Source organism: Hetaerina americana, unplaced genomic scaffold (assembly GCF_022747635.1).
Source record: "Hetaerina americana unplaced genomic scaffold, ioHetAmer1.1.p SCAF_1, whole genome shotgun sequence".
NCBI classification, from domain to species: domain Eukaryota; kingdom Metazoa; phylum Arthropoda; class Insecta; order Odonata; family Calopterygidae; genus Hetaerina; species Hetaerina americana.
The window spans coordinates 64639450-64694299 of record NW_027286069.1 but is presented as its reverse complement, the minus strand read 5'-3'; the positions used below and the strand labels follow the sequence as shown (position 1 = coordinate 64694299).

The 54850-nt window shown below is 36.5% G+C and overlaps 2 protein-coding genes across 4 annotated transcripts; one reads left to right on the top strand and one right to left on the bottom strand.

Moving 5' to 3' along the window:
* The first annotated feature begins 12196 nt into the window (after positions 1-12196).
* LOC139692561 (beta-hexosaminidase subunit alpha-like) lies at positions 12197-38472 on the top strand. Its single transcript, XM_071590805.1, has 8 exons — positions 12197-12438; positions 26146-26350; positions 27171-27286; positions 28734-28939; positions 33448-33563; positions 35016-35235; positions 36896-37118; positions 37862-38472. Exons 1-8 carry the CDS (start codon positions 12229-12231, stop codon positions 38282-38284), a joined length of 1719 nt encoding a protein of 572 aa, XP_071446906.1. The 5' UTR covers positions 12197-12228; the 3' UTR covers positions 38285-38472.
* Positions 38473-38581: 109 nt separating this feature from the next.
* Positions 38582-54136, bottom strand: Pal1 (Peptidyl-alpha-hydroxyglycine-alpha-amidating lyase 1). 3 transcript variants are annotated; one of them, XM_071590784.1, is made up of 10 exons: positions 54067-54136; positions 53467-53598; positions 52982-53276; positions 52627-52867; positions 48413-48708; positions 47932-48129; positions 45372-45584; positions 45156-45272; positions 44531-44677; positions 38582-41365 (listed from the first exon to the last, which is right to left on the bottom strand). In XM_071590784.1, exons 2-10 carry the CDS (start codon positions 53536-53538, stop codon positions 41133-41135), a joined length of 1812 nt encoding a protein of 603 aa, XP_071446885.1. In that variant the 5' UTR covers positions 53539-53598; positions 54067-54136; the 3' UTR covers positions 38582-41132. The 3 variants fall into 3 exon arrangements, with proteins under 3 accessions (XP_071446885.1, XP_071446879.1, XP_071446894.1); XM_071590778.1 differs by having other exon boundaries at positions 53909-54092; XM_071590793.1 differs by lacking the exon at positions 54067-54136 and adding an exon at positions 53693-53821.
* Positions 54137-54850: the final 714 nt, after the last annotated feature.

Below are 54850 nucleotides of genomic sequence, written 5' to 3'. Positions count from 1 at the left end.
ATGCGTAATGTTTTCGCGGCTGTTCAAAGTTATTATGAATAAGTGCTTGAGCGATGGATTCGCGGAAGAAAATGGTGTAGGTTTGGAAATGTAAATGTTTCCTTTCTTCCGTCGGCATGCCCATGATGCACTGTCGGCGGGTATGAACCCGCGAGATTTAGAGGTCCACTGGATAACATCTGTGAGACATGAGTGAAAATTAAATTGAGGGCGCATGCATTGACATCTGTCCAAAATGAAACGAGTCAGGATTGATGAGGAGAATAATTGTGGGCTTAGTGAGTGTGATTGGTAAAATAATCGGTCAAGTGGATGTTTTTCTATATCTCGCCAGAATGCCTGCGAAAGATGGCTGCAGAGATATACACATGAAAAGGTGTGCGAATTGCGAATGCCGGGTGGTGAATGTTACTAGTATCTAAGTCGAGTGCATCAGAAATTGAATGCGGGGCTAAAGCAATCAAAATTATTATTAATCGTATTTAACCGTTCCAGTTAGGTTTTGGATGGGCACACAAAGTGACCACCGTTACATTTCTATACCTCGCTTGAGAGATCCGGCACGCTATACTACAATGAAACTTTCTTCAATGGATTGATGGATTGACTTCTCCTGCTCCATTTCAATATTTACAGTCTTATGAATTCATAATATCAGTTGTATGAAGTGTGAGCCTTACAAAATTACATATTTACGGTTCCTGTTCTTTTATTGAGGTGTAAGTAGTGCATCAGGTTGTATCACAATCCATCATTTTTTCCGGACCTTTTTCATCATGCCTTTTTTTACTATACGCTAATATAATTCCCCTTCCAGCATAAACAACTCTTTTCAAAGGAGTGAAATCCTCACGCACTTGGGCTTCCTTATGTTGGATTCTTATTTTTTTATTTATTATTAGGTAATCTACCGGTTAAGTTAGGTTTTCAATGGACACAACTACCAATATATATTTTGTTACTCCTAACAAACACAACTCAACATCCTACTCTCCAAAAAGCCCCCCTTTATCTCTGTTTACTTCCTTCCTCCCTTCTTCCCGTCCAACATCACTATCCTATTCCTTCCCTTTCCTCCTTTGCCTAACATTCTCCCCTCTAATACAGTCTTCAACATCCCACTGCCGATCAATACGCCCATCATCCATCTTCTCTGCCTCCTTAGGACTTATCCCAACAAACCCCTTTCCTCGCCCACCATATCTATAACTTCCTCATTTGTTTTCCTTTCGGTCAATTTCACCTTCTCCATTCTTCTCCACACCCACATTTCAAAAGCCTCAATTCTACGTCTATCCTCTTGCTTCAGTGACCACGTTTCCGTGCCGTACATAGCTACGCTCCATATCAAAGTTTTTACGTGTCTTTTCTTAATATCCTTACTCAATGTTCCTCTCATCAACTCCCTCCTCCTTGTGAAAGCCTCTTTGCCTAGCGCAATTCTTCTCCTTACGTCCCTACTACTTTGACAATGTGAGTCCAAAACACTTCCGAGTTGCATTAACTGCTCTACCAGCCCTATGTTTTGCCCTCCTATTTTAATGTTAACCTTAGCCTTTTTCCATCTGGAAAATCGCATTACTTTGTTTTATTAATATTGTTTCTCATCCCATATCTATCGCACTGGATTTCCAATTCACTCAGCAATGCTCGCAACCCCTTGGCTGACTGACAAACTAAACCTTGGTCGTCAGCAAACTTAACTGATTTTACGAATTACCCTCCGACTTTCATACCTATCTCCAGTTCTTCCCATTCCTCATTAATCATTTCCTCCTCATGTACATTGAACCGCACCCGTGATAATGGGCAACCCTACCTTACACCTCTTCCTCGCACTGCCCTTCCGGACTCTCCGTTCCCCACTCGTACCTGAGCAGTCTGAGACATGTACATGTTGCGGATTAGCCTCCTGTCCTACTTTCTGTAATATGCTCATTAGTTTTCCCAATTCACTCTATCAAACGCCTTTTCGAAATCTACCAAACAGGCAAATACCATATTGAATGATTGTATTCCATATTCCTCTAAATTAGTGATCTCATTTTTGCAATGGCATCGCGCATGCCTCTTAACTTTCTAAATCCAAACTGATCGTCCTGCAAATAATCATTTGCCTTGCTCTTTCTCCATGCGCTAATCATCACAGCCGCCCTCGTCTCCGCCTCCGGTCAATCCCCGACGCCGCCCCTCTCGAGAGACCTTCGCCGGCCGACCGCTTCCGTTACGGGTGACGAGGACCTTGCCGTAGCCGAAGTACCGCGACCAAGGGCCCAAGAAAATTCAGATCTCCCGAATCCTGGACGAAAGGAACAGACAGGTGAGTCCAGGGCCCCCGATTCGACTGCCCGTAGAGAGAGGGGGGTTGGAGGGTTCCTCCTCCTCTCCCCACTACCTCTTCGCGTGGTCGTATCGCTTACAGGCTTGCCCGGTTCCTGTCCTAGAGTCCTCAGTGATGATCTGCACCTAGTATTGTAGGACTTTTACGAACTAGATGATGGAGGCACTCCATTAGGCGGAGTTTACTGATACTAGACTTCGAAACTCCACCTGTTTGGATTATGAGTGTGAGGGCCGGAGTCTCACTGCCGATCAGCGTGTTTACTTTAGAAATCGGATTTCATTGGTAACCGAAAGCTTCGAATGCATGAAAATTATCGCCTCCATGCGATGCAAAAATTATATTAACCAATGGCCATTAGCAGTTCAATTAGCACGCGAAATATGTGTAAAGAAGAGATATAAATACGGGCACTTTTAAAGAAATAGATAAATACATATTTCCCTCCCTGGACTACGACATTGACGTGGTGGAAGGGCTTGTGCGTTCCGATGACCCCTAGAGCTGTGCAGGCGGGAGTAATAATAATTGATCCTGGTAGGGTCACCCATGCCAGATAAGTCGAAGGTTAGGAGCCAGACGAAAGGTAGTCCACGCAGCGTCTGTTCCTCAGTGAGGCGGCTGCAATGGCGTCTGACCCCAGTGGGGCGGCCGGTAAGTGATGGTGTCGCGTTAAAAACACTATTGAGGAAGGCAACGGGAAACCGCCTCAATTATCATTCCCAAGATAAAAAATGATAAACAAAATAGAGATTTTGAGTCCTGGCAACTACGGGGCTCGGCCCAATCGGTCGTGTGTCGTGCCCGGCAGCGGGGGAGGCAAGGCTTCCGCGGTCGTCATCCCACGAAACCCTTGCAAGGGAAAACCGGCAGCAGCAGGACAGAAGACGCAAGAGAAGAAGACCACATTAGTTATAATAGGAACATGGAACGTTAGGACAATGATGAGGAAAGGGAAACTGGAGAATATTAAGCGAGAGATGGAAAAGGGAAAAATAAATATTTTACGTCTATGCGAGGTGAGATGGAAGGATAGCGGGGATTATTGGAGTGATAATTATAGAATAATATACAGCGGCGGGGACGAGAGCCAACAAGGGGTTGCCATAGTATTAAATGAAGTGGTAGGAAGAATCGTAGTCAACATAGAGCAGGTAACGAATAGAATACTAGTAGTAGAGATAATAGCAGAACCGACAAACTTGGTAATTATTCAGGTATACATGCCACCGAGCAACCATAAGGAAGAAGAGGTCGATAGGATATACGATCAGTTAGAGGACATAATCGCGCGTGTTCCTGCAGGGAAACATTTGATAGTGATGGTGGATTGGAATGCAACGGTAGGCAAAGGAGGAGATGGTGATGGTCTTGGACTACGGTTTAGGCACGAGGAATGACCGCGGGGAGAAAGCAGTTGAGTTCTGCAGGAGACAGGGGTTAGTCATTACCAACACTTGGTTTGGACACCACAAAACACGCAGGTATACATGGAAAATGCCAGGTGACTCAGAAAGGTATCAGCTAGATTATATTCTGGTTAGACACAGGTTTAGGAACAGTGTGATAAATTCCCACAGCTTCCCGGGAGCGGATGCGGACTCGGACCACAATTTAGTTGTTATGATATGTAGCGTCCGTTTCAAAAAGATAAGGCAGGGGCGGCGGGTTAGAAAATGGAATGTAGAAGCATTCAATGGTTTGAAAAGGAAGGAGTACCAACAGGCAGTAGAGGAAATCATGGAGGATGGTAAAGTGCCGAGTACTATCGAAGAAAAATGGGAAAGTATCAAGAAAGGGTTGTCGAAAGCCGCAAAAGACAATATTGGAACCGTTGACGCTAAAAGGGCTAGGAAACCTTGGATCACGGATGAGATGATTACAAAGATGGATGAGTGGAGAAAATGGAAGAATGTAAATACAGAGTTAGGCAAAATGAAGTACAAAGAATCAAACAATAAATTGAGGCGGGCAACAAATAAAGCAAAAGAAGCCTGGTGGAAGACGCAGTGCGAGGATATGGAAAGTCTGCAGAGGAAGGGTGCAATTGGTGCACTGGTTAGCAAAGTTAAATCCTTATCGGGAAGTAAGAAAGAGAGATCTATAATAACAGTTAGAGATAAGGCGGGTAAGTTAATAGTTGACACAGGAAAAATCCAAGAGAGATGGAAGGAGTATATAGAAGAACTGTATAGTAAAGAACTTAGGCCAACAAAGTTAAATATAGAAAAGGAACATGACGTAGAAGAAGATAGCTTAGGTCCAGGCATACTCAACCATGAGATAGAAAGGGCATTAAGGGAGATGAAACTAAATAAGGCCGTGGGGGCGGGTAACATTCCTGCGGAACTATTGACATGTTTAGGAAAATGTGGGAGGAAGAGGCTATATGGGCTCATTTGTAGTATTTATGAGGAAGGAATCTGGCCAGAAGACTTTGTGAGATCAGTTTTAGTTCCTATTCCGAAAAAGGTAAAGGCTATATCATGTGAGGACTACAGTACAATAAGTTTGATATCCCACACAGCTAAAGTCTTCCTCAGGATGATAAACAAAAGGATTGAGAGTAGGGCAAATGATTACTTAGGGGATGATCAGTTTGTGTTCAGGAGGGGGAGAGGTACACCTGATGCCATTGCAGTAATGAGATTATTAATCGAGAGGAATATAGAACACAACCAGGAGGTATTTGCCTGTTTCGTAGATTTCGAAAAAGTATTTGATTGAGTGAATTGGGAAAAACTAATGAGCATATTGCAGAAAATAGGAATAGATTGGAGGGAATGGAGGCTTATCCGCAACCTTTACATGTCTCAGACTGCTCAGGTGCGAGTGGGGAACGGGGAGTCTGGATGGGCAGTGTTAGGAAGAGGCAGGGTTGCCCATTATCACCCTTGCTGTTCAACCTGTATGTAGAGGAAATGATTAAAGAGGCATGGGAAGGACTGGAGGTAGGAATGAAAGTGGGCGGGGAATTCATAAAATCAGTTAGGTTTGCTGATGACCAAGCTTTAGTTTGTCAGTCAGCCAAGGGGTTGCAGGCATAGCTGAGCGAATTGGAAATTCAGTGCGACAGGTATGGGATGAGAATCAATATTAATTAAACAAAGGTTATGCGATTTTCTAGAAAGAAAAAGGCTAAGTGGAACATTAAAATAAGAGGGCAAAACCCAGAGCAGGTAGAACAGTTAACGTATCTCAGAAGCGTTTTGTACCAACACGTACAAAGTAGTAGGAACGTAACAAGAAGAATTGCACTAGGTATAGAGGCTTTCACAAGGAGGAGGGAATTGATGACACGGATGTGGAGTAAGGATGTTAAAAAAAGAATTGTCAAAACTTTGATATGGAGGGTAGTTATGTACGGCGCGGAAACGTGGTCACTGAAGCAGGAAGATAGCAGTAGATTGGAGGCTTTTGAAATGTGGGTGTGGAGAGGAATGGAGGTGAAATGGACAGAGAAGAAAACAAATGAGGAAGTACTTGGTATGGTGGGTGAAGAGAGGGGTTTGTTGGGAGAAATCCTGTGGAGGCAGGAAAAGTGGATGAAGGCAGTATTGACAAGCAGTGGGATGTTGAAGACTGTAATTGAGGGGAGAATGTTAGGCAAACGAGGAAAGGGAAGGAACAGGATAGGGATGTTGGACGAGATGAAGGGAGGAAGAAAATACTCAGAGATGAAGAGGGGTCTGATGTAGAGTAGGATACTGGATTTTGTATTTTGTTAGGAATCACAAAATATTTATTTATTAGCTGCGTCCATCCAAAAACCTACCTTAACTGGTAGATTACCTAATAATAATAAATATATATATATATTAGGTAAAAATGATTGACGTGACAACGAATACCGAATTAGAATGTGTAAATTGTTGATTAATGGACGCGGTGGAGAAGAGAGTAAAATGCGATAACTTCTTTAATAAGAAAATTTCATGATGAGGATAAAAAAAGAAACTTTGAACTTCCAAATAAAGATTTCATATATCACACGACCATGTTTTCAATGCTGTGCATCATCATCAAATGACAAACATAAAAAATTTTCCAACTTATATAGCCTTACTCCAAGAGGGGAGGAAGGTAGTGGGAGTAAGGGAGAGGGGGTAAGTTGAGTACTGGTGCAGAAACCTATTGGGAGGGGGAGGGTATGTATTAGATAGTTTCTGGCACAAATTTGTGGAAGTTTATGCTCATTAAATGAAGAACACAATGTATCCCTCCACCTCCTTAGAAAGAAAAGCAGAAAAAACACACTGTTCTTCATTTTATTAGGGGGGTGTTTGTCTGCAATGGTTTGACCTTCATTGGGTGGGGACCGTCAATGGTCATCACTGCTTTGGTACGGATGGAGTTGGTGCGGAAAGATATAGGAGTCCTTTGATGATGATTCACAGCATCGAAACTATGGTCGTGTGAAGTATTAAATCTTTTTATGGAAGTGCAAAGTTTCTTTTTTTACCCTCATCATGAAGGAATTCCATAAAGTTAAGCCTGAAACTGTAATGCTTGAGAAAATTTTATTTTCATTTTAGATGAACATTCATCTCCAGATGAAAAAACCAAATAAGGTAAAGTGAACTATGATCCTGCAGCATGAATTGTCACTTATATGGTTAATCATATGAATTTCACCCGAAGGAAATTCTCTGGAGAAAAAAGGATGTGATATTAAAGCTTCTTTACTGATACAGTCCACTGATGTCCGTCAATCAATGAAGAAAGCAACAAAAAGATGGTTCATGAGAGATTATTACACATGTTTTGTCCTCATGATTCATTTATCTATCCATTACAAAACTTTGTGTCACTTTGATAGGACGACATAAAAAATAATGATAAATTTTTCATCAATGCTGAAAGCATGTATCTCGGATTTTTTTTATCTAAGGTAGAGACAGGATTTCTAACATGTCCTCCGATAGATGTTGAGTAGACAGGTTCGGTGAGTCTAAGAAAGGTAATGTCTACTGCAGCATTCTAATTTAAGGAATAGATTGGGTCTAACAAAATGGCCAAAATAATTGATTATTACTACAGTTTATTAATTATTCAAAATTATTTTATTTACAAAAGTCAAAATTTTACCAAAGAGATATCAATAAATGTTAAAGATATAAAACAATACAGAGTAAAATGAACACAAATAGGGATGTAAAAACATTCAGAAATATAAGGTCGAATTCAGAAATAAAGATAGCATTAAGGACAGAGTGGCCACAAAAAGATCTTATGAAGGACCCATTCCAATCTCTTGGAATAATGCAAAAAATAGTAAAATGTAAAAGGAAACAGACAACTATAATAGTATAAATACTGTGTTAAGCAGAGAAAATAAGAAATGAGGACAAATGTAGAAATATTGAAAAAGGATGAGGATAAATGTAGAGATATAGAGGAAATTATGTCTGCAAGAAACACTGAAAAAGCTCACTCCCTAACCTGAAGGATATTCATCATGAGTAAAAACCTTTGAGAAAGAAAAACATAGAAGTAATAATTGATGAAGAGGAATATGCATTGAGATGGAATAAACAGGATAGTAGGGTATCTGATAAGGCATTTATTAGAAAAATTTCATATAAACTTTAAAGTTTTTAAAATAAAAAAAAACTTTAAAAAATTAATTTAATTTTAAATTAAATTTAATTAATTAAACTTTAAAATAAAAAAAACTTTAAAAAATGAAAGCTTTAAAATTTAAAAAAAAATAATAATAAAAAATTTTCTTTTCTAAATAGAACAATTGTTGAGTGGAACACCTTACCTGCAAAAATATTCGAGCCCTTTCCTAACAGAGTGTATACTTTTAAGAATAGATGTAAGGCATATATGAAATAATTTGATTGATGTGTGGTGTAATGTATTATATGTAATAGCTTAATTTAATTTTTAATTTATCTTTTTTTTCTTGTTGATTAATGGCTGTAAATGGGATGGGGATTCACTTGTTTTGTTAAAGAGATTTTTGTTTTGAAGTCTGGTTTTATGTACTATCTTTCGCAATTATTTGGGACTTGTGTGCCACCTGACAATGTCTATTAGCACATGTGTATTTTTAATAATAATAATAAACTGAAATGTTAATTGTGGTATTGTACAGGGTTAAAAGCTGGGTCATCTTCGAAAAAGAGAGGACATTTGAATGCTTGAATTTTCCTGTGCCTATGTTTATGATACTCTGGGTGAAAAAGCAATAAAGAATTGAGTTTGCATATAAATTTTATTGGGATGATTAGAGGGATTAAAGAAAATAGGAAGATCTAAGATGGACTTAATGGATAGAAAAAACAAATATATTTGTAATTGAATGTGAAATAAATGGCATTAATCAGAGAATACCTCACAAAGAGATCATGCATTCCACCCACAAACTCTACTGGTCAAGTTAGAAGTCCTGCTAAACCAGATATTGGCTCTTTGTGTGGTACTTATTTTTCCCTTATTCACAAGGCTGATATATTTAAATGCTAGACTAGTAGGTTACGTTTTCACATTGTAGTCAATTATGCTGCAATTATTTGGGTTAAATACATAAAAATTTTGTAGCCATCGAGCTTTAACCTTTGAAGGATGCACTTATTTATTTTTTTTAAATCTCACCATAGGTCTTTAGTCAGGCAGATGATTTGGCATTACATTAAAATTATTTGGGTATCATTACATTAATCTATCACCACCAAATATATGAAATATTTTGGAATATCACAGTTATAACTTTCTTGTTTACATTTACTTCAATCCATCCTTAATGTTTTAAACTTGTTTATATAGTTTTTTTCTCATTACTAAGCAATACTACATTAAGCTTACTCATGGGGGATGTTTTTACAAGGAATATATGTTCTTTCATCATATTTACTTGAGTTTTCAGTTCATCCAACAGTCTCATCATGTTTTTGGTTGATGCACATTTTATTTTATACATGGGCCTGTTTTCCTGGTTGTTTCCCAACTCAGCACCTTGTATCAGTTTCAACTAAAACAAAATAATCTACATAACATTTACCCATTTCAAGTTATTAAATTTATATATCTAAAGCACACTTTATTTAACTTGCGACAAAGCTTATCAAAACAAAGCTTGATGTACTTCAATGCTTGGTATTTTATATTGAGAAACCTCTCATTGTATAATAATGATAAATCCATGAACAAGTTTTGACTTTGGTTTTATATTAAACATGGTAGTTACCTACTTAAATTAATTTTAATACATCAGTAACCACATGGGCTTTTATTGGTACTGACGTGTACTTAATTTTAAGTTAATGAGTATGATTTATGCATTCATAGCATGTTGCATGATTATTGTGACTCGAGTTGTTCTAGTGTCTCCTTGATATAATGTATTTTCCGACATTTAAGACTTGTGTATTACTTTTATGTGCCTAATTACCGGCACATACAAGTAATGCCATAATAATACTGTTTGCGCATTACCGCTAAATGCAATTTAAGTTCATTTTAACATTAGGTTTGTGATTCATTGTGAATATAACAATATACGATAGTAAAAATATTATTTTAGCGATAAGTGGATCCTATAGGGTTTAGTTGAAGAGGCTGTGTGCATATTATTTTGATAGGAGGGAGTAGTAAAATTTGGAGGTCCGGGAAAGGCAGACAAAGTGAGAGCGAAGGGTTTGCATGTAACTACGTATATTAAAGCAACGACATTAATGGGGCGAGATTGAAACTTTATTGTCCCTTCTTCCACCTAACCTTAGGCGGAGGAAAACCCGCCTAGGTGGAAATCGAACTTACGACCTCCGAGTAAGCAGGCAAGGACCGCCGCTACCGGGGTCGGCAAATTAGGCTGGCCGGCCTGTCGGCAAATTCATTATCAGTACGGTAATATCCTGCCAAAATACCGTGTCTCCTCTATCCTTTACTGTAGTGCATACCCTACTGACGAAGCATTTTCAGCCTTTTCTTTACCTCAAGTAATTTCCACAATGGTGGTGCAGCAAAATTTATCTCTTCCGTACAATTTTATCACTTCACAAGCGCATTATGAAATACACGAAATGGCCAGATAAGAATCTTCTGCCACTCGAACTGTATATTGATTAAGCATCAACTTTAATCCTAAGCAAATATGGTTCACTTTGGTACGCTTCCGCGGCTTATCCCTATGACTATGCGCCACTATGACTATGAAAGAAGAAATTTAAGGGGAATAGAGCAACTGGGAGCGTCAAGAAAATAAATATGTACGACGCAATTGAGAAATTTTGAAAGCCGAAATCCAAGGTTAAATATATAGAGTTATTTAAAATGGCGGAGCCAATTTTAAACTTTTATTTCAAAGAAATTGTAAAAGACAGAAACACATTCTGAATTCATTGGAGAGAATAACGTTCTAAGTCCGCTAAGAAGTTTCATTTACGTACTCAAAATAGTTGCACGCAGCACGAGTGTAATGCACTGTGTGATAAACATTAGAAAAGTAGTTCATTTCTTACCACACACGAGTCAACTTGTCGCTACCTTTTGCGCTCACAGCTTCAACGATTCGATTTCTCAAATCTGGAAGAAAGCGGAAGGGGGCATCTGGAAAGTTTGATAAGGCAGAACATTTGAAAGATGCGTCGTCGGCGCGGCGAAGTGGTGGTCCACTTCCATAGGGGGCGACTGGTTTCAAGAATTATAACTAAAATTGAGCAGGCACATAGGTTGAAAAAAATAATGTTATACTACCGAGCTCGTGACTTAATTTAAACCACACTAATCGCGGTTGTTTCATGATTATTAATTAATCACGGGGAATAATTATGCACAAATGTTTACCTTAAAATTGTACGTAATAAGTATATCAAACAGCAAACGCAGATTACATACCAGGAAATGTAAAAGAATGAATGAAATCGTGTTCTTTCTCACTCCACGGCACATACGTTCGCAGCCTTAAGAGAAAAAGATCTTAAATTTGACAAAAATCGATCGCATCGATCTTCGAGAGCGATTTTTTAAAAACAAGGTGTCCACAAAAGAAATGCTAGGATATTTATATGAGTATCCTTTTGGGGTGTTTTTTAATCGTAAAACGTAAACCCATCCCACATTCCCAAGCATGTTCTCTATCCGAACGTGTGCCTGGAAGTCACTCCTGGGTTCCGACGCTACCACAACCGATCATAATTTTAGTTAATCCGGTTTTACCTAAAGCAATAATATTATGTATTCCAAAATGATTTAATGATATTGAAATGAAATTATTGACTTTGTAATTCCACACACAAAAGTGTGTGGAATTACAAAGTCAATAATTTCATTTCAGTTCAATATGTTATGCAAATTACATAAATTTTCGCCGGGGACAGCAAATTTGATTCAATTATACTCTAAATGTTAAAAACTTCACTGCCAGTTTTTGAAACACACTTTATTCCAACTACGACTATCTCGCCAAGCAAATGCCTCGATTTTTTGTCTGGCTACATAATTACCGCCAATAGGATTACAATTCCCAGGAGCGGAATTCTAGCAAAGAAGGATGTAAACTATTGGATTACATTTGATACGTGCGGGGCAGTGGATTCTGTTTTGTCATAACCTCATATACGAATTGAAACCGTAGAAACAATTTCCTCGTACGATTTCACCATACCATTTCCGGAAATTATTGTGTTGTTTTGAAAGAAAGACTGGGAGTCCCCTCATTTAAAAAAGGTTCATCTATCTCGGTGATCTCCCCTTTCTCATTCTTTTTACTTTCGTTCCATGCGGGCTATAAGGAGCGTAGAGTTTTGATTGGCTGAGTCACGGCGGCCAGGCTCGTCAACACTCGTCAAAGACTTGACGTCACTAGCGGTAGATATAAGACGAGTTTCTTCATTCCTATCGCCCAGTTGCCGAAGCATTTAGAGAAGGCCTGAAGCAGCATGAACGTACAAGGTTTTAGCGTACGATTCGCATTCTTGCTCATTTTCGTAGCATGCGAGATAGGAGTTAGCAGTTGGCGCTATGACGGCATTGGTGTAGCACCTGGGCCCAATGTTATTCCCACGAGAGGGCAAATATGGCCAAAGCCACTTAAGAGGACTGAAGAGGATGGATACCTAGTCGTTCGTCCTTCTGCATTCAGTTTTAAGGTACATACTTTTCACTAAATATTATTCAATATCTTCCAAAAACGAACGCTATTCAGCTTCGGTATATATATATATATATACCGTAGCTGAATAGCGTTCGTTTTTGGACGATATTGAATATATATATATATATATATATATATATATATATATATATATATATATATATATATATATATATATATATATATAGCCTAAAAATAGTTTTACCCCACCAATTCCTGATTTTATGGATTCATTATATTTTGAATAAAAACATTTTACAAATCGCAAATAACAGAACGTTTTACGCTGGAAGTACTTTCTGCTCGCTCTTAGTAATAGCATGGAATCTCCTTATATTTTTTCCGCGCTTATCTTTTTTTAGGTCTCCCAAGTATAATTATATTATTTCTAGTCGTTTTACACCCTCAATTCGTATTTCTATTGACGTCCCGTAGAATAAATGCTTTCATTTTGGAAATCAGAATATCTTTTTCTCCCACTTCACTCGCTATAACATTCTTTAAAAATTGATTGTGTCTTAGGGGTCAAATAGAGAGGTTGTTACCCTCCGGTCTTATATCTTTCTTTGCGTAAGTCTTCGCCATTTCCTTGTTTATCAGACATCTTTCAGCCGATCCCCACCCTTCTCCAGAAACAGGAGGTGACGATGCTCAGGGGAAAAATCAAGTTCTTTCATAGAGTTGGGATTCTAAAGGGGCCCTTTCAAACCATGAATGTTCTTCATTTAAAGACGCTACCAAGATCTAGCAATGGGGAAAATTATATTTTTACATCATCCAGAGCAGTATTTAGGCCACATCAATCGAAGCAAAATATGTGCGAAATTGAAAATTAACAATGTTCATTGAAGATCAGATTACTCAATAGAGTAACGCGGTAATGCTTAGGAGAAAATGCAGTAATTGCATCAGAAAAAATTAATTAATTTACGAGATTAATCTTAGTCCCAACGATAAACACCGCTTTTACGACGCACAACACCGTGCATATTTCTTGAATCTCCCCCGTCAGTGATCGGTAATATCTAGTGTGTCTATGGGTAAAACGTAGAACTTGCTCAAATATTATGCGATTATTCACACACCAACAACTACTTAACACAAGACATATTATATGTACGAATTACGCGCGGGAATATATCTTATGAAGTTGCTTTAGCATTTATAATTTTGTTTTCTTAGCTGGATATCCTTTTGGTTCCCCGTAGTGAACTATGCATTACCTTGTAATTAGATAATTTAGGTAGAGGAAATAAAGGAGAGAAAGGGCGGAGAGAAATCTTGGAGAGACTTTGCCTACTGCTCAATGAAACACTTTAGACGGTCACAATTTATTCTCTCGTTAATCCTTAGAGTGGGGAACTTCGGTAAATGTGGTAGAAACTGCAGGAAGGATTGGATAAATCATCAAAGTAAGACAATTAAATATCGAATTTTAGTTATGCTACATATTTTCCCACTTGAAATGTTTAGAACGCATGTTTATTTTCTGAAAATGGAAACACGAATCTTTTAAATACACCTCCCCTTCCTGTTTTGTCTTTCAGAATTGAGGAATCATAACAAAGTTACAAAAATCGCATGTTGAAAAGTGGCCGATATTCCACCCTACATTTTTGTAATGAATTCATCGGGTTTACGAATGAAATTGATTAATTAAAATTATTTAAAAATATTAGTATCAATTTATTATATTTAAAGGTTTCACTTATTCAAAAATATTTTACAGTAAACTTTCACATACCTAATGAAATACGTTGTCGGTAGAGGAGAACGCTGAGAATATTAGCTTTTCAAAATTTAATATGACCAAGAAATGACTCCAGAGAATGGGTAGAGTACTTCAAGTGAACGATTACGTATACTCGTTTGAAGAAAGAAACAACCAGTTACACATAGTGAGACTTCGGTTGCCCAACCCGAAAAATATTTCACGCCTGCGGAAGAACTAATTTTCTTTATTTTCTAAATTGGGTTGGTGATTCGTACTTAGATAATTCTCTCTCACTTTTGCTATCATCAGAGATAAATTTGAACTGTAGCAACGACCCGAAACATAATTTCCAGCTGGCGATTCTCCCAAGGAAGATTATCGCTTCTTGTGTCCTTAGCGTCGCTACGTAAAATTCTCTTACCGTTAGGAACAGCGAGGAACGCAGGCAGTTGAGTGCAACAAGCGGTTTCTTTGAGGGTATTCTTTGAAATGCGGACGCGAACTTCACAGACGACGATGAGAGGAATGCGCTGACGACAACCTTCTTTCAAGGCTTCAGCATATGCCACTCAGCCCCGAGAAAACTTTACCCAACAAAATTTATCAAAATGATTGCAAGTAATATTTCCTCTCTCGGAAGGAAAAAAGATGGGCAATGTAAGAAGTAAAAATCTGATAAGAAAGAAATCTGATTCAGGGCCCCTGAATAGTGCCAAGCGAATGGTAAGCGCGAGGCCAAGGGAAAGGGGAGATGACCTCCTCCTCTGATCCCCAATGGTTTGGTGTGACAAAGCTAAACAAGACAGATTTTTGGATCGCGAATTGCCTCTTAAAATATAGTATTTTGGACGAATTTGAGTACACACAGCCCCTTGGTCACTTGGAAATACGAGTAGACCTTCAACCGAAATTCCCATCCACTCGATCGCTACCCTGGTTATTTCTCTTCTGGCAGAGTCTAGGCCTGTAAGGGGCCTCCCAATTATCATTATTGATTTCTCGAACCCATTTATCCCAGACTAAAATAAAGGATCCTAAGAAGAATGTGAGGGAGTGAAGAACACTTTTCACGGAACCTTTGCCGAATACATTAACAATAGTAAAACAGAACCATTAGAATAAAACAGAAATTTCTCGAGATCATTGGTTCTTCAATTTAAAATAATAATTAATTAATATCAGTAATTTACGAAAAATAAATATTCATTTTTCCACAGATAAAAGTATGTATTCACAGAAAAGTTTCATTGTGGGTCAAAGTTTCATTCAATGTGGAAAATTGGAATGCGTACGTATTTTTTAGCAAATGTGTTTGAACTCCGCTTAATACGAGCCTCGTATCGCCTAAATATTATACATTTATACTATAGGCTATAACTCACATACACACTACGTATTATCATTGTCAATCTAGTAATATTGTGAACATTGGAATTGAAAATAAGCGCATTCGAAAAATTCGTTAGTTATAAATCTTGAGATTTAGCTAATCGTTAATAGAACAGACCATTATAAATCTTTAGAATATCAAAGGACAATTATGGCGCCGGGGAAGGTTCGACAGATAAGGCAATATTATATCATTGGGATCAAAGAATGGACGACCGACGGATACGTCAAATATTCGTCTTTCTCTCCTGATTTGAAATTGTAACAAATAAAATAAACGATAGTGGTCGATATGGACTTTTTTGACACGTGTATCTCATTTTCATTTATCTTTTAATTAGAACGAGTTCAAGTAATTTTGATGTTAATGCTTCAACGTCGAGCGTATCGTTTTTTAAAATGTCAATGAAACTTTTTATTAGACAATCATGAAATAGTTGTGGACATTTCGCCAATTTTGGATTAACAGACGGCTATTTTTTATTGTAGCCTGATGTCCGTAAACATTAATGAATTAATGGCTGCATGACCTGACCTAGTAGCGACAGCAATTTCTTTTCGTGACAAAACGTTTATTTTTAAAAATCGAGTTTTTCCATGCAAATTACAAGAAAGCAAATTAAGGTGAAAAGGAGTTTTACAATCACTTCAATTCGAAGTGAGAATAACAGAATCAAAAGAAATATATACTATATATGTTCATAATATAAACTTGTACTGTTTTCATTCTGAAACCTATCCACACACGCAACTATGTTGAATGATAACAACGCCTATTTAAGTTAATGAAAACGCTCAAAGCATGTTAAGAGAGCGAACAGCGTGCTAATTCCAGATCTAGAAAACTTCTAAGGAGAGTTATTTTCATACATGAAAAGCAATAATTTTATGAACTTTTCCCTACCAAGAAAGTTGACAATCTTGTTAAATTTGACATTAGTCGCATTAATTCTGACGGCAGGAGAAAAGTTTATCCTCGGCGTAGATATTCAAGAGTATTCAAGAGTCCATCGTATAAGTAAAATTCATTCTGAAATTTGCTAATGCTAAAAAATTACCCAAGGGGTGGGGGGTTATGACCCCCATAGTTACCCTTCCACCTTTGATCCTCCATTGCAGTGTGTACTTTACATGCTCTAAACACTCCTGTTGAAATTTCGTCGTAAATATTTATGAATATAACTATTTTCCAAACAAATACGTACGCAGTTAGACACGATTAGAGCACATAATTATGACACACACTATGGCATTTAAATATGAAGATGTCCGCAAGTTCTCACGCTTTCTTCCATCCCTAACGTCGGTCTTGTTAGCTGGTGGACAACGCACACAATCACTGTCCTTAAAGTTCGTCCCCAGCTTACGGCATGGTGCTTTGTCAAGTATTATTCAACTTTAAAGGGGATGGCTTAATATTCTCAGGATGAAGAAATCAAAGACAAAATCATAATTATCGATACGGACCATTCTGTTAAAAGTTATTTCTTGCGGCATTCGTCTTCATCTTTCCTCTCTTTTGTATACATTTCAGATAAAGGAAGTGAGCCAACCTATGTATAAAAAAACATACTCGTTCCTCATACCGACGAATTATTGGAAATATATTTTATACTTAAGGGCTAAGAATCCAATGAATGGAAAATAAATAAAATACAATTAAAGACAGAGGATATTTTTAATAAATATGTCATTTTTCATTTAGCTTTTGACTGACAACTTTTACGTGTTCTCAAACGAGGAAACAGCAATGCCATATAATTTAACTTTAAGACATCAGAATTTACCGAATCCCACTAACTTCCTCCGAATGAAAAAAGATGATTTATGGTGCTTAAGTATATTTCGCAGAGAGATTTCACAGAAAATCATGCTCGTCCGGTATTCTGCGTGACAGCTAGGACTTGAAAATAGAAGATACACGAAGTCAAAGCATTGGTTAACAAGGAAAGTAGTCGTAGAAACCGACAAAGACGTTAATTCATAAGGTGAAATTATTTGTACCGGTGTGTCTCCTTCTGTATCTAAAAGTTGTGTCTGATAATTATGTAACAGATATTTACTGAAGAAAACATTAGTGGCACGTAAAGAAAAAGTTACCTTCTTACAATTTTCAGCGGGCAATAGGAAACTTCCATTGCAACTAATAAAATTCCTCTGCAAAGTTATTTGTGCTCATTTCCATTATTGAAAAAGCGTTGGTCAACGGAAAATTTGGCTCATTTTCCCGTAGATATTATTGTACCAATAGCGATTTTTTTTAAGTGAAGAATAGATATCGGGAAACTTGTAGTCGAAGAAAAAATATGTTAAACCAAAGGACGGAATAGTATTATTGACATTTCTCATAGCTAAGAACAAACATAAAAGTTTGAGGCCACAAACTAGACCAAGTAGAAGAGCTAACTTGTCTAGGAAGTGTTTAAATCAAATATGGTGAAAGCAGCGGGGACAAAAGAAGAATTGCATTTGGTAAAGCATTTACAAAGAGAGAGTTGATAAATAGGGCTTTTTTTAAGATTGTAAAGGAAGGAATTGTGAAAAATGAATTGGATAGCAGATTTGTACGCCGTTGAAATTTGGTCATAGAGGCAAGAGAAAAAGCGTTCATTATAGGCTTTTGAGACGAGGGTATGAAGAATAATGGAGAAACTAAAACGGAAGGAAACGAAAACAAACGCAAAATTATGATGCAGCAGAGAGGCTAGATAGGAACCATTCAAGTAATGAAAGAAGAGTGAAGAATGCGGGTAATGTTAAAATGGCTATAGAATGTTAAAGTCAAAAATGGAAGAGTCATAGGGAGACGGTTAGGCAAGCGAGGTAAAGTGAGAAAAAGTGATAGTCGTCTTGGAAGACATGAATGGTGGCAGAAAGTAAGGGAAATTTAAGTATGGTTTCTCGAAGATCAGTGTGAAGTGCGGCCTAGTATTGTGGCAGTGGAAAGCCGTGTCAGTCCAAAAATTAACTTCATCAGTGGACTACCATTGGTGATATTGTGCAAATACGATCAACCCAACATGAATACTGCCACTCTAATTGTGATACAAAAATTTAATTTTGCTAAAGAATTGGAGCAGCAAAATTACTCGGCGTCAAACGGGCGTAGGGAAGTTAATAAAACTAATTAACAGATTCAAATTGACGTTAGTTGAAGGGGAAACTAACGCAATCGAGTAAAAATTAACTTTTATTATTAACTTCCATGTACCGCTAAGTCGAAAGTTGGAATGACGTTTTAAATTACTTCGCTTTTTCTATCTACGGAATAAATTTATCTTATCTATTATGGAAAAATTGGCTATTTCTTATAATGAGGTACATGCTAATCATTGGCGATTTAGCCTACGGGCATATTGCTATCCAATTGCGGGAGAGGAACGCAGTTTTTTCATTTAAAGGAAGGAGTCATTGGACGTATCCACAGATTAAGAAATAATTTACGAAATTTCAGCAGAGCCTGCGCTTTATCCTGCGGTTTTCATGAGATATTTTTCCCCTCGCATGCAACTTGCAAGATCAGGCTCCCACATCTAATCAGTCTCCACAATCCTGAATGATGATGACCTGCAGTATATAATTTTGCATAGGAGGCTTAGATGCTTTGGGTCATACGGATAGCATCCTCTACGGAATTCACCTACGTACTGCCTCCATTAACTCTATGTACAACATGATACCCTGAAAGCCTCCTCTAGAAAGAGTGGCGGGATGATTCAACACCAGGATTCGACTATTCAAAATAAGTAGTGTTTTTGGTGCCTATTTCCAAATGCAGGAGGAAAAAACGGCCTCCGCAGTCGTCACGAAATGCATTTACAACGCAACGGATTGTAGAATAAAAGTCGGAAGAGGAATGCCACCCTAAAAATAGGAGTTGGAAAGTTAGGATGATGCTGAAAACAGGAAAGTTGAAAAATATCAAGAAGAGAGAAAATAAATTTAGACTACTTGGGCCTATGCGAGGGGAGAAGGAAAAATAACAGGGATTATTGGAGCGAGAGTTATAGCGGAGTGAGAATAATGTATAGCGGAGGTGCAGAGAGTTACAATGGGATTGGAACAGTAATAAATAGAAAACTGGGGAGAAGGGTTGTGAACGAGGATCATGTGAATGACAGAATATTATTAGTACAACTAAATGAAAACCCGGTCAATTTAATGGTGACACGTGTGTATATGCCAACAAGTGATCGTAGGAAGAAGAGAGAGGGTTGAAGTTGACACAGTATGCGACACGTTAGACGTAATTATTACGAATGTACTATGGAGAAAACTCTTCACGGTGAGTAATAGGGAACGTCGACGGAGTCACAGAACATAGGGTCAGTGGTTTTTACCTTGTACGGTTCATTCACTGAAACTGGTAATGATGTTGTCCAGACAAGTAGTGAGTCTGGTAGGTTCACAGTTAGTGCAGTGAAGATTAAAAGAAGTCAACGGATTAGAAGCCCAACTGAACTTGTTGGAAACCATGAATATGTCAGCATTCAGATGACATGCAACATTCAGCACATAAAACGAGAGTAACTTTTCAGCATGTGTCTCACTAAGCATGCGTCTCGTCAAAGACTGACGATTTCAGCATGCGTCTCGCTGTAATCATTTGTCATGCTAATTACAGAGAAAGTTAAGTTTCTTTGAATATAAACGACCGCAAGAGGCCATAGTTTACAGGGGCAGGACGAAATAGGCACGCTATACAGATAGGTTAAAGAGCTGTCAGAATATAAACAAGGAAATTCCGTTAACACAATTAGAAATTCACAAGACAAATTATTAATCAAAGACGAGGCACTAACAAGTTGGAAGGAATATTAAGAGGAAATATATGATAATCCCATGGATGACAACCTTTGGTGGAAGGGATTCTTAGTTCCGATGACTCATAGGGTTGTGCCGGCGGGAGAAATAATAATTGCTCCTGGTAGGATCGCTCATTCTAGATATGTCGAAGGATAAGAGCCAGACGTAGTTCGCACAGCGTCTGTTTCTCAGTGAGGCGGCTGCAAAGGCGTCTGACCCCGGTGAGGCGGCCATTAAGTGATGGTGTCACGTTAAAAACAATACTGAGAAAGGCAACGGGAAAACACCTCAACTACTATTCCAAAGACTTTCGTGACGGAAAGTGTAGAGAATATCAATCCTGGCAACTACGGCACTCAGCTCAATTGACCGTGTGTGATACCCGGTATCGGGAGAGGCAAGGCTTCCGCGGTAGTCATCTCACGAAAACCTTGCAAAACAAAACCGACAGCCGTAGGACAGAAGATGCAGAAGAAGAAGACCGAACTAGTTAGAATAGGAACGTGGAATTTTAGGACAACGTTGAGAACAGGTAAATTAGAGAATATTAAGGTAGAGCTGGAAAGAGGAAATATAGATATTTTAGGTTTATGCGAGGTGAGATGGAAGGAAAGCGGGGATTACTGAAGTGATAGTTATAGAATAACACACAGCGGCGGGAACGAGAGCCAACGAGGGATTGCCATGATATCAATATCGTAAAGACGTAAGAAAAGGCGTAGTCAACATAGAACAAGTGACGGATCGAGTATTACTAGTAGAGATAAAAACAGAACCGACGAACTTGGTCATTGTTCAAGTATACATGCCACCGAGCAACCATGAAGAGGAAGAAGCCGATAGGATATGCGATCAGTTAGAAGATATAATCGCGTGTATTCCTGCAGGGAAACATTTAATAGTGATAGGAGATTGGAATGCGACGATAGGTGAAGGAAGAATGGCGATGAGGTGGGGGATGACGGTTCAGGAACAAGGAGTGACAGCAAATAGAAAGTAATTGAGTTCTGGAGGAGACAGAGCTTAATCATCACCAACACTTGGTTTGGACACCACAAAAACGTAGTTACACACGGAATATGCCAAGAGACTCAGAAAGGTATCAGTTAGATTGTATTATGGCTAGGTACAGATATAGGAATAGCATGATGAATTCTGGCTGGTAAAGACCGGTAAAAATAGAGCAGAAGAAGCGTGGTGGAAGATGCAGTGCTAGAATATGGAAAGTTTGCAGAGGAAGGGCGAAATTGGTGCGCTCTACAGCAAGATTAAATCTTTGTCGGGAAGTAAGACGGGAAGATCTATGCTAGCAGTTAGAGATAAGGCGCATAAGATTATCGTTGACACAGGAAAGATCCAAGAGAGATGGAAGGAATATACTATAGTATAGAAGAACTGTATAGTACAGAACTTAGACCAACAAAGTTAGACATAGAAAAGGAACATGACGTAGAGGAAGATAGCTTAGGTCCAGGCATACTCGACGATGAGATAGAAAGGGCATTAAGGGAGATAAAATCATATGAGGCCGTGGGGGTCGACAACATTCCTGCGCAACTACTAACTTGTAAAGGTATAGGAAAATGTAGGAGGAAGAGTTTTTCTGGAGTATTCACGAGGAAGGAATCTGGCCGGAAGACTTCGTGAGATCAGTGTTATTTCCTTTTCCGAAAAAGGTAAAGGCTATATCATGTGAGGACTACGGGACAATAAGTTTGATATCCCACGCAGCTAAAGGGAATCTTAGGATCATCAAAAAGAGAATAGAGATCGGGGCAAACGATCACTTAAGGGATGATCAGTTTGGGTTCCAGAAGGGGAGAGGCACACGTGATGCCATTGAAGTAATGAGGTCTATAATAGATAGGAATATAGAATAGAATTAGGACGTATTTGCCTGCTTTGTAGATTCCGTAAAGGCGTTTGATAGAATGAATTGAGAAAAACTAATTAAGTACATTGCAGAAAATTAGAGTAGATTGGAAAGATAGGAGGCTAACCCACACCTCATGTCTTAGACTGCTCTGGTGCGAATGGGGGATGGAGAGTCCGGATGGGTTTCATAAGGAGGAAAAAATTAATGAGCGGGATATTGAGTAAGTATTTTAAGAAGAAGATCGCCAATACTTTGATATGTAGTGTGGTTTTGTACAGCACAAAATCATGGCCACCGAATCAAGATGATATGCATAGATTGGAGGCTTTTGAAATGTGGGTGTGGAGAAGGATGGAGAAGCTGAAATGGACCGAAAGGAAAAGAAATGAGGAAGCGCTAGGTTTGGTGGGCGAGGAGAGGGGATAGTTGGGAGAAATAATGAGGAGGCAGGAAAAATGTATGCAAAGCAAATTGATTCGTAATGGGATGTTGACGACCGTGATAGAGGTGAGAATGTTAGGAAAACGAGGAAGGGGCAGCAATTGGATTGGGACGTTGGGCAGAATGAAGGGAGGAAGGAAGTGTACGGAGATTTGATGGGGCTTATTGTGGTGTAGGATGGTGGGTTGTGATTTGCTGGAAGAGACAAGAGAATTGTTTGGTAGCTTGTGTCCATTCAAAACCTACCTTAAACGGTAGATTACATATAATATGATAATTATCATAGTCCAGGGAATTTAGATTAAAAAAACAATTAGGAAAGGGAATATGTGCGATTCCATTAACGTGTTTGTGGATGATGAGTCACTTGACGATAATTGGTGTCATGTTAATTAGTGAGAACGTGTACAGTAGTGGGTCAGGTGATGAACCATCAAAAACCTACCCTAAGAGAGACTACGTTAGGTATAGGAGTATTTTCGTTAATAGTAACTAAATTGTGGCCTGTTACGAACAGCTGAACTTTTCTCCGCTGGCAGTGTAATATCGCCAGAAATGAGCCTTCCCACGCGAGGCAATTAACGAGTTTCAAGCAGAATGATACCAGCACCGCCTGCAGAGTTTATCTGCAGAAAGTGCGATAACGCCTGGAACGAGTCTCACCGAGCAAAGAGATACGAACGGGTTTGGTAAACGGTAAATGATTAAACAACCACGTGATATTTCTTTCAATAATGCGAAGATTTCAACATGCGTCTTAAGATGTAACTGGCCATGCTAATTACAGAGAAAGTTAAGTTTCTTTGAATATTAATAACAAGAGGACGCCATAGTTTCCAGAGTAGTGGTAGTTTTAGGAGAGGCGACCGACAGCGGACGTCATTTGCGCCATTAGGGATGGCAGGGAGAAGGGTGAAGAGAAACCCGGCTTCGGCATTAGCCTACTCTTAAGGAGAGGCGCCAAAGGGTCCGCAGCTCAACGTCCCATCCGACGGACGGCGAACTCATTCGAAGTGCCCTCCACAAAGCACCATCCCGATCCCCTACTGTAGTTTACAGGAACAGGACGAAATGAGCGCGCTGCACAAGGAGGTGAAAGAACTGTCGAGATGTTAACCAGCAAATTCCGTTAACACGGTTAGAGATTCAACAAGCAAAGTATTACTCAAAGACGAGGTACCAACAAAATGGCAGGATTATTTAGAGGAAATATACGATAATTATCATAGATCAGGGAGATTAGATTAAGAAGGCTTTTTATTTTTTTAGGCTTTATCCCCATTCTCTATCACCAATTGTGGTCTACCGATTAAGTTAAGTTTTTGACTGACACGACTCTTTACTGCTACAGTACAGAGCGTCACTTAACACGGTACTGCAAGAAAGCCTACTTCGATTCCGTATATCTATTACCTCCCTTTCTTCCGGCAACATGCATATTATTAAAAGCAGTCACTCTTCCAAACGTCGATTTTAGTACAAGATGTGTCGTGTACTTGGAAATATGTCGCAGATTGCCTTCAAGGTCATTTGACCCAGTGATAACACATGATATTGACCCGCAGAAGCGAGCGGAGGACATGGGAAGGGTGTGAAGAAATGCTGATGGACAAAATTGACACAGGAAGTGGTGGAAGAATCTATCGGATAAATTTTAGGGACCATAGCAAGTTTTCACAAATTTTTCAGCTCCTCTCAGATTACGAATCATAATTTATGGCTCCATGGGGTGGGAGGATTCCATGATAAAGAGTATAGAACTTTAAAAAAATGAGAGTATAATACTTTCTCAGAGTTTGTTTTGCTCTAAGGATGTCCATGCTGTTGCCTTTTCACACTTGCCGGGACTTGCTGCTTCGTAAGGAATTTAATTGGCAAGAATGCTCAACTTTGACCCCATGTTGGTGGCGAGTGGGCACGACCTTGACCCAAATATATCCGCTCCCGCAGCTCAACGCTAGCGTTATAATACCCAGAACTCACTGCATGAGGGTGGTCGCGCATTAAGTCCCACGCCTCCCCACCTAACACCCCATCATTTAAGCACATCTTCCAAAATACCAAGTTTTCAGGATTAGAAGTCCCTGGACCTGACCAAGGTATTTTAAGTCGGTGCTCGAACGAATTTCTCCGTGATATATTTCCGCATAAAAACAAAAACAGACACGCCTGGATGAGAGCATTTTCGCCGGATTCTGGGAAATACATGCCTTCCCGACCCCCTCCTATATTTTCGGTGATTTAAATTGTTTCACTTGTTCTACCGCTTATGCTCTTCAAACCCAGAAATTAAAGTTGAATAGGAAATTGTGCAAGTATAAAATGAGGCAAACCTTCGGATTCGAAAATATACATACTACGATTTTCCTGTTAAAAATGCCGCAGTAACTTGTTTTTGTTAAAAATCATAAAGAATGTACCTACATCCTAGCTTGTTTGCCATAGGGCGTCGTCTTCTCGAGATATTACACAAAAAATTCGGCAATTTTTTTAAAGATTTACCGAAAATTACATGGAAGAGGAGTGGATGGTGTAAAACCTAAGGATGACGCCGTAGCGTCGAAACTAGTCGTACCTGTAATAAAGTGGTGGATTGGAACAAAGTGTTTCTTTTTCATTTATTAATAGTTTCCATGTTTCTTGACTAAAATTCATATTCTTTTGCATTTCTTCCTGTACATTATTACAGCATAAAGAGTTTTTGCAAACAAAAGTATGCTAAGGAGTCAATTATTTTATATTACTTTTTAAGATTTGTCAAAGGTCAGAGTTTTCAGCATAAAAAACCTAATTATAAACAATTGTATTAGATAGTATTTCCTGTAGTCAATCTATGAGTTGTACAGCAAGCCCCTCAGCAAAGGCACTACAGTAGTATGGCATGAAATTAAAAACCCATAGGTTTGCATCACATAAAGCCATATACATTGCATTTACAAAAGTAATGGAACGATAATGGGAAGGATATATTGTGTAACTTTTGAGGGAGGAAGGGTTTGGTGAGAGGTTCAGATGGCAAATGAGATACAGGGAGATTGAGAGGTTGGGGTTGATGACTTCAGAAAGGATATGGTGGAGTGCAGGACTAAAGATGAAGACATTAATCCTTCTCGGTTAGGAAGAAAATTTCTTTGGGTTGGTTTCCAGTTTAAACATTTTCTCAATTAAATCCTTTGTATTCTGCATTAAAATGATAAGTTTAAATATATAATATAGCCATCCTCCAAATGTAGCCAAGACAACCCGCCCCCATTATTATTATTATAAAAAATCAGCAGTTTGTGGTGATGAACATAGAGTCAGACTTTACTTCCCTCCATGCCTCTGCTATAATATAATTCAAGGATAAAGCTCTACATAGAGGGTACATATACTTTGTACCATTTAAAAACAAAGAATACTGTCTGTACTGCAGCTCGAATCCTCTCAGTCTCATGCAAGGGGTGATGTCATAATAAATTTTCCTTTCTGAACAGATAAATGGTCATGACTGTGACCTCCTCCAAGCAGCATTCACTCGATATTATGGGGTGATGCTGACGGCTAGCAGGCGACGGATTAGAACAAGTCGGAACAAATCATGGCGAAAGGATATCAACTTTTTGGGATATTTGGATTCTCTTAAAGTGGAATTGTCAACTCCATGTGAGGATATGCCTCATGCCGCAATGGAGGAAAGCTGTAAGTACAGATCTTGGTAGGATTTTAACTCTAAAATTATGTGCTAGGAATTAAAAAATCACTGTCAAAAAATTTGTACAAATTTCATCAAATCTGAAAAACTGTCCTAGGGATGTTTGTCTGAGGTGAGCGTGAAATTACATCCTCAAATATGTCTGTTTTAATTCATGACATAATGGCTCTATTTCTAAAAAATAAATGGTGTTTCTGAATAATATAAATTTAGATAAAAAATCTTCCAAGAATGAAGCAAAAATGAGTCTCTTTTCAAGAGTAAAACCACAATTATAATGAATTGAATGGTATAAGCAAGGATTTGAATGAAAAAGGCTACTTTCAATGAAATTAATATGCATACGCTGAATCTAATGAATGTAACAATATTTCCGAATAATATTCTCAAAAATGAAAATTTTATTTATTTTTAAAAAACATTGATAGCTGTGACATGAAATTAGACTATTGAGGAAATTCATTTTGAAGAGGTTGTTTCATATCTATTCCCCATCGACCATTAAATAAACATCAATGAATTAATGGAAAAATCAACCATAATGATAAATGTTCAACATGACCACTATAATGCTCAAAAATTTTCTCAACTGAACACATATTACCAATTGTTTTCAAAACAATAAAGCACCACAGAACTATATGCTGAAATTATTTTCCATTATATATAGTTTGTTTTGAATATATGAAAATTTAATCAACATTCAATTTAATCTGACAAGATTTCATGAATACAAATAAATACAATTTTTGTCAAGCTTACTGCCCAGTGTTATTCATCAATGTTATTATTATTTTTAATTTACAGATGACCTTCACATTGCTAAAGAAGGTTCATGGCTATCATCAAAATCTGTCTGGGGTATTCTACAGGGTCTGGAAACATTTATTCAAACAGTGGTTTTATCTCCTGATGGGGCAGCAGTAAGTACTCCAAGTGTACAGAAAGTATACTGAAAATCAATAAAAATTATTGCCTATATATTTTTCCTGCAGTAAGGAAAATTTTCTGAAAAAATGCTTGGAGGGATGTCAAAATGGAAAATTATTTTGGAAGTGACCAATTTTTTTTGGCTCTCGTGATAATTTTTTTTAAGGGAGTGCACGTGGGAGAGGGGCACTAGAATAATTGACCAATTGACACAGTATAAACAGGTATACATATATTACATTTTTTGCATTGGACTAATTTCCAATGTTTTGTGTTTAAGGTTGCGTTATTTACATGCAGCATTAAATAGTACACGGATGCTCAATGCGAAGAAATTGGTATTTCATTCTAATTTCTCATACTGTTTCAAGAACCAAAATTATACACCATACTCTCCAGCTGTGCAAAACATTCTTGGGTACCTAAGCTGTACCTTGCCCCCTCCCCCTCCCTCCCAACCTGCTCATAAAATTTCAATCATGAATGGTGATGGTAGCTCTCCACAAAACTGAAATATGACAAGCAGCTAACATGGTTTTTAAGTCTAAAGACCCCTGAAAATCTCAATATCATTCTTCACAATTCAATCCATCATAGTCCCGGAGTATACTATATGATAACCAAGGTCACTAAATATTGAAAGTATAACCCTCGTGTATCAGATGATGTCATGGATAATTTAGGTATAACCTGCACTCTTAACTGCAATATAAGCCAGAAACATAATTTTGATGATTTTATTTCCGTGAGAGTATCCATTAACCGTATGATCCTTTACAGGAAAACTTTGACCCTTCCCAAATCTCATGTGACCAGCTGCAAAATTTTTTGAAACCTTTCTACTTGTGTCACTTCATCAGTTTTTTTGTGCTAACTTTTTGTACAAATAATGCCTACTACTGGTTTCACAGATTTTTCTGCCAATGCAGTTCACAGTGGTGAATATTAAGTGGTGTGCTTCTAAGATTTTATAGCATCCATAGAGAATCCAGATGGTGCTCATTATGCTTCTGAGGTCCTAATAAACACTTTGTCCTTTGATAACCCAGAGTCAAACCACTTGACAATTTTAATTGTCCAAGAATGGGACTGCAACACTTATTTTAGGGTTAGCTTATGGGAGTTCACTTACTGTACGGGTCATTAAATTTTTTTTGTATTTTACGATGATAGTGTTGCTTCAAAAAGAAGAAAAAGTGATGGGGATCAGAGGGAATGATGCATGTGACACCATTGCCACCTCTCCCTATGCCATCCACTAAAATACTAGCAAATAATTGACTTCTGCTATCCATAGAATTCCATGGTTACGTATGCTTCTCAAGGTTAAAAAGATCACATAAATTAAAAAAATTTTCAAGTATACGTTGATAATATTAATATGAATCTTCTCTGTCTGGGGACTCCATCTAATGCAATTCCATTATTCCATCCCAACAGCTTGTTGTGAAGGTGTCAGAAACACAAGATTCACCACGATATAAACACAGAGGATTACTTTTGGATACATCTCGTCACTACCTGCCAGTTCAATATATTCTTCGCACGCTTAATGCAATGGAGGCATCAAAGCTTAACGTTTTTCACTGGCATATTGTTGATGATCAATCCTTCCCTTACCAAAGTGCTGCATTTCCTGAACTCAGGTATGATATCACAGTTCCTGAATGAAAGACTGATTATCTGATCGGTGTATCTATGGATTGGTGAATGTGAGTGTTCTACTGAAGAGGGTGGATGCATAGGAATACATAAGAATCAGTGCAGTGGAATACTTGTATTGCTTTTGTACATATGTCCTGCCCAATTACTGTGGTTAACAAAATAAATTAGCTGCAGGCTGCCGTACCCTGCTTAGAGCATGGATAATTACAGTGATTATAACTTATGCAGTAAAATTTTATTTAGTTGGTGTAATTTCCAGTGTCAATGCTGAGAAATGATGAACTTGCCCTGAAGTAATGGAGCAGTAGCTCATGTCAAGACCGTCTCGTATCTTGGGGAACCATGACTTTTCCAAGTTTAAAGTTGAAGTATATTGGAAAAATAATTTACATTATATTTTTTTAAATTCCTGGGAACCTTGGAGAACCTAACTATTTAATGACAGTTGGGATATTTTAACTAGTGAGTGGCTTTCATTTTCATATCTTCCATTAATGAATGTTTTTACATACCTTTTTAATATCTCAGCCATTATTTTAATCTTCTTTTTATACAGTTACACATTTTCAAGTACTCTGTATTCTAACTTTCTATATCTTTTATTTGATGAATCCCTAGTTGGTGACCGATTTCAAGAGATGCTCCTAGATCAATCCTACTTTAAAATTAGGCCAAGAGATCACTTAACTGATAATTTGAAAGAGGGCATTTTTTAAGATGATATACATTTAAATTATTTCCTTCTGAAGGTTGTCCATTGGGCATTACACATAAAACTTCCTTTCTTACTCATAAAACACATACATGATAGATGTTACAGATATTTGTATCTCAACCACATTCAGAAAAATGCAAACATAACATAGACCTGGGATAACCATATTTTACTTATTTGGCCCTTAAAAATCCAAAAAGAGCATAGTTCTGGCCTAACTTACCTAAGATCTCCTGGGGTTAAATTGTGGTTTTCGATATATTAATTATATTCCCCTAAATTAAACACAGGAATATTAGTCAACCCCCTGGGTTATCCATTTAATATTTCTGGTGCACACATTTATTTTATATTCTTTATAAAAATAAGGAATACAGAATACAATCAGGATGCATATTCCTGCTTTTTGGATTTCGAAAAGGCATTTGATAGAGTGAATTGGGAAAAACTAATGAGTATATTGCAGAAAATAGGGAAAGATTGGAGGGATAGGAGGCTAATCCGCAACCTGTACATATCTAAGACTGCTCAGGTGCAAGTAGAGAACGTAGAGTCCGGATGGGCAGTGTTAGGAAGAGGTGTATGGCAGGATTGCCCATTATCACTGGTGCTGTTCAACGTATATGTGGAGGAAATGATTAAAGAAACATGGAAAGAACTGGAGATAGGAATAAAAGTTGGCAGGGAATACATAAAATCATTTAGGTTCACAAATGATCAAGCTTTAGTTTGTCAAATTCCAAGAAACTGCGAGAGATGCCACAACAGTAACTTTTAACAGAATCATGCGCTAAGTGTGCATTACAATTGAACAATTTCAGAGAGTAAAAATCATTCGCCTTGACCGGGATTCAAACCCGCCAAGTGCTTTAGCCAGTTAAGCTATCGAGGTGTCCTCTCAAACTCTGTCAGCCAAGGAATGGCAAGCTGAGTGAAATGGATATTCAGTGCAATAGATATGGAATGAGAATAAATATAAATAGAAAAAAGGTTATTTGGCTTTCCAGAAAGAGAAAGGTTAAGTTAAATGTTAAAATAAGAGGGAGAAAGTAGAGCAGGTGATATAGTTAAGTATCTCGGAAGTGTTTTGGACCAAAACAGTCAAAGTAGAAGGGACATAAGGAGGATTGTGTTTGGCCCAAAACTTTCACAAGGAGGAGGGAATTGACAACAGGAAAATTGAGTAAGGATTTTAAGAAGAAGCTCGCAAAAACTTTTATATGTATTGTGGTTTTGTACAGAACAGAAACATGGTCATTCAATCAAGATGATGTGCATAGATTGGAGGCTTTTGAAATATGGTTGTATAGAAGGTAGAGAAGGTTAAGTCGACAGAAAGGAAAACAAATAAGGAGGTGCTATATATGTTACATACCTCGGGGAGGGGATTGCTGAGAGAAATCCCAAGGAGACAAGAAATAGATGCTAAGCATATTGATTGGTAATGGGATGTTGAAGACTGTGATAAAGGAGAGAATGTTAGGAAAATGAGGAAGGGGCAGAAATAGGGTAGGTATGTTGGATGGAATGAAGGGAGGAAGGAAGTATTCAGAGGTGAAGAAGGGCTTGTTATAGAGTAGGGTTTTGGGTTGTGTTTTGTCGGGAGAGGCAAGATAATAATTTGGTAGTTGTGCCCATCCAAACCCTACGTTAACCAGTAGATTATTTATAAAATAATACAAGTCACTTTGCATTAAAAAGTAGATTACTTAATAAAGGTGCTTCTAAAATGTAGTACTGCATACCCTTAGGTATAGTGTTAGTATTTTATCAACTGAGTGACACATTTAATTATTAAACAATATCATTTGATTTAACAGTTTCTAAAAATATTTATATCGACCTGAATGTAAACTTCAAAACTGGAAAGGCCATTCTCTCCACTAAATTATTACTTTTCTAAGGAGCTTATGGCAAAATCATAAATATTCACCAGAGCAAGGGAGAGCATATACATTCACAAGAGAATGGAAATGGTGCTTCATGTGCAGTAATCACATACATTACTGAAATTTATTAAAACAAACTATAAAGAACAAACTGAGTTTTAGGTAAGGGAATTAATGCACACCTATCATTAGATATTTGTCAGCATGAAAGGCATTATAATTAGATTATTTCAGACTACTCTAAGGGATTGCCAAAATGAAGATTAACCTGTTTGTGTAAGCAACTTGATTAGTTTTGAATTTATATGGTTTGCTAGTAGTCACAAAACCTCCTACATATAAAAATTTGGTTCACTTGATGAATCAGGACTCCTCACCAATGCACTATCCTCCAAAATTAGTGGAACACTAGGTTAGATATTTGACTCAATTCCTTAAATTTTTATTACACAAAAGAACAGGAGATAAATTGCACAATCTGTTCTTGGAGCCATAGACCCTCAATATGTGTGTACCACCTTTATCATAGATAAGGTTGAAAGGCTACGATGGCATTTACATTAGACTTTTATTCTTGACTTCATTTTTAATTATATGACAGCAAGACATGCATGATCACCAAAGGTAGTCAAACATTCGAGGATACAATTTGGGCAATTCCCAAAATTATCACACAGCATCATGTATTTTTATAACATCCATTTCATTCAAGTTGTTTTAAATCCTGCTGATATTCTGTTCTTTCTAAACTCTTCCCCTTTACCCCCTTAACAATGCATATTCTCTTCCTTTCTCTCCCCAGAATAAGAGGGCGGAAGATGAGAAAAATTATGGGTTCAAATGGAAGGAATGTGCTACACAGTTCAGTTAAAACTTTTGGGCAGTATATTTCCTGTTTTCCTTTCATTTGACTTCAAAAATTAATTGTATGCTAAGATAAATGCATTTGCTGAATTAATCAGGTATCAAGTTAAATAAATAATAAAAGATGTACCTTGTGAAGAAGTCATTCCATAATCCAGTAGACACATCACATTCTCGCAAAGAGATTTCTTGCTTTTATGTACATCATCCTTGGTGATTTTCTGTAAATCTAAAAGGGCAGAATACAACATTGGTGTGGGTTAAAGCAACAGAAATACATTTTAATTTTGTAATACATAACTTGTTATGAGGATTTTTTCCTACTCATGGGTGGAATCACCTTTCTTCAGTTGCTTACTACCCATATAAAAAATAACTTAAATTTTAAACACAAAAAAATATGAATTTTTGGGAAGGGTATAATGCAAAAACTAAGGCTTTGTGACAGAGGGTTATTGCCCAAATTATTGTTTATGCAGTCAAAATACAAATTGTAATCATACAGGGTACATATATTTCAATTATGAATTCATCAAATAACATAATATTAGGTACCTCTCAAATTGCCTGATTCAATACCCAGAAGTATTTGGTTATGTAAATGCATATTATTACTACCATCCCAGGATTAAGACAATTCTGAATGGCCTTGTCTCCTTGGGACTTCCTTTAAAATAAAAGTATCATAGAATAATAATAAGTTTTTAATTAAACTCCAGAGTGTCTACAACTTGAATTGTGCCGCCATCATAGAGAAATAAAAAATACTGAATTAGAATAAAGATCTAATAAATTAATTTGTATGCACTATCTATGCAAACAATTCCACGAAGTGAAGCTCGAAAGTGTAAAGTATATACCTGTATGTATGCACTATCTCAGAAAGGGCTTTCTAACATTAATCCATCTTTAAAATAAATCATGCATTTATTAATTATTACACTTATTTTAAATAAAGATTTTTTAATTGCATTGAAAAACTTAGGGAAATTAAACATAAACTGGAATTGTATATTTTCAGCAATAAAGGAGCATACAATCCACTTACTCACATATATACTCGAGAAGATATGTTCAAGATCATTGAGCATGCAAGACTGAGAGGGATAAGAGTCATTCCAGAGTTTGACACTCCAGGTATGTGATTCTGCTGTGATGGAAGCATTTAATATTTTTCCATTTCAGTTTCAAGTGCCAGGGGAAAACAAATGGTTCCCACTGCCGGTACAGGAAGGACCACTTATTTATCTGTTGCTCACATGAGTCTGCATTTATTTTACATGAAGATATCAAAACTATAGTTTTTCGTAATTTTTCTCTATTTTGATATTTGAGATAAGCATACCAGATCACATGAAATTCAATTTTTAATGTAATTTACGTTGTAGGACTTAATGTTAAGGTACACTTTGTGGATCACTTTTATATTGTAATTGAGATAAAGAAAGTTCAATATCTTGCAATTGATAAAGCTGTTTCCAAGAAACTTACAACATTTTTACTAAAAAAATTAAAATTCCGTGGAAAGTACAATTCCTCCTTTAAATTCATTTAATTGGAAGGGAACTCCTGAAATACTATTCATAATTCTTCAATGCCATTCTCTTATTACCTAGCCTCTCTCCCTTCCCAGTTCATGTTTAATTCCAGATATATAAAGCAAGCTTCATTTTGAAAATCATGCAAAGTATTGATAAAACATTTTCTTCAATAATGTACACTATTCTCCACATATATAAGGAGGAAATGGTAAAAGAGGCATGGGAATTACTGGTGATTTGAATGAATGTGAGTGAGGAACATAAAAAATCAGTTATGTTTGCAGATGATCAAGCATTAGTTATCCAGTCAGTCTAAGGGTTAAAGTAACCGCTGAGAACATTATAATACTTTTACCAGTTTGATAGGTATGGTGTGAAGATTTATTTAAACAAAACCACGATTAAGAGGTTTTCAAGAAGGAGGAAGGCTAAGTTAAACATTAAAATAGGAGGAAAAACTAAAGCAGGTGGAATAGTTCATGTATCTTTGAAGTATTTTGGACCATGATGGTCAAAATAGTAGGGGAATAAAAATAAGATTACCATTACCAGGCTATAAAGCTTCCCCAAGGAGGAGAGAGTTCTTGACAGGAATTTTAAGTGTGGATATTATGAAAAAATTTGGGAGGACTTTGATATGGAGGATGGTTTTATGCAGTGCAGTAATATTGTCTTTGAAGCAAAATGATGGACATAGATTGGAGGCTTTTGAAACATGGGTGTAGAGAAGGACGGAAAAGGTGAAATGGATGGAAAGCAAAACCAATGAAGAAGTGGCATGGTGGGAGAGAAGAGAGGGTTGTTGGGAGAAATCCAAAGGAAGCAGGAAGGATGGATTGAAAGCAATTTGTTTGGCAACGGGAGTTGAAGACTGATATTTTATTCTATGGAGATAGGCATCTGTACAAATATTTTAGGACAGCAGGAAAAGTTAATACAAAAATTAAGTAATCATATTCAAGATCAAATACAAATTGCCATAGAGTTATAGTCTATTTTTATTTTGTCACATATGAATAATACCATTGCATATTATGTTTTGTTTAAGGTCATACAAGGTCATGGGGTCTTGGAATCGAAGGGTTACTGACACCATGCTATGGTGGAAATTATCGAAGAGGACTAACTCCTGATGGAAGCTATGGGCCAATTGATCCTAGCAAATCAGAAAACTATGAGTTTCTCATGAAATTTTTTGATGAAGTCAGACAATTATTTCCAGATCAATACATTCATTTGGGAGGAGATGAAGTCAGTTTTGAATGCTGGTAAGAATTGAAAGATCTTAAATTTTCTAAAACCTAAAAAAAAATACTTACTCATTCACATTTATTTTAGAGTAACTTAATTCTTTTTTAATCCAAAAGATTTTGAAGGTATTATTATGCCAATACCAAGGTTATTTGAATATTACAAGGGTAGGCTGAAAACTAATGCACAGATGCTTGTAGACCACAAACAAAATGACCTTCAGAAGCACTCCTGGTACCATGTGGAAGTAACATTCCCTCTCAACATGCATGATCAGGTTTGAGGTCCTTTCATTCATCCAGTGCATTTTGAAGGCATTATCTAGTGCTATGTCAATGCAAGTTAAACAGTGTGCTGTTGTCTAATTTTTAACTACTGAATAAGTGTCTCCCACAGAGATTCATCGCCATTTACAGGCTGTTCATGGTGACGATGATGTTGATAGGTATACTGTAAATTGATGGGTAGTAAAATTTTATGGTTGCGAGCCTGGAAAAGCCATAATTGTTGATGAAACTTCTTTTGACTGTGTTTTGGGATGCTCACCGAGTTAATGTGACCAATTTTCTGGAGTGAGGGGCAATGGTAAATTCTTCTCAACATATACAGACTCTAAAACACCTCCGACATCGAGTTTATCGTGTTAAAGGCAGCCTGGCGTCAATAATCTTGCAACATGACAACGCTCGTCCACACACCTTGCACAAAATTGGATAGGCTCTGCAAAACCTGAAATTCAAACCGATTCCACACCCTCCTAATATCCCCGATATTGCGCCTTGCGATTTTTATTTTTTTCCTCAACTCATGAGACACCTCAAGGGTAATCACTACACCTCGGACGATGAGGTGAAGGCATCTGTCAAGTCCTGGATTCGAGGAAAGTTGGAAGAGTTTATCAGGGACGGAATGAAAAACTTGTTCCACGTTCGGAGAAATGAGTTAGCCTTAACATTGACTATGTTGAAAATTAAACGTATGATTTTGAAACTTAAGAATTGTACTTAAATGAACTTTTTCACCGATCTTGCTATTTGTTTTGCTCTACAAGCATGTGCGCATTACTTATCAGCCTACCCTTGTATAAACCTTGAAACATTATGATCATTAACATTTTAATGCTCATTGTGGAATAAGGATTGAGTATTCATAAAATATACAGGGTGCAGTAACATAACTTCCTTTTTTATAAAGAAAAACCCCTTTAAAAAGGGAAGTTATTTTGCCGTGTCCTGTATAAAAGGGCACTTAACGAATGTCTCTGTAATGAGGCATACAAAACACAAAAATGATTTCAGGTATATTTTTGCAGTATGGTTCACTAAGAATTCCTTGAACTTCAATGTACCAGCATTAAAACTACAGCATTCTTGGAACCAATGAAAAAATTCATTTTAAATAAATATGGTGATGAAGTGGCTTTTACTAAACATTTCACTCCATTGTATATGAATCTCAACTCAACACTAAATGAATCAAAACATTAAATATCTCATTTGATAAATGCAAATTATGAAACTTCAGTCTTATTATTTTAAAATGTGTTTTCATTTAATTTAATTCAAACATTATTGGTATATTTGTACTTCAATACAATAGATGAGATCTATTCCAATGGATGCTTTGTCAGCTATTGATAAATATTAATTCTGAGCCTAATAAGAAGACTTATTCCAGGAAAAGCAATCCAGATATCAATGAATTCATGGCAGCCAATAATTTGACTGGTGATTATGCTGGATTGGAGGAGTACTATATCCAAAAACTGGTGGATATGGTTAAAACTTTGAATGTCAGCAATATTGTTTGGCAGGAAGTTTTTGATAATGGTGTAAGAATTCCACCCGAAACTGTGGTCCAAGTTTGGATTCCTAGAGGATCTCAGAATGAAATGTCTCAGGTAAGGTGGCATTCCCATACCTGTATTAGTCAATCAAAAAGCCATGGAGAACAAAATTTGACTAGATTCCTTGAAACACATGAATAATTATTATTCAATGGAAGCAATTCGTGGCTTAAGAGTTCCAATGCAAATTGCTAATGCAGCAAAGTAAAGCATATATCACCCAAAATGGTTAACTTAGATTTCATATATGTAATGTCAACTAAAAGATTTTTACATTGCTTAGGACTGACTGATAGGCTACACTTAATCTTTTCCGTGATTTTCTCTTTGGCTCTGCCTTTGAGTTTCGATTCCATTTTATTGAATGAAAAATATTTAAATGCAATCAGCAAGCATTATAAAGAAATCACAATACATACCAAATCGTATCAAATGGCAAAAGAAAATCCTGCCAATAGCATAAACATCATGTGATTTTACTTTTTTCATGGCAATGTACATGCAATGAATGTGTAACCCCTACACTGTTCATATTGACCAATCACAGCTACATTTTTAAATGTTAATAGGTCTCTGATAAAAACTGGCAAGATTGGTCATGGAATTCAATAAAACTGAAAATAGTCTTCTCTCAGTTTTCCAGATAGTAAATCACTCTAATTACTAGTCCAGTGTGAATGCTTGAATTCTAGACCTACACTCTGCTGCTTAGCTACAAGTAATGTTGAACAAGTAGCTAATTATCCTTTTTATAATAAATAGAGTTAAAATTCACTGATAAATATAACTTCTTTCAGATAACTGCAAAAGGTTACTCAGTCCTCCTATCCTCATGCTGGTATCTGGATGCCCTAAGCTCTGGTGGAGACTGGAAAAAATTTTATGACTGTGATCCAGAAAACTTCCCAGGTACGCCTGAGCAGAAAGAGTTAGTCCTTGGTGGTGAGGTATGTATGTGGGGAGAGGTAGTAGACTGGACTAACCTGGAACCAAGAGTGTGGCCAAGGGCTTGTGCAGCTGCAGAAAAGCTTTGGTCTTCGCCAGAAGCGTTCAGCAAGAAGACATGGTCCAGCCATCTTTCAACTGGGAATAATTTAGATAACTATGACATTGACGAAGTAGCAGCAAGGTTAGAAGAACATCGATGTCGCCTAGTCCAGAGGGGAATCAAAGCACAGCCCCCAAATGGATCAGGTTTCTGTCCAGGAGAAAGGTGGTAGCAAATGCATGTCCACATTCCATGCCTTAATCCAACAAATGAATTCACTTGGCAGCTATCCAGATTACCTCAGTCTTGAGGACGTTTCACAAGGAAGAGAAACTAATGCGGATGTTCACATCTATTAAAAAAATTCCATTTCTCATTGTAAGGTATTACTCACTGTATTAAACCTATTTCATATTAAATTCAAAAAGTAAAATAGTTGGAATTTTCTTTTTACATTACTGCATTCAAACCCAATCAAACCAACATGATACCATAAAAACCACTTCCATTCATAAGTATACACGTATGAACCATTAAATAACACGATAGCACAACTATATAATTTTATTGCAAATTGACAACTAACAAATAAATTAAAAAGAGTGAACCGGGGGATCAAAACAGGATGGATATATTATAAAGATAAACTTAAATAGCAGTAGAACCTTGACTTTAAATTACTTTGTAGGTTATAGAAACCAATGTTTTTTATAAATGGGATAATTTTTCAACAATGAAAAATAAGTCATTTTATCCTGTCTATTCTATTACATGATGATTTTTTTTCAATATTAAATATCTCCACTGATTGGTTAAATTAATATATTTATGCAGGAATGACAAATGAAATAATACTTCTGGTCTTTCCTGACAACTTACCCCTCATACTACAAATTTCACCCTATTAATCCCATGATGCGGTTCATGCCACATCATTGGCATCTCCTTTACAGTTCACCATACTGCACAGGCTGTACCACTACACTCACTGAGAATTTAAACAGCGTGGAAATGGCCTCAAAATTTAAATTCATGAACAACTTAAGGATTGATATTAATGCCAGATCCATGACTGCCAATTTATTCAATGATTCAATTCAACATTAAATTTCAAATATATTGTTGTAAATAAGCCCATATAACTTATCGCTTGCCTCATATCATGTGCCCCACACAAAATTAGGAATCCATCAGTAAGACATCACCCCTCAAGGAAGGGAGGAAATGGAAAGACCTTCAAAATTTATCCAAAAAATAAATTCACAAAATCAAAACATGATCTTTAGGATTCTCTCTTCCCCACTAGTTAACTTTTTATGGTTTCATGGCCCCTTTAAAGAGAGGTGTAAATTATGACAAACCAGATAATAAAAAAAATCATCTGAACTATCTTTGCATGTTCATATCCCCAATCCTCCATTCCTCTCTTGTCCCAAAACTTTAACATTAAGGGAACTTTGCCTCACTCTCCCCACAACTTCTTTCCTGGATATCCCCAAGCTGTTATTATGATAACCCAACCCTTTGTGCCAGAGTTACAACAGAGTCTCATATTACTGCAGCAATTTTCCAGGACAGGAAGGTAATCATTCCAAAGACAAAGCACAGGCACCTTAAATCTTATTCTTCCCATAATCGAATTTTGTAATGCATTTCAACTTGTTCCCATTTTTCTGATATTACAAAATTTCTGATTTCACTCGTTTCATGTAATTGAGGCAATGTACTTTATTTTATTATCAACTGTTCCTGTGATATGGTCTAACAGATGAAAGTCTGCTACTTTTTACACAATACATTAATTAGCATATTATGTTGTCAGTCATAATGAAAATTGATAAAATACTTTGGTCATATACTACATTCTATCATTACTTGTTGGAACATTGCATTAAATAAAATTAATACTAATCAGTGCATTTGTTTCAGTCTTTAAACTAATAGTGTATTCTATTTCAAAGTATGCTTATGTGTCAACTCTTGAACTTAGTTTCTCCATTTGAACAGTAGATTAGTCACTAGGTCAAACACATCGAGGAAAATGATCCATACCAAACTAATATAATGAAAACATTATACAGTTACATAGATGAACTCAAGTGGGTACATAAATTGTTATGGTAAATAATAATAATTACCTCCACACACTTCAATGAAAATGAGTGGGATGATGTGAGGCCATTACAGACCACTTAGGAAAAACAAATTGGCCACTTTGGCTGAAGCTGCTCAAGTAATGCTGTTCAATTTGATTAAAATAAATAGATATGCCTACCAGGGATAAAAATGGTGTTACATAAAATAATTGAACAAAAATATAAAATAAATTTTAAAAATGTCTATCTGACCAGGAGTCCTCAAGATGCTTTGGTAAAATCAAATCTGACAATAATCAGGATATCTAAAATCAAGGTTCTACGGAATACATAGATCCACATTCAAAATTAAAAGAAATAAGCTAATTCCTAGCTTTTATAAAAAATTGCAACATAATGGCATATAAAACGACATACCAACTCACGAGAAAATATTGTCATTGTGAGTCAAATTTAAGGAATCATATTTTCAAGAATACATGAAAATCTAAGGAAATAAAACAATACTTACTGAGAGAGGTAGATTAGAATAATGTATTCTATTGAAACTACCAGCATGTACACAGATGAGTATCAAGTTTGGGGATTCATGGTTGATATTTCAATTTTATAATAGAATGCATTGCAAGCACGTTAGTTTTTTAGCTTGTCAAACAGTAAATTTAACACATTCATGAACCCAACAGTGAATTCATCCTGATCTCTCTTCTGCTCTATTTACATTTCAATAAAATGTAGACGGAATGTAAAAAAAATATTCAATAAAAATCACAGATAAAACCTCACTGTAAGTGATGTAAGTGTAATTTCTCTCCCTTTTAACCAACCCACCATGAACTAACCAATTTCTACAAAGATTCCTAGCAAGTTCCACCAGCTCATGAGATATTTGTGCACTGCACAACTCCAAAGCAACATTTAAAAACATTAGACATCACTTGCAACTGTATATGAGAGAGATAATATCCTTCATGTCTGAAGTTCTCATGCTTGCTGCGCATGTGATACTGGGTGAGTCACACTATTGAGATTCACACTCAAGTTCTCCACAAGTTCTTCCTCTTCATCTTCATCATCCTCATCACTCTCTTCTGTACACACTTTTTCAAACCCAGAATGTGGATCAAGCAGTTGCCCCAACTTAAAACCCCCATCAGATGATGAATTCCCATATCCTCTCCACTGTCTTGGGCAAAGAGAGAACCCCTGTCCTCTGCCTAAAATGAGTTCAATATCATTTAATGGCAATGACTATACCTAAAATAAATATAATACATATTAAATCGAAAAAATTCTCTCACATGCAACCATGATACTGTCCATACAAAAGCTAGAACATCTGCATTTGGATTATGAATAGTACTTGAAGTTCCTGTGAGCATGAAAAGTGTATGCAATGAAGCCCTTGTATCATTAGTTCACTTAGATTGGAATTATCAAATCGGAAAATTCCAGAATTAAACAATCCTAACCATTGAGACTTTAGCTGGTCATTGATAGAACAGGCTGTCACTAAAACATTGCAGTCATCAGCATAGAGCCCTGGGAGCATGCCAAGCAAGGGATTTAGTACACCTGGGAGACCATTGAAGTACTAAGGAAAGGAACTGGTCCTAGGACAGACCCCTGGGGGTCACCAGATTTCATACGTTTGGTAGGTGATATGTATCACATCCCATTTTTGTATAGGGAAACTCATTGTTGTCCATCACTTAAATACAACTTGATCCAATCAAAGGATACACCTCTTAAGCAAAAGCTAGTGAGTTTTGACAATATTAGGTGATGGTTGTTAACATGGACAGAAGCTTTGGAGAAGTGGGCAACTTTGGGAGTGGGCCACTTTGGTTCAGAACCATGTAACGGATAAGCAAGTTGACACAAAACAGGTAGATGATCCCTATAGGAGCCCTTGACATCTCCGACTGTATGGGCTAGTGGGTCTTGAGGCTATCCAAGCCTAGTTTTATTTTTCTGGTATTATCAATCTCATGGTAAATTGACCTCAGTTTTCTTTCTTATTCTTGGTTAACTTATATAGGCTCACCGGAGATTCGCCAAAAACTCTCATCCCCCTCCATTAATTGTAAATATTTTTCACAAGTTTGAGCAGAAAAGGAAACTTCATTAAAACTAAAATTCATTTCATCATTTCTCTTCAATAATTGATCATCATACCTGTCAGTAATGGAGTTAATACTACTATTAATTACTTATTAAGAAGTGGTACCATCTTGTAGTCCATTTTGGCAGTGCCATCATCTATATCGTGATGGTGGAGTGATTAGTAAATAACTGCAAAATGCTTTTTCATGAAGGTGCATACAATTTATTGAGATCAATTTCCAAAAAAAGATAGTTTAATAAAATTAAGAATACAAAGAATCTTTCCACTGTCCTTTATTTGCATACAACCAGTTTCAACGCTCAAGCGTCATCATCAGGTACTTAAAATCATTCTTGAATACCACTAAAGGAAAAATGTACACAAAATAAAAGTGGTGTTTATAAGTTAACTTGTGGGGACTGTGGTGCTATATATATAGGTCAAACGGGGAGGTCATTAAAAACACGGGCGGAGGAACATATATGCTGTTTTAGAACTTGTGACCTCAAGCAATCACACTTTGCCAAGCATCTATGGGAAGAAAACCATGGGAGTGATTTCAACCCGGACCTGTTACACCAGACTGAAAAAAAATGAGGATGGACAAGTGGGAAGAGCTCGAAATCAGGAAGAATTTAAAAACGGGTCATTTGGTTAACGATTTATTGTTTGAATACCTCTCCCCAATCCTGGAAATACCCCTTTACCCCTTTCCCTCACGGATAGACCCAACAAACCCCCCCCCCACCTCACCCCACCCCACTGTAAACCAACCAAGCACCTGTCCTGACACTTAACACCCCTCTTCCCCCTCCCCATCAACGCCGATCGCAACTCCATTTTCTTTCACCTGCTTCTCCCCCCTCTCTCACCCATCCCTCCTCTCCCTCATGATTGGTATATAAGTGGACTGCAACTTGTTTAATTTGTACCTGATGATGACGCTTGAGCGTTGAAACCAGTTGTACGCAAATTAAGGACAGTGGAAAGATTCTGTGTATTCTTAAATTTATTAAAATGAATTTCCACAAGGTTGAGCCGGGAACAATTGAATATTTAAAAGCCAGTTTCTTTGAAATTTAAACTTTAGATAATATGTCATCATTCTCAATCAACTAGGATTAATATTTGTATATTTTATATTTTGGTTCTTGGCTTTTATTATTTATTGAAGGGCTTTTTGGCATAGCAGGTTACCATTGGCAGAACACCACATATGGGGGCGTGAAACCTCATCACCTAATTTTAGCTTAATTTTAATCACCCTTTTCATGTTATCTTCAGCAAATCTTGGATGTAAATACATATCTCCATCTGGATATATCTATTCAGTATCCCATCAGACCACTAGCATTATCATTGTCCACATTTTTTACAATGCTTGGCAGTTTATTGTGAAAATTACTTCTTATTTTTCATTTTAAGGTCTCCAAATTGCAAAAATTAGTGATGACAGTTCTTTATAGCCTAAAAGAAGCCACTAAGTGGCCACCATCAATAAAAGTTGAATATTCCTGGATATTCAAAATGAAAAAGTATATCCTGTACTAGCTAATATGCAATGAAGATTATCAAACTTATAATACCAGAACCTCTAAAAATCTGAACCAATCATTTGTAAGAACTAAAAATGCAGCACTAGGGCCTCATTCATTTTAATAAGTTACCTGACAATATGAGGATTCTCAATAAAATGTCACTCTTCAAAAAAAAAATTGTGAATATCTGTTGAAGCATATGTTCTTCTATGTCAGTGAATATCTGCAACTATAATTTGCAGCTGTATATTTTCTTGGACTGGGTCCATATTTGTGCAACAAGTCCTTGGAAAAATTTAATTGATTAACAAATTACCAAACTCATCGAAAGGAGTGATAAACTATGCAATTGCAAATTGAAACTCAGGAAACTCCTTCTAATAAATTGCTCTTATTCATTGAATGAATTTTTAAATGACAAGAAGTTATAATGTGTTGCATTTTTATTATACACTTTAATGTATATGCTCTTTTTTTTAAGCATGTTCACAGCGTCAAAATGAGCCTGTGTTTTGTACTTTTCTTTGCATTTGACAACTACTAAACTTACATGATATTTATGGTCAGTGCATAATAAAATATTAAAATTATTATTATCACTGTGCATAGAATATCTTAACAAGTTACATGTATGATGTTTGATGCAAGCCACTAACAATCCTTTAACAAATTAAATTCATATGAAAAGGAACTTTTGTAATTCACTAGTTTTACAAATCTCTTACTTTTACACTTACTTTGTAGCTTGAAAAATCCCACTGCAGCTATAACAATAAAAAAAACAAAAAGTACTGAAACAACAACTAAAATTATTTCAGTAGTATATGAAAGATATCTCTCCTGCTTCAGTTCTGCAAATATTTTGGTTGCCTGCTCATTAGTACCTGAAATGAAAAACATAAATTGAAAAGAGCAAAATCAAAGGAATACCATCCCATTTTACGTTCTTGGAATAAAGCAGAACGATAATTTTTTAATGCCACTGAAAACTGTTCAAAATTTTGAAGTTGAATATTATTTATTTTGAACTCCAATTAGCAAATTATGCTTGAATAAACAAATTCATCAGCCGCAGGTATCTGTAAAATACCTATTGAAGTCTCCCAGTTAGAGCTTTTTTCATGATTAGAATACAATAAATACTCTAGATGAAAACAACATTTACACAAAATATTCACTCTAATCATAAGAAAATTGTCAAAGGGTGTGAAGGAGAAACTTAATGCAAAATCGGCAGTAATTAAATGCTAAATTGCTATCTTAATTTTAGTAGAAAAATGTTTGCAAAAGTTAACTTTTGTTTGAAACCCTTTACATATAACTGTATTTGATCTTTAAAAATATATAATGTCAATTACTCACTATTTAAATTCTGAGGTTCGGTGAAAGCTGGTTTGACCAATGGGGTAAGGCTATTATTTTCCATTTTAGAAGGCAACTGAGGCTGATTTTGCTTAGGAAGATGGCCTTGTTGACTCCCTAAATTTATTTACCAAAAATGGAGTTACAACATAACATTTTCTTGAATTTTTTTTATTTACTGCACTTAAAATATCAATATAAAATACATTCTTTTACCTTGAGAAAATTTCCACACTTTATAAGGAAAAAGTTCAACAACATATAAGTCTCTACCATCCTTGGATGCTACTAGGTCGTGAGGGTTTGAAAAATCATTTCCATCTGGTCTAAATTCCTCTATTAAAGATTTTGTTTCAATATCAATTTTAAACCCCCTAACTGGACCAGGAACAGCTGAGTTAGGGCCATTTACAGCATACAAAAATCCACCTTAAAAAATCCATTAAGCATAAAAATATATTAAACCGGGAAATGGTGCATCTTTATTCAATATTTTTTTAACCCTGCCATGAATGAGAATAACATGTGATAAAATAATGAATTCTAAGAACCTGAAGAAGTATGTGCACCCACGACATATGCGAAGATTCATTCACAATCAATTAGAAATGGGTTAAATCCAAATTCTTTCTTTTACTTAAATTTAAAATCCCATTTCTCAAATACAAATCCACCTATTTTACATTAAAATTAGGAATTCTCATTCACATTTTGACTAGTATCTGACTTTCATTGAAATTCATTTACTTACATACAAGTTACACTTGGCAACAGTTGAATATGAAGAAGCAGAGTCCCCCAGAGTGCTCTGCATGTTGGCATGAATTTCCTTTCCTTTCATACTTTTCTTTACTAAGTATTAAATCACAGCTCAAATCTCAATTTTTTCTATCTTTATAAATCACTACAAAGTAACAACAACAGAAAGGCATCCACACCACAGATCTTTTCCCAGAACACTGACGTGATAGGTGTTCACTCATAAAGGATAACATATTACTATGGTAATTCTGAGAAACTTTCAAACTACCTTCATAATATCTTTTTGATATACAGGGTCGCACCCAAAAGTGGTAGGACTGATTTTTTTACAAGAATTTTATTGACGATATACTTACATCGACTTAACAATCTTCAAAGTATGCTCCTTGAGCTGCTACACACTTAGTATAACGTTGCTCCCATTCCCAGTATGCCCGCTGGAAATTTTCTTTGGGGATGCCGTAGATGACCCTCGTCGAAGTCTCTTGAACGGCCTTTATTGAGTCAAAACGTCATCCCTTGAGCTGTCTTTTCATCAGGGGGAAGAAGAAGAAGTCCGGTGGTACCAGATCGGGAGAATAGGGCGGGTGTGGCAACGCCGTATTTGGCCAGGAGCTGTCTGACGACGAGCGCGCCATGGCACGGCGCGTTGTCATGATGAAGCATCCAGCAGTTTGCGATGGCCGGTCGGACTCTTTTCACGCCTTCTCGGAGGCAGGTGAGCACCTGCACGTAAAAGTTCGCATTCACAGTCTCCCCTGTTGGTCTGTGTTCAGCAGTGTCCTCACTCTGTCCACATTCGTGTCGGTTCTTGCCGTCAACGGCCGTCCAGAGCAATGGTCGTCTTCGACGAGCTCCCTACCCTCTTTAAACAACTTGTGCCACTCAAATACTGTGGAACGGCTTAAGGCCCATAAGCCTGCTTGATCATATCGAGGACAGTTGCCGTCTTCCCGAGTTTTGCACAAAACTTCACAGAATAACGTTGCTCTAAATTCAGATTCATTTTGTTTTTCGGCGCGGACAAAAAACTTGCTTCACTAAAAATGGTGTCCTCACTCAACGACAGCCCGCAGGCGACTGAGGTTGGTGTCGGTCTGTTGCTAAGAGCCCCCTCCACCTTACCCTACCAGGCAGACCCCCCTCCACTGCTCCGTTCGTGCCAGAGAAAATCAGTCCTACCACTTTTGGGTACGACCCTATATATTATATGTATTAAAAATTATATCATTCTGTCAAAGCTACACATGCAATAACTACACTGAATAAATTATTATCATTATCATTATTCTGAAACAAAACCTCTGACATCATAGATATTGAATTAAAAATTAATTTACATTACCTGTAGACAGGTTGCATAGATATGTCATTATAATAGGAAACAATTGACCACTAATGACACAAATAAAATACCTGAATTATTAAAAAAGGAATTACCATTAAGGGACAATATTAATTATCGTGTAAAACATTAAATATCATACAGATCAAAGTAGGAGAAAATTGGAGGTTACTGTACAGTTGATTTTTAATGAAATACCTAAGTATTTAAGAATATTAAAGTCAGTAAATGCTGTGAAAGGGAGAATAAAAAACATTATTACATAGACAAGAGTAGGACTTAGCCAAAACTTGACACAATATATACTAAGTTTACAATTGCGACATTTAATAGCTATCTTTTTTTATGTGGCACCTGCTATCAAGCCAGAACTGACTGGCTTAGCAGAACCAAAATGATTACTCAATTTTTACTACTATTTTAAATGATGAATAAAATCTTAACATGATAATTCATAAAACATCTCAAGGGAAAATCTATAAGCAAAAAAATTATTACTATCATCGAAGTTAGTATTACAAAAACTTACATGGATTGAGACTATTAAATTAAGCACTTTCAGCTTAATGAAGCTATATTAAAAAATAAATTGGTTAAGTCATTAATCCATTAATACCTCAAAGTGAACATTGTTTTCAACTAAAAATTCATGATAGACAGATAACTCACCTTGTGAAGAAACAGCAAATAACCTAGATCCAAATTCAGGAGGATGCAATTGAAAAGCAAAACTTCCATTTAGGGGATGGAAGCATTGAACTCTGCCATTTTCTCGGTCAGCAATGCAGAGGAGAGATTCATCTTTAGCCAGGGTGAGAGAATGTGGAATAGAAAATGCATTTGGAACTGGAAATAAAATATCCTGACCTGTTGAAAAATAAAAATAAAAGTCAAAATCACATTCTTCAATAGAGTTCAAGAAACACATTTGAAATGTTCATCTTTTCATTTTATGTATTAATTATTTACATAAGTATGGCAACATTTAATGTTGCAACCTTGCTGTCTATGCTTGCTAAGCTACTGCAGCTCTCTCCTCTATAATTTACCTTTCAAGTTATTTGCCAACAACAGTGCCCCAACCCATGCATGAAAACTTCTAAAAACATATGGCAATGTAATAAAACTTTATTGCTGCAATAATAATTACCAAAAGCATTTTTCCTTCCCCAATGAATCAGATACTCGGCATTTTTGTTGTACTTTAATATTCTATTGTTGCAGTATCCATCAGCAACAAAGAAGTCACCATTCTCCATCACAGCTACAGAAGTTGGTTGGCAGAATTGGTTGGTGGATGTGCCAGGAATAAATGGAACACCTAAAATCAATGATGGCTTGTTGGCATTGCCACCTTCTGAGAACTTCATTACTTGATGCAGGGCAACATCAGTCACCCACACATTGTTTTTCCCATCTACAGTAAGTCCATGAGGAAGGTAAAATCTGGAATAATTAATGAAAATAAAAGAATATAAAAAAACAAATAAAACCACTAGTGACATACATAAATTATGGCATGCGACCCTGAAGCTCTAAATTCTAAAGCTCTCTGTACCACTTTTGAATGAAGCCAAGAGTTGAATCCAGGAAGTTCCCCAGAATTCAGGCTCATTGATGATATCATTACATTAGCATTGAAACAAAATAAAACAGTCTAATACAACTACATCATATAATGTGGTTAATGGTCAACAAACCACATAAGAATACAAATTAATCTTCCTCAGGCCCTCAAATTGAAGTCTTCATAAATATTAAGGTTTCTATGTTCCAAGAAAATACTATCTTGCTAAGTAACACCAATACAAGTAAGCAGTTAAGAGTTATAAGATCTAATATTTGTATTCAAATACAAACAAAGCTACGTATTGCTACAGTGATAGGTGCATAGTTGTTTGGTAGTGATACAACCATTTTTACCAAATATGCGCATAGCACCACTTCAATGCAAACAGATGTGCAATACAATTCTTAACATTTTTAAAGAAGTAAATAGTTTTCAAAAAATTACTCAAAAATTATCGGTCATTATAAATAAAAATGTAAATTACATTAAACCAGTTTTTATTAATTGTCCACTTAATACCTTCTGGAAAAAAGCTTATGTATTTCTTCAATTGCTCAGGTTTTACTGCCTGCTTGTAGGTTTTTCTACATTTCAAAAGAGTTTTCCATTCCTGATTTTAAAATAATCAATGACTGCTAGGCACCCTGTTAAAATGGTCATACATACCCTGTGCAACCAAAATGCATTTTGATATTTATAACAAGTGAGATGACCACATTAAATTTAAATATGAATTCATAATGAATTTTGGATGTAAGTCAAAAGAATTTCCATCATTAATACCGATGCAAGCGATGATTTGAAATTAAACCCCAGCTTTTTTACCATTCAGAAACTCCATGAACCTTCATGAAGTGCTAAATATCAAACAGTGGGCTAAGTGTGATATGGAGATCATGGGAAACTGTTGCATTGTACCATGCATACGAAGCATCACCCTAATAAGGAAAGGGCAATGAGCACTCAAAATTTATTTAATGATAATGCAAAGTTGCATTGTTACTAAATTTTGAAGCATCAGCAAAAAAAAATTTCTCTAGAGAGCTTTCTAGTAAAAAGTAATTAGGCATGTATCATAAATGTTTAACTATTTATTTTGATTATTTTTTGTTTTCAAAAATGTAGTTCACATTCCCAGTTGCTTCATTCCACAGTAACAGAAAAAATAAACATGACCCAAAATTCTAAACAAGGTAAACATAATTTTCTTTGAATAAACCCAGTATATAATTTATTTTTTTGGCATGGAATGCATTACTATATTTTACATTTATTTAAGTGAAAAATTGCAGTACTATATAAGTGTTCTGCTTAATAACGTATATCACAGAATGAATAATGCTCATTATAAAAGGTTTCACTGCATGTAAAAACCTTCATCAATAAAGGATACAAGAATGAAGTCTCCACACAAGTTAGAATTTCCCACATGTCATTAAGTAGTTAGGTTCTCCATGGTTCCAGGATATTTAAAAAAATAACAATTACATTTCCAATTTATTTTAACTTTAAACCTAGAAAAATTATGGTTTCCCATGATATGAGAAGGTTATGACATGATACACCACTCCATTATTTCAGAGCAAGTTAATCATTTCTCAGCATTAAGATTAGAAAGTACATTAACTAACTTTATTTTATTTCAAAAGCAATGACCAATGCATTTATTCAGGCTCTGAGCAAAATACTGCAGCCTGCAGCTAATTTATTATGATAACCACAAGTATGGGAAGGGACAAATGCACAGAACGAACATGAGCATTCCACTCCACAAAGTCCTATATACTCATGTGTGCCCACCCTCTTCAGTAGAGCACCCAAATTCAAAGAAACCTATGTTCTGATACCAAGAGTTATGCTTGCTGGAGCAATGATAATTTCTCCTGGCAGGGTCTCCATGCCAGATAGTTCAAAAGGTTGTCCTTGTAGAGTTTGTTCCCCAGTGAGACGGTGGTAAAGGGCACATGACCCCAGCGGGGACAGCCATGTAAGTGAGGGTGTCACATTGAAAACACTATTGAGGAAGGAAAGGAGCAACCACCTCAATTATTAATCTCACAAACCAATTATGGAGAAATAATTAGATTGAATCCTGGATACTACAGGACTTAGGTGAATGAGCTACATACGGGACCCAGCCTTGGGAGAGGCAAGGCTTCCCCAGTCATCATCACACGAAATCCTGGTAAAATGAATTTGAAACAGCAACAGCAGAGAAGAGGGCCAAACAAGTAAGCATAAGAACTTGGAATTTTAGGAAAACATGGAAAACAGGGGAATTAGAAAATATTGAGAGGGAGTTAAGGGGAAATATAGATATTTTAGGGCTATGTGAGTTGAGATGGGAAGATGGCAGGGATTATTGGAGCAATAGTCATAGAGCAATACATAACAGAGAAGCTGAGAGCCAAGAAGGGGTCCCAGTAGTATTGAAGAAAAAAGTAGGAAGAAGCATAGTAAATATAGAGCAGGTGAATGAAAGAATATTAATAGTAGAAGTAAAAGCTGAAAAAAAAACAAATTTGTGAAGTTACACCACACAGAGGAAGAAATAACACAGGGTATAAAAGCAATTAAAGGAACTAATTGACAGTGTCTCTGGGAGGAAACATTGAATGGTTATGGGAGATTGGAATATAGTGTATCCATTCGTTAAGGGGGGTTGGAATATAGTGGCAGGCAAAGGAAGTGATGGGGGTGAGTAAGGGCACTACAGTTTAGGAATAAGGAAGTACATGGAAGGAAAGCGTTCCGCAAGAGAAAGGGTTTAATAACAATGAACACATGCTTTAAAAACCACAACAAACTTAGGCACACATGGAAAATGTCAAGGGATGTGCAGAGATATCTATTTACATTCAATTATAAAAATTTCTCCTCCATTTTTAAATGCATGAATAATTAGGCAGCAGATGGGCCATCTAAGTAAGATCACAACAATTTGAAGAAATATGTGCATATGGAAGTACAAAACAAGCCAGTCACAGGATACCAAAAAATCATTTTTGCAAAAAAGACCAGTCTTGGCATTTACTGATCTAAATCAAATATTACCCACTCAAATGACATATTAAATGATATGTAATAATATATTAAAAGACAAAATTATACATTATGAAAGAAAAAACTATGAAATGACATTCTTTCCTTAAAGCAAAAGAAGAAAAATTTTTGCCAGGTACGTTGTACACAGTTTATCCAATTATCAAAATAAGCTTATACTGCAACTGTTATGTTCAGAGAAGAAAACATTTGGATGTGTTTTTATACGATGTTCATTATTAAGATAGAAATAGCCTTGAAATACTGTGGAAATAATCACAAAGCAGTGGAGGTTTAAGTCATATGAACGCAACAAGAAAATATTTTTGGCATTACATTTAAATAAAAGAGTTGAAGCCTCTCAATCTCATGGTGGATAAAACTTAAGAAAATGGCAAAAAACTATTTATTGAAAATTGATAATTGAATAAATAATCATAAGATAATAAATATTAACTGGCAATTATGATGTTATTGGTTATCAGTGATTATAGATATTCATCCAGAACTAAGAAAGCCCTCTGAATAGCTCCAAAAGACTTACTATTAGCAAAATTAAATCATCTTAATTTTGGATGGGTAGCCCTTCTAGACAAAACACCTTTCACAATGCAAACTTGAATCTCACAATGGAGTTGCCCAGTGCATGTACATGAGCTCATTCATGCCTAATTATAATGACAAAAACTTATTCTTTAGCAGTTATCAAGATCTTACTCAACATTAATGAAGGACCAGAAAGAAGTACTTACATATCATTACCCCATTCAAATACAACATCTCCAGTAACAGAGTTGAATCCAACAACAGTGTTTTCTTTAATGGGCCCTCGGTGTCTTTCATCATACGAGTGGTTTGGCAGAAATGTACGAGACTCCCAAGTACGGTCTCCACGATGAAAGATGATAACATTCCCATGTGTATCTATACTCACAGCAGACAATTGTCCAAGCTCTTTTCTTGGGTTTGGCCAATTTTCAACCAACATGAGAGCTGTTTAAAAGTACAAATTAGAAAAGATTAATAATTTTTCTTCCTAAAATAACGTATTTGATATGATTATTATTTGCATCAAAAGGTTAAACTTTTCAAAAACATCATACTCACTGCTATTTGCAAATGGGTGGACAGCTTCTCCTTTCCTTGTTACATGGCTTTCCCTTGTTCGGGGCAAAACTTGCTTTTTTTCGGTTAAACTGGTCTCTGCAACTGGTATATTGGATGAGTAATCAATGTCCCTCCCAGGAGCTTTTCCATCTTTACCGAAAGTGTAATCATAATCTTGATATGCGCCATAGTTATCATCAACTCCTGGAGATGCTGAATAATCTCTATGTCCTGGGGTTAATTTCCATTTACGAAGGTAATCCTCATTTAATGGTTTTAGCCTATTGTTAGCATTCTGAAAGAAATACCAAAATCATAATTATGAAAATGATAAGATATCATATTTTGAATGCAATGAAATATATAGGTATGTACACATACAACTTTTGTAATGTCAACAACACGTATTCAATCACGAACTCATGATGAAACTGACATAGCAAAACCACGGTCCCATCCATTTTTAAATTTATTTTTATACTAACCTGAAGCTGGTTGTTATTGGACTCAACATCAAGAATCACAGCAGCAGTTATCAACACAATGTAAATTAACATCCCAGATAAACAAAAGGCACCGCCTTATGCCCAACATATGTTCATCCCATGAAGCATAACCTGAAAGGTATTATGCCGCAAATTGCATTAAAAAGGCTACTCCCTATATGCGTTCACTCAAAAAAGTTATTTAGGAGATGTATTTAATGCATACGGCTAGAGTACGAGCAAAATGTCGCGGAGCGTAGAGGTCGGTAGCAAATGCTATTTATAGTCGACAAAAACCACTTTCACTAGTTTCACATGTAAACAACACACATTTCAAGCCAAATTGATAGAGAAATGTAAGGATAAGGTGCAAAAGCCAATGTGCCATTTCGTTAAAGCGATCATTGGTCCTAATCGCGCGTAATTAATAAGACTACCTTACCGCAAAAAGAAAATTATTGGCCGCTTTGAGCCCCTTCGTAAAATAAGAAATACATATAAATCTTCTTAGGTCATAGCGTCATGTAAATAGTTTTTTTTTCAATTAATGTACCCCATGGATAAATGCAAGCAATAATAAATTCATCACATATGTACAACCTGTTGACGTACGCTTGACGCCATAGTCCACTCCACTGCCCCCACTACGTCGACGACTTCGACTGTTATTGAGTGGGCGCAGTAGGAGATAGAATGTGTTCCATGGCAGGGGAGATCGAAAGAGAGGAGGTCGTGAAAAGGATGAAAATATTCAGCAGACGAATTGGAATTTTACGAAAGCAGCTTTCAGATGTCAACTAACATTTTAATTGCATTCCAACATATGCTCATTTCAAAATATTTGAACGTTCATATTAAACCAGTTATTTCTCTGCAGGAGCGTAATAACAAAGGAAAAATGGATAATTAGTAATGTCGGTGATAATATGAACGGAAGAAAAGTTTCTCTTCCTACGGAATAAGTAAATCTCTTCACGAAATATGTAAAAACGGGATTTACGTTTCGCCTACAGGGACCGTGGGCTCATATCTCCTCTTAACTACCCAAAATACGAAGGATGGACGAGAGCTGTACGGTTTTTTTTCTTTTTTGCTTCTATTGTAGGTGAGTGCCCATCTCCTCTAATATAATTCATGAAAAATAAAATTATTTTCCTGGAATTTTTGCGTTTTTTCCAAGCATTCGGTACTTTTGCATGCATTTCATTGAAAACAAGACGTATTAGATACCATTCCTTCAATGACTTTTTATTCTTGCTATCGAGTATGCCTGGGTCTAAGGTATCCTCATCGGCATTAAATTATCTTTCTCTGTCGAAACTTGGTGACCATATGTCTTCATTACATGATGCCATGTATTTTTTTCATCATGATTATTCCTTTT

Bases quoted from the DNA above. Each gene is read 5' to 3' on its own strand.
- Pal1 (XM_071590784.1), bottom strand. From the start codon at position 53,538: ATGTTAATTTACATTGTGTTGATAACTGCTGCTGTGATTCTTGATGTT. The intron at 53,277-53,466 runs GTTAGTATAAAA...TATTTCTTTCAG, and splicing joins CCAATAACAACCAGCTTCAG to AATGCTAACAATAGGCTAAA. The intron at 44,678-45,155 runs GTGAGTAATTGA...TTTTCATTTCAG, and splicing joins CGAACCTCAGAATTTAAATA to GTACTAATGAGCAGGCAACC.
- LOC139692561 (XM_071590805.1), top strand. From the start codon at position 12,229: ATGAACGTACAAGGTTTTAGCGTACGATTCGCATTCTTGCTCATTTTC. The intron at 27,287-28,733 runs GTAAGTACTCCA...CCATCCCAACAG, and splicing joins TATCTCCTGATGGGGCAGCA to CTTGTTGTGAAGGTGTCAGA. The intron at 37,119-37,861 runs GTAAGGTGGCAT...AACTTCTTTCAG, and splicing joins CTCAGAATGAAATGTCTCAG to ATAACTGCAAAAGGTTACTC.